Here is a 72089-nt window from a genome sequence, read left to right on the forward strand (position 1 = left end):
AAAATACACTGTGGGGAATAGCCTATTGACTGGGTGGAATAGCCCACCCAATTTTATGTAAGGTGATTTCTGCATTTTTCACATGTTTGTTTAATGCTTTGTTCCGTTAAATGAATTTCGCCTTTTACATACTGGAATGTGTTCACAATGAAATTACCTTAATTGTATCACACTGACAGATTTTTAAAAAGTTTCATGTTATATATGGCATACAGTTGAAATGAGTGGAATAACCCCACTTTCCCTATTCAAAACTGAGTCGCACTTGTGTTCTATACACGATCTCCTTTATACATGAGTTGAACTTTTCTGAAATTCTCCCAATAAACCAAACTCGATCATTCGCCTTCCTTACTGCAGACTGCTTGTGCTCGTTCCGTTTCGTAACGCTTTTCAACGTTACTCCTAGACACGAGGGAGTGCTGAATAGCGTGCCTTCGAATTTTTTATGTGAAAGACTTGAAGTAATTGAATAAAACAAACTTCATGAAGCTCTACACTTTTACTCTTCATGTCTACTTCCAACTCTCTTCACTAGAGGGCTCCGAACTGTAGCGTGTAACATAGCAGCGTGTAACGTAGCTATGTCGGTGCGTGAGAAACAGCGCGCTGTAATCGAGTTTAGAATTTGAGGACCTCGTCCATACATGGACCACCGTATCCTTCAGCACGACAATGCCAGACCATACACGAGCGCTGTTCTATCAGCAACAATCCAACGCCTTGGGTTCACTGTCTTCGATCATCCTCCATTCATTCTCGGCATGGCCCCATTTGATTTACATCTGTCTCCAAAACTTACAGACGGCTTCGAGGACTTCATTTTGATAGCGATGCAAGCAGAGTCAGATTGTAGCTCCTTCGACAAAATAAAACAGTGGATGTATCAATAAACTTGTCTCTTGTTGGGAGAAATGGGTTCGTCTCCAGGGTGACTATGCTGAGAAATAAATATGAAGACAGAAGAATAAAGCTGTAGAGTGTTAATGGTGTTTGTTTTATTTAGAAATATTTAAAATTTTTTACATAAAGAATTCGGAGGCATTACTTTTCAGCTCGCTGTCGTATTTAATTGACGTGACCGTGTAAAGCAGCGCTGCAATACGCTGAAGCGTCAAAGAAACTGGTACAGGCATGCGTATTCAAACACAAAGATGCGTAAACAGGCAGAATAAGGCGTTGCGGCCGACAACGCCTATATAAGACAACAACCGACCTGGCGCATTTGTTAGATAGGTTACTGCTGCTATAATGGCAGGTTATCAAGATTTAAGTGAGTTTGAACGTGTTGTTATAGTCGGCGCACGAACGGTGGGACACAGCATCTCCGAGATAGTGACGAATTGGGGATTTTCTAGTACGACCATTTCGCGAGGAAACCGTGAATACCAGGAATCCGGTTAAACATCAAATCTACGACATCGCTGCGGCCGGAAAAAGGTTCTTCAAGAACGGACCAACGACGACTGAAGAGAATCGTTCAACGTGACAGAAGTACAACCCTTCTGCAAATTGCTGCAGATTTCAATGCGGGGCCATCAACAAGTGTCAGCGTGCGAACCATTGAACGAAACATCACCGATATGGGCTTCTGGAGCCGAAGGCACACGCGTCGACCCTTGATGACTGCACGACACAAAACTTTACGCCTGGGCCCGTCAACGCCGACATTGGACTGTTGATCACTGGAAACATGTTGCCTGGTCTGACGAGTCTCGTTTCAAATTGTATCGAGCGGATGGACGTGTCCGGGAATGGAGACAAACTCATGAATCCATGTCAGCAGGGGACTCTTCAAGCTGGTGGAAGCTGTGTAATGGTGGGGGGCGTGTGCAGTTGGAGTGATATGGGACCGCTGATACGTCTAGATACGACTTTGACAGGTGACACATAAGTAAGCATCCTGTCTGATCACCTGCATCCAAACATGTCCATTGTGCATTCCGACGGACTTGGGCCACTCCATTAAGGCGCTGCAGTCATGGACTGTGCGGCTGGTCCCGGCGGAGGTTCGAGTCCTCCCTCGGGCATGGATGTGTGTGTTTGTCCTTAGTATAATTTACGTTAAGTAGTGTGTAAGCTTAGGGACTGATGACCTTAGCAGTTAAATCCAATAAGATTTCACACACATTTTTTTGGGCCACTCCAGCAGGACAATACGACATCCCACACGACCAGAATTGCTACAGAGTGGCTCCAGGAACACTCTTCTGAGTTTAAACACTTCCGCTTGCCACCAACTCCCCTCACATGAACATTACTGAGCATATCTGGGATGGCTTGTAACGTGCTGTTCAGAAGAGATCTCCACCCTGTCGTACTCTTACTGGTTTATGGACAACACTGCAGGAATCATGGCGTCAGTTCCTTCCAGCACTACTTTGGCCGTTAGTTGAGTCCATCCCACGTCGTGTTGTGACACTTCTGCGTGTTCACGGGGGCCCACACGGTATTAGGCAAGTGTACAAGTTTCTTTGGCTCTTCAGTGTAATACTGCACTCTAACATAACAAGGTTTATTTTCCTACTCATCTGCATTAACTTACATTTTGTCTACATTTACAGCTAACTGCGATTCATCAGACCAAATGGAAATTTTGTCTAAGTCATTCTGTACCCTCATACAGTTACCCAATGACGAAACTTTCCCGTGCAGTACAGAGTCATCAGCAAACAGACGCAGTTGCTGCTCACTCTCTCCGTCAGATCGCTTGTGTATATAGAGATCAAGAGTGGTTCTATCACATTTCTTTTGGATCCCCAAGATGACATCCTCGTTCCTAATAATTTTTTTTTTTTTTTTTTTTTTTTTTTTTTTTTTTTTTTTTTTTTTTTTTTTTTGCCCGCATCTCGTGGTCGTGCGGTAGCGTTCTCGCTTCCCACGCCCGGGTTCCCGGGTTCGATTCCCGGCGGGGTCAGGGATTTTCTCTGCCTCGTGATGGCTGGGTGTTGTGTGCTGTCCTTAGGTTAGTTAGGTTTAAGTAGTTCTAAGTTCTAGGGGACTGATGACCATAGATGTTAAGTCCCATAGTGCTCAGAGCCATTTGAACCATTTTGAATAAATTTTTGCCGTCCATGATACCTTTCTGGGTTCTCTTACTTAAGAAGTTTTCGAACCACTCACATATCTGGGAGCTGATTCCGTACACTTGGACCAAACTCCACAGTGGGGTTCTATAGGAACAACACTAGTCTGAGGAGGACCTTGTCAGTGTAGGGTACAACTTTTGGAAAAATATTCATTATATGATACGAAGTCTGGAGATACAGTAAGGATGCTAAAGTTTTATGGATGAATGTAGCATTCAGTTGGTCTCATATCATGCGTCACACATAAAATTTTCGAAAACAATGTAGCGAGATCGTACACTTGAAACTGGATCTACGGACCTGAACCGAATCGTGCCGCATATTTATACCTATAGAGGATGACGAATATCTGATTCTCAGCGCCAAACCCGCAGATGAAGTCATCTGGTGAGAACAGATCCGCTGCACATTCCTCGCAGTGTCCAGTAGCGGAGTAATGGTGCTATTCTGTGAGTAACGATTGTGAGCCTTTCTGCGAACCTAGAAAAGAAGTGCAAGCAAGAAAATTCGATTACGGACAACGCACGTGTCCTTGTAGGAACGTGAAAGGACTGAGAAGAGGGGAAGCGGCAAATGGAGCCTGGAAAGAGCGACCAAGGCTGGCGCGTCTGGCGTCTCGGCTTTCCCGGTAGCAGCGACCTTGCGCAACGCACGCAGAGGCGCGAGGGGCGGCCCCCGGCTCATCTCTGGAGGGGACGCGTCTCAAGATGAGCGCTCGGGGCTCCGCCGCCGCTCACAACCAGCTGGACACGCTCGCCCGCCGCATCGCACCGCCCGTGAGTACCTCTGCTGCTCTCCTGCTCTTTCCTGCGCTCTCCGCTAAGTGTGAGCTTGCTTATTTTTTAAAGTGGCTACTAAGCTACACTACCTCCTTCTCACTTCACTGCTAGAGCGTGTTATCTTCACAAGTTGATAGGATTTTTTTTCTAGATTATATATTCTACATGGGTTCTAGAAGACTGTGTTAGTATTATGAAATGAACTTTTAAAGTAAAACTGTAATCCTTCCATACTACAATGTGCTCGACAAATACTGTTAGAGTGAGGTTTTATTACGTAGTTTTCTATAAAGTATCAAAAATTTATAAGTTCGCCAACAAATTTAGTTAAGTCTCTAGGGGTAGCTTCACTGACGAATTTCCTGTATTGATTCTGTCTCATTTACGTCTCCATTTGTATTCAGCAAGCCACGGTACGATTATGGTGAAGAATATTCTGGGTGAATGCGAACTTTGCCGACAAAATTTAAAAAGTTGTTCTGGGTATTTTCTGAATATTTCGGTATAATAGCCTGCAGTCTCCAGTTGATCTTTACGCAGTAACTGAATTTCGATTGATTCTTATCAGCTTTAATCTTTTTATATCTACTACAATGAAAATATTTTCAAACCTGTGGAAATGTTGTTGGTATCCCTTCTTTGTCTTGTTTGTAAACAAACATGTTTCATTTACTTACGGTAAGCGCTGCTACAACAGCAACTGTCCACCTTATTCTTCGCCCTCATTGCTGAGGGCGAAGAATGAGGTGGACAGTTACTGTGCGGCTCCGACTCGGGTTAGTTTTTCCAGTAGCATCAATTGTGTGTTTCATATGATGCAAAGCGGTTTGGATATGTTTACTAATGAGGAGTTGGCCGATTTGCAGTGTGAAAGTGCATTCGCAGAAACGAAGATAACTGAGGTAACAAATCTAATGACTCAAAAATACGTTACTATTCTGTTACAAGCCGTTGGAAACCACGGGTCTATTATGCCAAAATACTCAGAAATTTCCCTGAAGTGTCTCCTGAATTTGGTCGTTACCCTGTGTGGACTGCTAGTAACCCATCCTACACCATTTTGTTGAACATGCGCTTGAAGAGCTGCTGTTGGTACATCCCCATACGAGCCGAAATCCATACATCTACATCTACATGTATACTCTGCAAATCACATTGAAGTGTCTGGAAGAGGGGTAATCGAACCACCTTCACAATTCTCTATTATTCCAATCTCGTATAGCGCGCGAAAAGAACGAACACCTATATCTTTCCGTACGAGCTCTGATTTCCCTTATTTTATCGAGGTGATCATTTCTCCCTATGTAGGTAGGTGTCAACAAAATATTTTCGCATTTGGAGAAGAAAGTTGGTGATTGGAATTTCGTTATAAGATTCCGTCGCAATGAGAAACGCTTTTCTTTTAATGATGTACAGCCCAAATCCTGTATCGTTTCAGTGACACTCTCTCCCATATTTCGCGATAATACAAAACGTGCTGTCCTTCTTTGAACTTTTTCGATGTACTCCGTCAGTCCTATCTGATAAGTATCCCACTCCGCACACCAGTATTCTAAAAGGGGACGGACAAGCATAGTGTAGGCGTGCTAAGTGTCCTGCCAATAAAACGCAGTCTTTGGTTAGTCTTCCCCACAACATTTTCTGTATGTTCCTTCCAATTTAAGTTGTTCGTAATTGTAATCCCTAGGTATTTAGTTAAATTTACGGCCTTTAGATTTGACTGAGTTTTCGTGTAACCGAAGTTTAACGAATTCCTTTTAGCACGCACGTGGATGACCTCACACTTTTCGTTATTTAGTGTCAACAACCGATTTTCACACCATTCTGATGTCTTTTCTAAATCGTTTTGAATATTGTTTTGAAGTTCTGATGACTTTATTAGTCGATAAACGACAGCGTCATCTGCAAACAACCTAAGGCGGCTGCTCAGATTGTCTCCCAAATCGTTTATATAGATAAAGAACAGCAAAGGACCTATAACACTATCTTGGGGAACGCCAGAAATCACTTCTGTTTTACTCGTTGACTTTCCGCCAATTACTACGAATTTTAGAATTCTTCTCATTAACCGAGATGTATTTGAGAGAACGCAATAGCTTTTTGTGTCGATTTTGAAACATTTGCTCTAATAATTTTTATACTAAACTGTTAGACATGTGTATTGTCTATTTTATATCGTCCGATATGGTGTCTCGGGCTGATTAGATGATTCATTTATTGTATAAGAATTTTCTATCTCTTCCGTCAATGCAAATTGGTAAGGATCTGAGACAAACCAAAGATGCTTTAACCGATCGGAGCAACTTGTTTTTCACGTGGTGATAAAACTTGGTCTAATGGCAGATTTTATATCACTTGGCTCATCCAAATATTGACCCTTTGCCCCATTTCTTGAATTTTCACTGAAAAAGAAGTCATTGTCACAGAGAACTGACTTAGTTTACAAAATGATTGGAGAAGGAGTTGAAGGTAATCTATAACAATGAATCACGTCGGTTATCCCCACAGAAACTCATATAACCAAAATGAAGATTAAATAAGATGGGTAAATAGTACAACCACTGATCACAGGCCGTGTTTCCCTTATATCCGACTTCAGATATTACTCTGATTGCAGTCAGTGTTGTTAGGCCCTGTACAGATTCCATATACACAGAAAAGGTTTCTGTAGAACTTCAGATTTACACCCTGTGAGAATACCTTTGGTTCAAAATAAACACGCCAGCGAGAGCCCTGATCAGAGCTGGATCTCTATAGCTGATCACCATCCATCCATGTATTGAATGATTCCCTGGGTAGAACTCACTCACGGATAAGGCAGGCGAATAAGCAGTTTAATTTTACGCACTGTCTATAACTGGTAGCATTTACCCACGGGACAAATGAAGAGGAAAGGCTCGAAAGTGACGTTTAATATGAAATCATCCAGATTACTGCAGTTATTTAGTCAAATGAAAGATAAGCTAAAGAGCGGACCCAAAAGGGCGTTGAACCACCGTTTTCCGCATGCGAATTCCGTGTTTCAAACACTGTAGAACGTCAGACGGTGTGGGAGGTGATCTCGAGTGCCTCGGAAGTTAGTGTGTTGTTGCCTTAAATTAAAAATACTGCTTCCATTCCTGATCGAGTATAAGATTTCCGTTGATTGTGAAGGACTGTATCAAGCTAACTGTTGCCGTTAAGAGGAGAGAGGAAATAAAATTGAGAGGACACAGTGTGTTTTTATGTTTCTCTACATATTCGGATCAATCATGGAACCAGTTTACGTACAAGGGGCGTTCGATAAGCAATGTGACACGTTTTTTCTCGGCCAATTTCGGTTGGAAAAATGTGGAATTTTTTGTGCGACATCGTATAATATTCCCTTTTCAGCCCCTATAGTTTCATGGAAGTTCCGGTTGGTGGCGGTGCTATACGTAGCCTTCAAAATGGTGTCTGTAACGGAGGTGTGTTCCGAGCGGAGAGCTGTCATTGAGTTTCTTTTGGCGAAAAACCGGAGCACCGTAGATATTCATAGGCGCTTGCAGAATGTCTACGGAGACCTGTCAGTGAACGAAAGCGAGGCGTCTGTCATGGTTGCAACAAGATCGTGCAAACTTGTCCGATGTCCTGAGTGTCGGCCGGTCGCACACAGCTGTGACTCCTGCAATGTTGGAGCGTGCGGACACTCTCATTCGAGGTGACAGACAGATCACAATCCAACACCTTAACTGGACGTATCTGCTGGTAGCGTTGACAGACTCGTCCACCAGTTGGGGTACACAGCACAGTGGTGTGTGCCCATAAGGAAGTAGAAGAAACGACTTCAGCGCGTTCGTCGCCACAAAAATGCAAACGAATTTCTCCGTCTCCATGACAAGACAAGGCCTGATACAAGTGTGCGTACCCGCGAGGAGCACACAAAACTTAATTGGCCTGTTCTTCTTCATCCACACTACAGCCCGGGATCTCGCCCATCCGACTTTCATCTGTTTGACCCAACAGCTCCGTCGGAAGCTGTACTTGGGTAATGGGGAGGTTATTGATGCAGCAAGACGTTGGCTCCGATGTCTACCAGTAGAGTGGTACCAAACGGGTATACAGGTCTTCTCAGTAAGGTAGTGTATGGCCGTCGTACCGAACGGAGATATGTTGAAAAATAGGGGTTTGTAGCGAAAACAGTGGGGAATAATGTGGTATACTGGAATTCGGAATGAAATCAATCCGCTTTCAGAAAAGAGTTGTATTGCTTACTGAAAGCTTCTCGTATTCTGGGCAGAGCTTATTGAGGACTTGTCCGTGAGTGTACTTGCAAGTTACTGTGTTTCTTTTCTGATCCAATAGACTCATGGCGTAACGGCGTATACTGACAAAATAATTTTTCATAATTTTTTCAGCTTTAATATAAAATCACGGTACAAGATATTACTCAGTACGTCAAAAGTGCCCAGTGTTCGCTTTGGAACGCTGTAGATGGTGTAGAACTGGTACCAGGCTGTCAGGTGACTCTCCATCACCGACGTTAAATCATGGCTGTGAAGTGGTGAGTGTATGCCAGTCGGCTGTATGGAATCAGATCAGCAAAATCAGCCAACGAGGAGAATGTCAAAAACGATCTATTGTGTTTGGTCGTGCCTACGACCACGCCATGAATAAAGCTACTCGATTTATTGGCGTACCAACGTGGATTGTCCATCATATCTACAACAAATAGTGTACCCCTTACTGCCATCAGACACGGCTTAATAAACCTGGCCGTGAAAATATCTTAACCGTGGTGGCTCAAATTGGTTCAAATGGCTCTGAGCACTATGGGACTTAACATCTGAGGTCATCAGTCCCATAGAACTTAGAACTACTTAAAACTAACTAACCTAAGGACATCACACTCATCCATGCCAAAGGCAGGATTCGCACCTGCGACTGTAGCAATCGCGCGGTTCCGGACTGAAGCGCTTAGAACCGCTCGGCCATAGCGGCCGGACATGATGGATCAGAGGCGAATGTCACGCCTTGTCAATGACAGCAGGTTTCAAACCCGATAGAAATTGCTACTGTTAATGAATACAGATCCATAAAAGCCAGGTACCGAGTGGACATTGATCACAACGGCACAAGAAGCTGCATATCTTCAATCGCGAAAAAAAACACAAAAACTGGAATGTAGCTCACTGGGGCCTACAGTGTAGTCCGACGAGTTGCGATTTTGCCCTTTTTAAATGATGCAAGGCGTCGAGTGCACCGATGTCCCGATGAGGCGTTTAGTCTACAGTGTGTGCAGGGTATCATGCAGGCCGGAGTTGACTCTGCTAGATCGCTAGCTATTTTTCGTTCCCTGACTTGGGCCCACTCATTCAGGTTATCCTGAACTGAACCAGAATGTATACTTCAAAGTTCTCGGTGTCCATATGTTGTCCTTTCTTCTACATCTTTGTGATGAGTATGCTGCGGACACTCCCGCCTTCAGAGACGATAACAACCGTGTTCACAAGGCTGCATATATACGTTCCTGGTTCGGCGAACACTCAGACACTCTATGGAAAAACTCAACGAACCCGCTAAATCACTCCATCTTAATCCCATGGAAAAAGTCTGAGACTACTTGCAAGAGCGAGAGATACGTCGCAAGCAATGTCCTCTTAGTTTAGTAACTTTACGGGATCTAGTCAGGTGGAGGTGTTACAGTTGAAGAAATGAGCGGACACTCATCCTACCCAGACGAGGTTATTATCAAGGCTAGAAGGGGTTTGACACGATATTAGCAGGATGCTTCCTGGGGGTAGCCTGTGTACGACACTCACTGTAACATGGGAAGGGCACATAATATTTAATACGGTAGTTTATTTTCTTCATCACGGTCTGTCACACGACACAGCCAATCACTCACGTAGTAGACCTTATGAGAAATTTGCACGACTAAGCTGCTGGACTTGTCGGACAAAAAATGGTTCAAATGGCTCTGAGCACTATGGGACTCAACTTCTGAGGTCATTAGTCCCCTAGAACTTAGAACTAGTTAAACCTAACTAACCTAAGGACATCACGCACATCCATGCCCGAGGCAGGATTCGAACCTGCGACCGTAGCGGTCTCGCGGCTCCAGACTGCAGCGCCTAGAACCGCATGGCCACTTCGGCCGGCTTGTCGGACATGCTTCACCCTTTTACACTACTCTGATTTCGTGATTTCATTATCATTATGCAATAATTAAAAAACGCAATTTCTAAATAAAAAATAGGATCCGAAGATATTCCTGGGATACTAGAGAATGTCAGTTACCAGTGAATAAACTGTCGACCGTCTATTTGTTGCTAGATCGGTATAATCGCGTAAGTTTTGTTTGCATAGAATATTTTCGCAGAACAGTTTTGGCAGTTAGAATGACAATTTATTCTCGGTGATGCTTTATGTTTACAATGCAGTCTTTGCTAGTCAGTGATGTCAGTCGCGTTTCATTGCTATTATAATTTTGTTATCGTTTTTATCTATGACTATCTTTGGTTGCAGAAAAACGTAACTAACATCAGTGACTAGCAAAGACTGCACTGTAAACATAAAGCATCAACGAGAATAAACTGTCATTCTAACTGTCAAAAGTGTTTGTATTACATTTAATTTTTTAAGGAAATAGGTCCAGTGCGGTGCACCACTGTTTACAAACACTAACAGCGACCTGCAGTTCTGTAATCGAAAGAAACAAAAAATTTTACCTGTAATATGACTGTGCTCAAAAATTAGCCCACTGACATCTTTTGAATATGTACTTATGTACTTTATATGAGCACGTCATTGTCTACCATGTAAAAACGAAGTTTCTGAAATATTTCTGAAACTTTATACTTTGTTTTAGTCCAATGAAATATAATACTGCCGTTCTGATAACTGTGCCTAACAGACTTCGTATCTGCTGGCCTGCATTACATACTGTATGTCTTCTTTACCGGTGGGCCCGCAGCGTAGATCACATCATAATATGACGTTTTGTAGTGAATAATTCCAGGCAAGCTGCAAATGGTTTAATTAGTAATTCTCCTTCTTTACTACAAGCTTGTTTGGGCTATATCGCCATTACCAAGTAAATCTGTAGATGTTACATTTGGGGAGTATACTTACTTTTGTAAAAGTTGCACAGAAAGGTCAGTTTGCATACATACTTACATCTAGTTGGAAAAGGTGCCCATATTGCATCAGTGTGTAAACTGTCGACTGTCTATTTGTTGCCAGGTCGCTATAATAGCGTAAGTTTTGTTTCTATAGAATATTTTCGCAAAATACTTTTGACAGTTAGAATGACAGTTTATTCTCGTTGATGCTTTATGTTTACAGTGCAGTCTTTGCTAGTCACTGATGTTAGTTACGTTTTTCTGCAACCAAAGATAGTCATAGATAAAAACGATAACAAAATTATAATAGCAATGAAACGCGACTGACATCACTGACTAGCAAAGACTGCATTGTAAACATAAAGCATCACCGAGAATAAATTGTCATTCTAACTGCCAAAACTGTTCTGCGAAAATATTCTATGCAAACAAAACTTACGCGATTATACCGATCTAGCAACAAATAGACGGTCGACAGTTTATTCACTGGTGCAATATGGGTACCTATTCCAACGAGATGTAAATATGTATGCAAACTGATCTTTCTGTACAACTCTTATAAACGTAAGTATACTCATCGAAAGTAACATCTGCAGGTTAACTTATGGATGGTGCTAAAGCCGAAACAAGCTTGTAGTAAAGGAGAAAGTTTACTAATTAGACCATTTGCAGCTTGCTTGGAATTATTCACTAAAAAATACTATATATCGTCAACGTATCTGATTTTCCTAAATTTATATGGTGTATTGTAAGATCACTATTTAGAATATCCACAAGCTGCACGGTCCAACTGCAACGGTACTTAGATTGCCCCTAAGAATTTAACATAGAATCACGAAAAATTAGGTCAACAGAGTCGTAGCGCATATAGGTCAAGGACTGTTTACAGCCTTAGTAATACAGTCACCATCTCCCAGGATTCGAAAGAGACATTTTCTATTTTCAATCAGTCACTCACATAATCACTACATCGCCATTTCCATTAGGGAGATGGATGTAGCTAACAAAAACCGGAACTGATACGATCAACCTGCCACCAGGTGAGAGCAGACGTTACTGGATGCGACAATTCTCGCGAATGCAGTCGTTACCCATACACTGGAAATTAGCATTGAATTTCAGCATCCCATTGACAATATTGTTAGAGACGGAGAAAAAGAGCCAGATACAGATTTCGGTCAGTTTTTTGGAAGCATAGCGACGTTTGCGTCATTCAGACAGATAACCCCACAGGAAACGTGACTGAGGTGGTCGAGTAAGGACTTCGGCCAAGCTTATTCCGAACATAAACTTATTGTCTTCCACAATGTTTCACCCCGCATGGTCTCATACACATAGTGTCTTTACAGATGTAACAGAAGAACTTTGGATTCTTTGTCGAGGAGACTGCGTTCAGAATACTCCGGTAGCAATCGTGAAGCCGCTTTTCGGTAAAAAAAAAAGCAAATTGTTGATAGAACTATGAATACGTTTAGGCTGCAAGCAAATGAATCTGCTTAGTGTCTTATTACCACGTTTGAGCCTCTTTCGTCTGATTACATCTTCATTAACACGAAACGAGCGAAGAGATCTAGAGTGGTCATTGAAGATTTGGAAGCGGGAGGAGGATTAGGATATAACGTTCCACCAACGACGAGGTCGTTATAGACGGAGTGCAAGGTATCATTGGTTAAAGGAAATTGGCCGAGTCCTTTTTGAAACTAACCGTCCCGGCACTTGCTTTAAGTGATTTATGGAATCCTACGTCTGAATGGCTGTACGGGGATCTGAACCGCACCATTCCCGATTTTACCACCTCTTTCGGTGGGGTACTAGAGTACCATAAGACTGAAATCGGATACAGAAAACACAAATCGTCACCCAACAAAATAACTACGTCTTTCAGAACTCGTAGACATGCCTCTAAAGGGGTGTCTGTGAAAATGAAAATTCCCTTGCATTATAGTTGTAAAATGGAAACTTCTTGACGTTAAATAAAGTGTATCAAATCATTTTGTCCCTCAAGTAGACTCCAACAACAAGTATAAAAGATAAAACGGCTCCGTCTGAAAGTCTTCTTCGAGAAATGGTGTGCTTGAGATTGGTTCACGAAGAGACATACAGACCGACACACACAAAGGAAATGAGACATATATTCACCAGCAAAGAACATCAACTCACATATCTCCATAATCACTTACAGTTAGGAACTACTAATCGAACATCAAAAAATGGATGCTTCTGTGATATGGCGGAGTTAGAATTAGACCAATGAGGACTCAAATGTCATCCCATCTAGTATTATTTAAGGTTTCAGTACTAGCCTAGAATCGCTCCAAATGACTTTTAATGTAGCGTACCGGATTACTGTTTTGCTACTGAAATTCACTAGCCTTTGCCTTCAAATTTTCTGTTCAATAAAATGTTCAAATGTGTGTGGAACCTTACGATCAGTCCCTAAGCTTACACACTACTTAACCTAAATTATCCTAAGGACAAACACACACACACATGCGCGAGGGAGGACTCGAACCTCCGCCGGGATCAGCCGCACAGTCCATGACTGCAGTGCCCCAGACCGCTCGGCTAATCCCGCGCGGCTCAAATTTTCTGTCTGTCTTCTTGCATCACTACTTATTAGTTGATAAAATGTACTGGACGTATTGATAATGTGTATGTAGACCAGTAAAAGAGTATTTCCGACATTTCTTCGGGACAAGATCGTCGATAAACATTATTTGAAGCTCGGAAAATGACTACGTTCAAGTTTGTTATTGGTTTTCTATGGATAGATTGCCTTTCTCGAATACCATGTAATCGTTATAAGTCAAGGAAGACCTCCGTCTCAAAACTGGTTCAAATGGCTCTGAGCAGTACGGGACTTAACAGCTGAGGTCATCAGTCCCCTAGAATTTAGAACTACTTAAACCTAACTAACCTAAGGACATCACACACATCCATGCCCGAGGCAGGATTCGAACTTGCGACCATAGCAATGCGCGGTACCGGACTGAAGTGCCTAGAACTGCTCGGCCACCGCGGCCGGCGACCCCTGTCTAATCTGTGACGTATCTTTTGCATTTTTGATTCTTGGAACAGTGATACTATGTACGTAGGTCTTTGGCGTCGCAAGCCGAATAAAATATTCATATGCACATTGTAGTCACTGAATATGATAACATACACTGTTAAATCAAAATATCTGGACAGCTATTAGTGGACATTAATATGTGATGTGTCCCCACTTCACCTTCATGGCGACTTGAACTTTGCTGGGGACACTTTCAGGACTATTCCTCAAGAGCCGAAGCCAGAGAAGGTAGTGATGTTGGACGCTGCGGTCTGGAGCTAAGTTGACGTTCTGACTCATCCCATTGGGTTCAGGCCAGGACTCTGGACAGGCGAGTCTCTTTATTGTGTGCAAACTACTTCCTCACAGATTCTGCTTTATTACAGGGTGCACTAATACAAACAATGATCGTCTCCAAACTGTCTCTCTGCTATACGCAATGCACATTGTTGTAAAATGTGTTTTTGTATCTTTCCGCATTTACCGTTTTCTTTAACGCAATAATGGACAACACCTTAACCATGAAAAACCTTCCCATAACGTAACAACACCTCTTCCGTACTTCCGTGTGGGCGTTAGGGCGACGGCAGGTAACGTTTTCTAAGCATTCTCCAAACCTAAAGCGTTCCATTGGATTGCTACAGGGTGAAGTGCTATTCATAACTCCGAATCGTTCGTTTTCAGTCATTCAGTGTTCCGTGGTGTCGCTCTTTACACCACTTTAGATGTGCTAGCTGGACTGCTTGTAGCACTTTGGCAGTCACGAGTGATTTCCCCCGCTGACTTTTTGCGACTTTTTACAACCACCCTCGGAAATGCTGCGTCAGTACATGAGGTCTGCCTAATCTCGGTGTTGCTATGGATGTTCCTTCGCGTTTCCACTTCACAATCACCTCACCATCAGCTGACCTGGGCAGATCTACGAGGCCCGAAATGTCCCTCGTGGATTTGTTACTCGGGTGACATCTAATGATTAGTCCACGCTCAAGTCCTTGGGCTCTCTGAACAACGCAGTCTACTGTTACTGTTTCTCCACTGGCAACATAATACTCACCGCCCCCATGTCTACTGGCGGGTCTCCCTATCGTAGCCTTCAGTCGCGATTACTACATTACATATGCTTGTTCGGCTACTTTTGATCAAATATTTTATCCGCGTTCGTGTAAGTTCCTCTTTCTCCTTCTACTTTAACGATCAGTTTCACCTCTTCTTGAAGCCCATAAGTGTGAAAATACTCGCATCTGTTCGTGAATGTTTCCTTCACTGGTCAAAACGATTTCTTTATTGATATTTCTAGTTTTTATACACCTTCTCCATTTCTGTCTCTCTTTCTCTCTCGTCTTCCGCTGTGCTGTGTGAGGACGTAGGAGGGTGGGGGGTGGGGGGGAGACGCGCCCACTTGTGTGTAAATAGAATTAATATAAACTTTTTTGTATTTACTCAGATTCTCCTCAAATTTAGCGCAGTTGTTCATATATTAACAAATTTACCCCTGTTTGGAGATTAAATTTTATCAATTTACGAAGTATTAAGTGGCCATGAGTCACTATGCAAGGTAATCGAATATTCATTGAAGTTGTGAATCGTGAAATATGTATTAAACAAGTTAAAATACCAATATAATTTCATCAGAATTTTTTTCCAACCGAACACACTTTAACAATGGTAACAGCGACAATATAGTTACACTACTATTCGTTCGAAGTTTACACAAGTGGAATATGTGTAATAACGCTCGCAAAATGTTTTTCAGCTAATATTTCTTTTCTACACCGTTATTGTCTTTTAGTCGGTTCGGTTTAGAGAGGAACAAGCGTTGATCCCATTTATGTGACTCCATGTACTGACGGCTAGATAGAGCACGTGACGGAGATTCGATTCTACATTGTTCCAGAATTTTTTTTCTGTTTGTTGAAGGAGTGAATGTTGTGTTTAGAGATATACTTATTGTTTTGTATCTGAGTTACTAGCATTGCCACCCAGAACTATTGCATGATGTAGGAAATATAAAGGGCCACGTATCACAGTAATAACATATTGATAAACCTTCATCGACGAAAAAAGCGTGATATATGCTTTGGTATTATTTCGTGTGATCTCAAGGTGACTCAGAGGATCTGTTGAGAAGACATTGAAAATTCTGGGCTCGTTCATATGTTTACTTATTTTCATTTATTGTTTTAAGTACCCTATATTTGACTTTATCGATCATTTAATTTTTTTATGTGTATCGAAATGCTGAAAGCTGTAAATGAGTCAGTATTTCACTAACAACTCCCGAGCCTATTTATCTACAGTCTAATATTGCTGATGTCGAAGGATGGTAATAAAGATTCTACATTAAGATTATAAAAAAGAACAAATTACATGAATTAAATTCCACTTTTGTCTGATGATTGTATGTGCATTTCATAATTAATTTTTAAAAAAGTACAATAAAATTACGTTAGATGTATCCCTTGAATACGCTAGATGTTTCTACAGTGCCCTCTAAAAAGCGTGCTCGATATTACTGTCATAGACCTGCACGCCTATTTTTAGAGTGTAATACAACGACGTGAAGAATGAACGCGAACATATTCCCACAATTCAATGTTAACAGAGAGATTTACATCACATTAATAAGGTGGCTAATATTTTAATAGATATTGAAATATAACTTAACGTGCATTTAGGGGAATCAAGACTCGTTGCACAGGAATTTGCTGGAATCTTTGCACTTATCCCACCAGTCATGAGCTTCATCATGTTTTCTTACTGTCTCTTACCTTCTCTTCTTTTCTCCCCAGACATATTTTGAAGTTTGTGTTGCCAACTCCTGTCAGTCATATGAAATCGCCCTAAGACTTTATATCCACTCTGCCTAGACTTTTAGCGCATTTTCAGGTGCTTACTTTTCGCGCTGGACTCGCATTCGGGAGGACGACGGTTCAATCCCGCGTCCGGCCATTCTGATTTAGGTTTTCCGTGATTTCCCTAAATCGCTTGAGGTAAATGCCGGGATGGTTCCTTTGTCAGGGCACGGCCGACTTCCTTCCTCATCCTTCCCTAATCCGATGAGACCGATGACCTCGCTGTTTGGTCTCTTTCCCCAAATCAACCCAACCATACATTTGCATGTGGCAGGCCTTCGAGTAGTATTTTATGAGTAGGTCCGTCTACTTTATTAGTTTTCCTCGAAAGTTTGCTGGCATTTTCTCGCGTTCAGGCCTGGAGCAACACTCTTGTGTTTGCTCCTGAGTGTCGTCAGCGGAGTGCTAAATCACCAGAATCATAGGCTGTTAACCCACTGGCAAGTGTGAGCTTGCGAATTTTCTGCGACGGGCATTTAGACACATTTTCTACGTCAGTTAAGTTTGAGCTCGAGACTTTGGTGCCGATTAAATGTAAATACTACAGTACGCTTTCAAATAAATATTAAATCTCAGTCATTGGGAATTATAAAAAGTCTCATTTCAAAGTTTAAAAGAGCGCCAACTATTGAACCCCAAGCGTTTGAAATTATAGACTATTTCCTCACAGTGGAAGAGAGAATAAATAGCAAAGAGGCTGAAGGGAAAGCATGTCCTTTCTTTCCTTCGCAGTAATCCTCTACTCCTGAATATCGTCTCCTGTGGAAAATGGTGAGCATGTTGGTCCGCAGCAACATGGCAGAGTACGTCAGCTGGCATCGTTCACCTTGTTCTATTTCTCCAGTGAGTGCATGTCTTTTACCAATCGATATCCACATCACGTGTATTCGTAACAACAGTAGTCTCAAAATGTAGTCGACAGTTCTTCACTCGTTTCATGTAATTAATAAGTGCCTTTATCATGAGCTCTGATTTTCGTTGTACATAAAAGTATCTTTAGTAGACATTAGATTTACACTTGACAATCTCCCGATGCTTTTGCTGACTAAATAAATGAGATTTATTTCTGAAACAGTAGCATGGCGGAAAGGAAAAATATAACTAAACTGGAATCCATTAGACCCCTGTGCACGCAGCTACCGCTGAGATTTTCGGTATTAAGAAAAGGATAGCAATCGGTTGCAGAATTCTTCGTTTATTGGAGCAGATCTAGATCTGGACTATTGCATAGACATCATAGGTGTTAAAAAATACAAATACAGGTGGAATCAAAAACTTATACAAAATATGTCGAATACCACATGTACAAGAGTCCGTAAGTAAGTACATAAAATAACATACCAGCTGATAATATGTGACATAGGTCCCAATATGTCTTTGGATAAACATTAAGGCACTGGGCAAGCGGATAAGTGGAAATTATAAACGTATACGTCTAGGGTTTACAAAGTCATAGAAGACGTTGCAGGACCTTATGTCTCTGCCCACATATAAAATGGTTGCTGTTTTATGGGTCATTCACTTTCTATGAATTTGTAAACCCTAGAAATACACTTTTATAAGGTCCACTTCTCAGTTACGGTTTTATTACAAAAAACGTTTTTTTAAATAATATTCAAACAAAAATATTTTTGTTCGATGTATACTCCAATAGAGGACACCATACGTTCTCTGTGATGTATGTTCATGCCGATAGCGATGATATAAACAAAGGCCTCATCTCTCTGTGTGTCACATGCATGCCCATGTCATTGATTAGTATTGATGCTCAGAGAAGTCCTCCTACTTAACTGAGTGGTAACATGTTTTCTTACGATGCAGCAGGCACGCGTTCGATTCCCGGCCGGGTTTCAGAATTTCTGCACTCGTGGACTGGGTGTTATGTTGTCCTCATCATCATTCATCATCACCAACGCGCAAGCTGCCCAATTATGGCGTCACCCGAAATAAGACTTTCAACTCAGCGGCCGAACTTACCCGGATGGGGACTTTCGGCCATCAAAGCCACACGATCATTTCGTTTCTTTATACATTGGGACTTATATCAAAATAAAAATGGTTCAAATTGCTCTGAGCACTATGGGACTTAACATCTATGGTCATCAGTCCCCTAGAACTTAGAAATACTTAAACCTAACTAACCTAAGGACATCACACAACACCCAGTCATCACGAGGCAGAGAAAATCCCTAACCCCGCCGGGAATCGAACCCGGGCACCCGGGCGTGGGACTTATGTCACCTGCTATCAAGTTGTATGCTGTCCGCCCCCGGTAGCTGAATGGTTAGCGTGACGGATTGTCAATCCCCTGGGCCTCGGTTCGATTCCCGGCTGGGTAGGGGAATTTTCTCCGTTCAGGGGCTGGATGTTGTGCTGTCCTCATCATCATCTTATCATCCTCATCGACTGCAGGTCGCCGAAGTGGCGTCAAATTGAAAGACCGGCATCCGGCGAACGGTCTGCCCAATGGGGGGCCCTAGTCATACGACTAAAAAAAAAAATACTGGTATGCTATTGCTATGTACTTACTTATAGTCTTCTGTACCTGGGCATCTGATATTTCGCATCTGGTGTTGATTCCACTGTCTTTTTATTTTTTAGAACCAATGATGACTGTGCAGTAGTCGAAATTTAGATTTGCTCCAGTAAACAACGGATTTTGCGAGTGATTGCTGTCCATTGTTTAATAGTGATGGAAAAAATATTCTTTATCACACCATATTTGTTTTTATTCGTATATTGTACTTTAAATTTAAAATAAGCATCTCACTTTACAAATATTATATATTAAAATACACAATAATAAAATTTACGTAATTATTGTTTTGTTTTGATTGTTACAGAGTATATGAAAGAAGGACAAAGCATCCAGTAACTGTCCACTATGAAGACTTTGCTCTTCATCTTAGGTAAGGTTGTTTACAATATTATTGATAGTATTTCTTTTACCATAGTATAAAGCTAGCTTATTTTTATGCCCACACCGAATGACAATCTAAGCACTTTAATTCTGTCTGGAATTCCAAGAATATTTTTAAAAAAAATGTGTTCTTAGAAAGTTATCACGCAAGGAACTAAACATTGGTAATAAAGGCCTGTATTATAGCCAGTTTCCCTATATCATGTTGAGAATATGAGCAACAAGTACCACTGATATTTCGCCACGCTGGCCTCGGCTGTTTCCCCAGCTCCACGCAGGAGGTTGCCGACCTTTAATTGGAAGCAAGAATGAATGAGAAACAAGTCCGCTTTCATCATGTGCCGTTCTCAGGCTTACCTGCATGGCCGTTCAGGAGTTACTCTCTACTTAATTAATGTCTTAGCTGCAAAGAGTCGCACGAAAAACCCGTCCGAGCTTACGCACGTGTTGTACTTTCACACGAAACCGCTGGGAGTTACTGTGCAATTCGAGTCTTATATTTCTCACAGTTACTGTGATATGCAAACCTGGTGGTGTAAAGCTGTCTTTTGAAGATTAGTTAACAGTATTTATTGAAAAACTCTTACACATTATCAACAGGCTATGTAATTTGAGAAATGAAGATTGTCTGTTTCAAGTTTTTAAGATATGGTACCATTTCAAGAGGGACGTGGTGTGTATAAATGAAAAATCCGATTTTGACAAGCCAACTGTTTCCTCTAATGGTACACTACAGACTGCTTATTTCACTTGTGTAGTAGGATTATTTTCTGCCTCTTGTGCATGATATGGACTATACTGTATATCTAATACACCGCTTAAAACAGGCGCTACTTACAAATGACAGAAACTAGCGTGCTTTCCATCGTTGTCCGCCATGGGAAAGAAACCTCGAGAACGCTGCGAATGCAGCATGGCACGGGCGTTCTGACGAGCTGGTGGTGTAAAGTGGCTCAACTCCCTAAGTAGGTCATTCTTAACATCCTTCGTTACGCAACGCTGTTAGCATAAGTGTGCTGCAGTGAAAGTTCCTCGGGGAGCGTTTCCTATAAGGCTAATACTCCAGTCAGTATCTTCAACAAGAGGAAATACGTGTCGTAAAGTGAACTATCAGGACTTAAGTAACTTCACCTCTGGAGGAACCGTGCTTGGTGGCGCAGTGGTCAGCACGCTATACTCGCATTCGGGAGGACACGGTTCAGATCTCCATTTGGCCACACAGATTAAAGTTTTTCGTGATTTACATAAATCTACATCTACATCTACATCTACATTTATACTCCACAAGCCACCCAACGGTGTGTGGCGGAGGGCACTTCACGTGCCACTGTCATTACCTCCTTTTCCTGTTCCAGTCGCGTATGGTTCGCGGGAAGAACGACTGTCTGAAAGCCTCCGTGCGCGCTCTAATATCTCTAATTTTACATTCGTGATCTCCTCGGGAGGTATAAGTAGGGGGAAGCAATATATTCGATGCCTCATCCAGAAACGCACCCTCTCGAAACCTGGCGAGCAAGCTACACCGCAATGCAGAGCGCCTCTCTTGCAGAGTCTGCCACTTGAGTTTGTTAAACATCTCCGTAACGCTATCACGGTTACCAAATAACCCTGTGACGAAACGCGCCACTCTTCTTTGGATCTTCTCTATCTTCTCCGTCAACCCGATCTGGTACGGATCCCACACTCATGAGCAATACTCAAGTATAGGTCGAACGAGTGTTTTGTAAGCCACCTCCTTTGTTGATGGACTACATTTTCTAAGAACTCTCCCAATGAATCTCAACCTGGTACCCGCCTTACCAACAATTAATTTTATATGATCATTCCACTTCAAATTCTTCCGCACGCATACTCTCAGATATTTTACAGAAGTAACTGCTTCCAGTGTTTGTTCCGCTATCATATAATCATACAATAAAGGATCCTTCTTTCTATGTATTCGCAATACATTACATTTGTCTATGTTAAGGGTCAGTTGACACTCCCTGCACCAAGTGCCTATCCGCTGCAGATCTTCCTGCATTTCGCTACAATTTTCTAATGCTGCAACTTCTCTGTATACTACAGCATCATCCGCGAAAAGCCGCATGGAACTTCCGACACTATCTACTAGGTCATTTATATATATTGTGAAAAGCAATGGTCCCATAACACTCCCCTGTGGCACGCCAGAAGTTATTTTAACGTCTGTAGACGTCTCTCCATTGATAACAACATGCTGTGTTCTGTTTGCTAGAAACTCTTCAATCCAGCCACACAGCTGGTCTGATATTCCGTAGGCTCTTACTTTGTTTATCAGGCGACAGTGCGGAACTGTATCGAACGCCTTCCGGAAGTCAAGAAAAATAGCATCTACCTGGGAGGCTGTATCTAATATTTTCTGGGTCTCATGAACAAATAAAGCGAGTTGGGTCTCACACGATCGCTGTTTCCGGAATCCATGTTGATTCCTACATAGTAGATTCTGGGTTTCCAAAAACGACATGATACTCGAGCAAAAAACATGTTCTAAAATTCTACAACAGATCGACGTCAGAGATATAGGTCTATAGTTTTGCGCTTCTGCTCGACGACCCTTCTTGAAGACTGGGACTACCTGTGCTCTTTTCCAATCATTTGGAACCTTCCGTTCCTCTAGAGACTTGCGGTACACGGCTGTTAGAAGGGGGGCAAGTTCTTTCGCGTACTCTGTGTAGAATCGAACTGGTATCCCGTCAGGTCCAGTGGACTTTCCTCTATTGAGTGATTCCAGTTGCTTTTCTATTCCTTGGGCACTTATTTCGATGTCAGCCATTTTTTCGTTTGTGCGAGAATTTAGAGAAGGAACTGCAGTGCGGTCTTCCTCTGTGAAACAGCTTTGGAAAAAGGTGTTTAGTATTTCAGCTTTACGCGTGTCATCCTCTGTTTCAATGCCATCGTCATCCCGGAGTGTCTGGATATGCTGTTTCGAGCCACTTACTGATTTAACGTAAGACCAGAGAGAACTTCCTAGGATTTTCTGTCAAGTCGGTACATAGAATTTTACTTTCGAATTCACTGAACGCTTCACGCATAGCCCTCCTTACGTTAACTTTGACATCGTTTAGCTTCTGTTTGTCTGAGAGGTTTTGGCTGCGTTTAAACTTGGAGTGAAGCTCTCTTTGCTTTCGCAGTAGAAATATAGCAGTGAATGTACTCAAACTCGGGACATCTTAATTACCATGCCGGATACTTACCATTATGCTACTAGCTGATGCTACTAGCTTAACGCAAGTACAAGCAGGGTTCCTTTGAGAGGGTATGGCCGGATTCCTTCTCCGTTCTTCCCTAACGTACATTTTATTATTTTGGCGCAGTTGTCATATTAGAAAAAAGAAAACTGTCCGAAATTCAAAGATTTGTCTCAGGAACAGAATGCTGTACTAGTGATAGGCGTTTAGAAGGTAGTATGCCTCTGACTTCCTCCTACCTTCGAATTGACTTACTCAGTCCTCCATAACGGGACTCTATGGCTCAACACGAAATCTAATCGCGATGCTATTCGTAATTGCCTATACACACAAATCATTTCTAAACGTAAAGAAGGTGATAAATAAGAGAAAAATTCAGAATTGAATCCATTTCTGTAGAGTGTCAGTCAGTCGTGTACCCACTGGGCTAACTAGTCGCGTTGAATGCATCTGCAAAAAAAAAAGTTACAATTCTCATGACCATTTCATCTCATTGGTGAAATGTTACCAATCCACTTGGAAATCATCCAGAAATTTTGCTCCATCAGGTGTGACGTTTTCTGGATCTCGACTATCCTCATGGCGGAGTCTGCATGAAAGACAATGTGCATCACGGTGAGTCCTGATCACAAAATTCCAAGAGCCTATGTTTCAAAATGAGTCAAAAATATGTTACACTCTCCACCATATACCTCACCTAATGAACAATACGCTCTAAGCAGAGACGTTCTGATTATAACAGAAATGCAAAAACATTTTTACTTCCCGTGTACCATTCGAGAATGGAATATTATCGAAAGTGTAAATATCTCCCTTACTCGCCCTGATAGACGTGCGCGTGAAGGCGCCGCTTCCGCGATGGGGAGGTGCACCGCCCTAGATCGAATCTGCCCAGCGAATTAACGACGAATGTCGTGCTTTTTAGGTGGTTTCCCACATCCCCCTAGGTGAATATCGGGTTGGTATCCAAGTTCCGAGTTAGTTACACGATTTTCAAACATTTAGAAAACTTTCACTCACTTTCACACGGCAAACACCACAAGTAGGCTGTTGGGGTACACATTTTCCGCCCTGGGGGTTCACATGGTGGCGAGAGGGAGAGGAAGGACATCCCGCCACCACATGAAATTAACCATGTTAAATCAGTTTTATAACCATGCCGACCCTGCGCCGATGTAGGACAAAGGCACAAGAAAATAATGATGTACCATATCTCCCCAGCGTCATACACCGTACGATGACTTGCAGAATACGGATATAAACGTTGATGTTTACATAATCGGTGTGCACACTCAAGCAGGATGACTCTGCAGACTCTGTGCTCACTGCATGAATGATTGAGTTGAATCCACAGTGATCAAAGCTGGCCAACCACGGACAAAAGTTTAGAGGGCTCCTGAGTTGACATAACATTATGGGAGGCCATAAATGTTCACTCCTTTCTTCATACACTAAGAAGGTTAGCTCAGTTTGCTGCAGTCTAGAAACACTTTCATAAACGGTTTCGTGCTTCAGACCTATGTGCTACTGAAGCAAAACTTTCCTACCTAGATTTAATGAAGGACGAAAGATTTGTGTTTAACGTCCCGTCGATGAGAAGACTATTAGAGATGGAGTACAGTCTCAGTATGGGGAAGGAATTCGACTATGTCATTTTGAACAGAATTATTCCAGCATTTGCCTCGAGAGATTCAGAGAAACCGCATAGAACCTAAACCTGGGTGCTCTGAAGGTGATTTGAATTCCCATCCTTCCCAATGCGCGTCCATTATCTTACCATTGCGCCATTTCACATGCTTGCTTCCAAAACATGGTACCTGAAAGCACTGAGAGCCGTGCAACTGGTGTCAATGTAATTGTCCCACATATCATCATGGCGGCAGTATTAATAAGGGTGTCAGTCATACCAGGATGAACACTGGACAATCAAATGGTTCAAATGGCTCTGAGCACTATGGGAATTAACGTCTGAGGTCATCAGTCCTCTAGAACTTAGAACTACTTAAACCTAACTCACCTAAGGACATCACACACATCCATGTCCAAGGCAGGATTCGAACCTGCGACCGTAGCGGTCGCGCGGTTCCAGACTGTAGCGCTTAGAACCGTTCGGTCACCCCGGCCGGCACTGGACAATCACACAGGAGCATCTGATCAATCCAAGAATGACACTGTGTCGGATCAAATAGTCGGTCATTTTTTTTTAGAGGACATTAACCGATACAGCTTATTTTAGCACAATTTGAAATTGTGATTCTCTGTCAATACAGACTAAAGAAAATCATGTAAAACTGCTGAATTTTGTAAAGGATAGAGAGAATCATGTGGAAAAATTTATTATTACCGCTTTCGCTTTACAGAGTATCTCACCAAGGAGAGTTTTGCCACAAGTGATTCGTTAATGGAAGAAGAAAATCTATTCTTCTATTAAATATTTTTAGGTCTGTGGAAGCATGAAGATGCAACGGAGATATGCTATGAGCGATGTTGGGAGGTACATCCTACAGTTTTGCCTCTTGTTTCTCTCAGCCATCTGAAAATGGCTTTATTGGAGTACGCGCTGCTGGAACCGAAGGTCGCGGCCTCGCTCCGAGCATCTCCCGCTCCCTCGTCACGACGCGGTCGAGGCAGTTGTGTATCCTAAGCAGGCAGCGCAGCGGCCCTACGGCCTGGGAATTCCTAACACTTTAGGACAAAGAAAATACTTGCGCTCACTTAACATCAAACGACAGCACGAAGAACAATGTTAGCAATGTCGATTTACCGTCGTACGAGGGGAATTCGAAAAGGAACTCACACATTATTACGATAGGCCTAGTAACTTTTACTGAATGCTCCACTACACTTCATAGTGACGCAGATGTATGACACCATTTTTAAGATAGTCATCAAGTCCCTTTAAACAACGATCGGAACGTTCTACCAATTGTTCAATTCCTCGACGATTGAAAGCCGCTTCTTGGTCACGGAGCCATTCGAGAACAGCTGCGTTAACATTTTCTATGTTGAACAACCAATATCTTTCCTTCTTGGTATTCTTTCAGCTTGCCGAAAAGATAGAAATCACATAGTGCAAGATGTGGACTTTCTGATTAGTATCACGCACCTCTGTGTGGCTTTGGTCAAATTGTTGCCACTGTTTCACTAGGGCTGGGCGTGGCATTCATTTGCCCACATATCACCACAATTTCACTCCAAATCTGTGTGAAATTTATATGTTTTGCCAACAAGAATCATACTGTGCAAAGTACTTCGACTTTGGAGTCTTTTTCCATTTGTCGCACCACTTCAATCGCACACTGTTATGCATTGTTGTCTCTACCACAGCAGAACTGTGTCTGCAGGAAACTCGAAACATATACCCTCTTCTGACAATGTGCCACTCCTGTTGCGTAATGGTCTTGGCGTGGGACGACTTGTGTAACTTACCTTCAGAGGTCCCTATGTACGGTTATTCATCAAATATTAATAAATAATATATGTATGTTCGATAAAAATCAAATAAAGTAAAAATTGAGATCCTATTTGTACACTCCTGGAAATGGAAAAAAGAACACATTGACACCGGTGTGTCAGACCCACCATACTTGCTTCGGACACTGCGAGAGGGCTGTACAAGCAATGATCACACGCACGGCACAGCGGACACACCAGGAACCGCGGTGTTGGCCGTCGAATGGCGCTAGCTGCGCAGCATTTGTGCACCGCCGCCGTCAGTGTCAGCCAGTTTGCCGTGGCATACGGAGCTCCATCGCAGTCTTTAACACTGGTAGCATGCCGCGACAGCGTGGACGTACACCGTATGTGCAGTTGACGGACTTTGAGCGAGGGCGTATAGTGGGCATGCGGGAGGCGGGGTGGACGTACCGCCGAATTGCTCAACACGTGGGGCGTGAGGTCTCCACAGTACATCGATGTTGTCGCCAGTGGTCGGCGGAAGGTGCACGTGCCCGTCGACCTGGGACCGGACCGCAGCGACGCACGGATGCACGCCAAGACCGTAGGATCCTACGCAGTGCCGTAGGGGACCGCACCGCCACTTCCCAGCAAATTAGGGACACTGTTGCTCCTGGGATATCGGCGAGGACCATTCGCAACCGTCTCCATGAAGCTGGGCTACGGTCCCGCACACCGTTAGGCCGTCTTCCGCTCACGCCCCAACATCATGCAGCCCGCCTCCAGTGGTGCCGCGACAGGCGTGAATGGAGGGACGAATGGAGACGTGTCGTCTTCAGCGATGAGAGTCGCTTCTGCCTTGGTACCAATGACGGTCGTATGCGTGTTTGGCGCCGTGCAGGTGAGCGCCACAATCAGGACTGCATACGACCGAGGCACACAGGGCCAACACCCGGCATCATGGTGTGGGGAGCGATCTCCTACACTGGCCGTACACCACTGGTGATCGTCGAGGGGACACTGAATAGTGCACGGTACATCCAAACCGTCATCGAACCCATCGTTCTACCATTCCTAGACCGGCAAGGGAACTTGCTGTTCCAACAGGACAATGCACGTCCGCATGTATCCCGTGCCACCCAACGTGCTCTAGAAGGTGTAAGTCATCTACCCTGGCCAGCAAGATCTCCGGATCTGTCCCCCATTGAGCATGTTTGGGACTGGATGAAGTGTCGTCTCATGCGGTCTGCACGTCCAGCACGAACGCTGGTCCAACTGAGGCGCCAGGTGGAAATGGCATGGCAAGCCGTTCCACAGGACTACATACAGCATCTCTACGATCGTCTCCATGGGAGAATAGCAGCCTGCATTGATGCGAAAGGTGGATATACACTGTACTAGTGCCGACATTGTGCATGCTCTGTTGCCTGTGTCTATGTGCCTGTGGTTCTGTCAGTGTGATCATGTGATGTATCTGTCCCCAGGAATGTGTCAATAAAGTTTCCCCTTCCTGGGACAATGAATTCACGGTGTTCTTATTTCAATTTCCAGGAGTGTATATGCGACATACGCTTTTTTATCATCTTACCAGGATATCTGTTTTTTCTGAAAGTCATATAAATTTCCTGTCCTTTTACAAGATAACCTATAATAATAGATGTTTTACAAGATATTTTAATATCCTTACTCACACATGTTTAAGTTTTTAAATGAAATTTCTGGGCATTCTTTTGGAAAAGTTACTTTGTAGTATTGACAAATTTGCTATGGATTACATTGAATTTAGCTTTGACATATCTTTCAGTTTATGTCTCATCTCATTTCAGCCGCATTATCTTATTCTTAAAACACTGTATCATGAACTAAATAATAAACATCACTATTCTGTAATAATATTTCTTAGAGCGTTGTGGTGGTACAGTCTCAGTTTCCAATAGTTATCCATCATGGTCAGATAGCACGGTCGTGGTTAATAACATTTACTATGAAAATGTTATTAACCACGACCATGCTATGTTGTTGTCGCCGAGTAGGAAAATTCACCAGTATGTTATTAAAATACATTAACAATGAGCCTGTTAAATTTCGTGATGTTAACATCTTAGTGCAAGAATAACTAATTTCTATCTACAAAAATGAAGAATTCTGTTGTGAGGAAGTCATGGATACCTACAGTTAATGCAACACATTAATAGTAGCCAGTGGATATGGTTAAATGCTTAAAATTTTTAGGATATATGCGTTAATGATAATTTGATCTTGAAAATACATATTATAAAGGTAATAGATTACAGCAATGTTTTGCAAAGTTTGCATTGTTAATAACTGCTAATTTGTGGAGCAAAGAAATTAACATGCTATCATATTTTGTATGTTTACATTCTAAAACATATTACAGTATATTTTTCCTGGGTGGCACATCACTTACGAACAAAATATTGATTACCCAAAGCGAGCAGGAGAAATAATAATGTGTGTGCAACTAGATATCTTAAGTGCATGTTCACAATATAATAATCCACGAATGAAATTCGTCATTAATAATCCATCACAGTTCGAGAAAAACAGCAGTGCCTATAGCTTTAAAAGTATAAGAAAAAATTATCATTACTCATTACTACAGCTGTCAGTAGCTCAGAAAGCAATTCCGTATGCGGCCACGAAAGGAATGTAACATCTCCACAGTAACATAGCATATCTGACAGGTTGCAAAGTGAATTTGAATCCTAAACTGATATCATTTCATCTGTACAGATCTGTCTCTCCCAAAGACAAATATGTAATTAAACATAGATAGCATGTGTTGTATCATAGAAAAATATGTATGCCTTGTTGTTAAAGCTCTATTTCCCTTGTAACATTAGTAGTGGCAAAGATTAATATGTTCATTTTTATTCCGTTTGGCCACTTTGCTAATTATTAGTGTGCATATGCAATACACTTTAGCGATGCTGAAATGCGTACATGGAATAAACAGACGGTTTCGTAGATCTTCGTTCTTTTCAGTTATTTCTTAAGTAGTTTGTTTCAGTCCCGCATAGCGGATGGTTTATATAACTACAACTGTATCTGTTTATGGTTTCAGCAACGTGCCTGGTGGCAATATGCGATTCGCAGCGGCGACCACCCAGCTACAGTTTGGACGACATGCCCGAGACTAGCTTTGATTGCCGAGACAAGATCTTGGGCGGATACTACGCTGACCCGGAGACCGACTGCCAGATGTTCCATGTCTGTGTCAAAGTGCCTGGAGTCGGGGTAAGTTAGCAAGAGTTGGTACAAGAGGTTGTCATAAAGTTTTATTTATCACCTCGAAAAAAATTATCCCTGATTGACTTTGCACCTCGATTCTAATACCCTAATCGTGGAGCACTAAGGTATCCACATATCTTACGATACCCAATTCTTCACAGAGAAATGATCTGAACTTCGATCTTCGTCATTCAGACTTATTTGGTGATACTGGAAGCGTCTACACGATCTACCCACTGTGCCATACATTGTTGCACTGTTGTAGTACACTTCCACTAACTCAGCAAGGATTTCCACAGCGTTGTTCTCTTTGATGTGCAATAAATGTGCAATTGCACGATACATCTCTTTACCAACTGGCTGTAATATCTTGTTTTGGCGTCTGTAATAGCATACTGTGATGTTGTGGTGCAGCGACTTCAATGTGTACTAGGAATGATAAAAATTAATAGCGTAATTTTATTTTTTGACGTAATAATTCAAACTTTATGACTACCCGCATAATCGTCTGACTCACTGTATCAGCGAATGTAACTGAAAAAAAATGACGTTGCAAGGAAAACCTCATACAAAATGCTACTTGCGAAATTTTTTTCGGATTCGTCAAACGCTTGTTGGATGACAAGTTTTTCTCTTGAAATTTGAAATTACCTGATACGCGATGTTTAGTGATGTAACCAAATTTTCCGTGAGAAATTAGTGTAATAGTTAATTGACATTTATGTAAATGCTTTATCTGTAATCACTGTTAAACCATTAATGCACCTATAAGGTTGAATAAAAAGTACAATGTTTCTGTTCTACTGATTTTTATTTATTTCTACGACGTTTTCGGCTTACTGGGCCATCTCCAGGAAAAACTGATCAGCGTCTGCAAGGTACGTTAGTTCTTAGGTAACCAAACATTACAAGGAAATATGCAAATCACTTGCACAAAATGTTGTGCATGAAACTTGTTTTTTTTTTTTTTTACGTTGAAATTACACTTTACGCAATGGACAATACTAAACACAATAATCAAAATTATATGTAGTGTAATTTACAATGTTAAAAATATGTTTGGTGCACAACATAAATGAAGAGACAGTTTTTCAGCCAATTTCAGGACCTCACAAACTTTACTATTATAACCATATAACCTGCAATACTATAATATTGTGCAGTTTAATTATTTATTGCGTTTAATATTTTCTTGTGTGAAATGTACTTTCAATGCTAAAAAAACAAGTATGGTGCACAACATTCTGTGCAAGTGGATTGTATCTTTGCTTACAATGTTTAGTTACCTAACAACTAGTGCCCCTTGCAGGCGCTAGTCGGTTATTTCCTGAAGATGGCCCAATAAGCCAAAAATAGTCAGCAATAAACAAAAATCATCAGAAAAAACAATGTACTTGTTATTCAATCTTAAACATGGAATTGTACCAAGAAGTAACGGAAGAATCCATAAATAACACAAATACATAGTTCACTGAATAATTAAATATTTTGTACGTCAGAACTTTGTTGCAAAACCAGTTTAACGTATGTTAATGATATGCTTTACAGGTACAGAATTACAGGTTCTTGTGCCCGAATGACACTGCCTTTGATCAGGAAAGCCAAATATGTGCCAGCTGGTATGATGTTGATTGTGAAGCCGCGCTCCTGTATGCAGACAATTTCGACTTATACAGGATTGGTATGTATTTCTAAACCGGTACGTTAGCATTAGTTATAGACAATCTCCGTTATCTGTGCAATACTGGACACGGTAGGTTTCTAAGTCATTCTAGACAGAGATTAGGATTGTTAAGGACTATACTACCCCGGATAATTACTGACTACAGCGATACTGATGTCGAGAACCTAATTAAAAATACACGAAGGTATTTGAGGATGGGCTGCAAGCCGCGTTTTGATGTTGAAATATAAAAACAGGTCAGCTACTTAACCGTCGGTAGTAAGCCAATACGCAGTAAGATGCACTCATTAATTCAATTTATTGGACACTGCTGTCTGAAACGTGTGCTTTTCTATTATTTTAATTGGATGACACCATTACCATAACTACGGAAACTACTTCTTATTTAAGTAAATGACGCTAGTTTAGGAGTTTAATGCACGCGCCTTCGGAAGTCTACTTTCAGGGTGAGCACTATCTTAGAACAAAGAGTATTCTTCAAGCAAAATAGGTGTGGGTATTGAATGAGCTCCTATCCAAATGTCATTATTGTGACGCATTAGGAAACGATAAAATATTGTTTAAAAGTTGTGGCACATGTGTGAAGAAAGTACACCTGACGGTGAATAGGTAGTTCAAATGACTCTAAGCGCTATAGGACTTAACGTCTGAGGTCAGCAGTCCGCTAGACTTAGAACTACCTAAATCTAACTAACGTAAGGACATCACACTCATCCTTGCCCAGGCGGGATTAGAACCTGCGACGCTAGCAGCAGCGAGGTTCCGGACTGAAGCGCCTAGAACCGCTCGGCCACAGTTGCCGACCCCGGCGAATAGTCGGTGGTATGAGGTTTGTGATAATGAGTGTTAGGAACTGTAAATATCACGCTTTTGAATCTGAAGAGCACTTTCAACCATTTCTTCGATGATTATGTTGGAATACATTTATCTGGTCGTACATAATACATATGATAGAGACATTAAGAATAATTATAAATATATTAGAAATTTCTTAAAATTGGACAAATCTGATTCGACCTGTCACTGAAGATACAGGTTACTCTGCAGTCGGAACAGAACTACTCAGAATAAAACGTCTTACAAACACGAAAATATGTTATGCAAGTAACTTTTATTATCTTCTACTAATCTGGATTCTAAATCATCATCCAGTCAACCCAACACTACCTCAGCACTATTTAAGATCGAAACTGATCGAAAACGATAAAAGTTATTTATATAACAGCCTTCTGCTCTTCTAAAATGTCATTTCTGAGTGATTTAACAGCTGTGGACTATGTGCAGTAAGAAGGGAACCAGCAGAATTAGGAAACGTATCCATTATGTCGTAGGGACAGCTGGCAGAGAAGCGCAACTGGGCTGTACAGTACTTTTCTGTATTTATCTTCTTCCCTTACGGTAAAGACAGCTACCTGATAATCAGTTTAACCTGGGCCGCAGATCTCAACTTTGATGAAGCCTAAGCTCAATTGCCATTCTGTTTATTATGCCTCCACATACAAGGGAGGCAGCATGTGAAAACTAGGTTAAATCTACTCGAGGAGCGGTAAATCCCTGTTGACTTTTGGGGTGCAAGAAGAAACAAATATCTGTGCACCGAGTCGTCATTCTTTTCACAAAAATTTTATAAAATGGGTGAGAGCTGCAACTGACGTAACCAACTCGTGAAAACTGCATGACATTGTACACAAGCATGTTGGACGGGACTACTGGAAACCGCAAAGCAGGACAACACTGTCTAGGGTTCAGCCAATGCTATTTCATCAATTTGCAGTGACATTTTAAATAGTGCGCATCGTGCAGGTCTTGCGGTGCATGCGGTATGCCCCAGCGAATGCTTTAATTTGTAGTATCATTCCACTACGTCTGTGCCATGCAGATTTAGAGTTATTATTTGGATGTATGATTCCAAATCCTCGCTTTTCTGCTTTCGGAGATTTCCTGCATTCGTAGACAAATATTGATATTAGCAGATGGATTACTTATGAAGTCATATGCACTGTAGAGTGCTGGACCGTGTCCTCTACAGTAGTTAGGATAACATGTTGTAGAGTGCGGGGGCGAGAATCTATCAGACATCCGAAGGCGTTAGTAAACCATTGTAAACCGAATACACATTTCTTGTCCATAGATACACAACTGTTATCTTTTAGGTTGCCGGTATCCCGGTGAGCAGTTGAATTTAATTCAACTGATGCCTTGGCACCTCGCAGACTTGGCCTCCGCAGCTACGCGACGGGGCTATACATGCAGCGGCGAGCTGGGCCACGGGAGGTTACTGACAGGTCGCACTGCGGACGTTACCTGCGTGGTCCCGGTGGCTAGCAGCACGGGTAACAGGTTACCGGGGCGCTCTTGTTGACATCGTAGACGGCACGCAGGAAAGGCACCCAACAGCTCTGCACAAGTTGGCTGTAGTCGTGAAGAGTTGCCGTGGCAACTCCGTGAAAGAACGGCCAGTGATGCAGGTGTCTGCTCTTAGATCGAGGTGGTTTCGGGGCAGCAGCTACTGCGCTTCCTTGCGATGATGGCAGTCTGGCAGTTCACCATGTACCATCATGCAGGCCTCCGTGAGACCTGGTGGTCGGAGGCATCAGAGTTTTCTCATCAGCGAAGGCGAAGACGCGGCAGCAGCAGACTATGGCAGACAAGTTCTTCGGTCTGGGTCGACTGTTGCATTGTTGATCGAAGTCATACAGGCAAGCTGTGTATGGAACGTCACAGGTCCATCCTCGGCATTGGTTTGCTGCAAAATGGGAACTGGGGTTTCGAAGTCAGAGTATTTATACCGGACGGTCTATGACAATGATATTATCGTGTGGCAAGCATGACCAAATTTTATCCACTTTCGTGGAGCCATCAGCACTCAGCACCCCGCCGCGGTGTCCCAACTCTTCTCTTCGGCTTCAATTTTTTTTAGCGTCTGTCTCCGTGAGGCAAGTCTGCTGCATTGGTCATCTGTTCTTTTAGCTCGTTGCCTTCATTCGCTCAGTCCCTTCATTACAGCTCAGATTAGGTGCTCTAAAACTCACAAAGGTTAACCACGTAGCCACAAGGTATCAACAACAGAAATGAATTACAGATCTCACGCCGAATGATTTTTTTAAAACCCTTTCAGGCTTTAACTCTGAACAATATAAGTTTTTACATTTTGTGTCACTAAGATTAATTAAAAAAAAATTATGACTAATTAACACATGAGTTTTTAAGATGAAACAACAAATTCAAAAGATTTATCTTCCATGGCAGTTCTAACACATGGCCTTTAAAAAGGAAACACATAAATTGAAATGAATACTTCTTTTTATACCAAACAGTTGATGCACCAAATAGTAAAAGTATTGCAGTGTGGCAAGGTATTGGTTTTTACAAGTGGGCTTATGATTATTTAGAGCATGGTCTGATAACTCGGAATGCTGATGCACAAGGAGGACTATGTCAAGGCAAGGACCTAATAAAAGCTAGACAGTGTTGTGCACTAAAACTCGAACTAAATTTCTATATTAAGCCCTCGCTTAAAGGACGGGGATTTTCGCAAATCAAAACCAGTACTGCAGTCAAACGTAACAAAAGTTGTTCAACGTTTTCTTTCTGTAATGAAAGTGTATATTAAATACTAAATACTGGTAAGAAAGGCTGCCCCGGTAGCTGAGTGGAAGCCGGCACGGTAACTCAGCGTGTTCGGTCAGAGGGTTGCGAGGTGCCGGGGCTAGCAGTGTATTTAACACTAAATTCTTCTAGAATCTTCATATATAAATGATGCTCTAAGACCCCCCCCCCCCATTCTAACTCCGACTTGTGCTGTTGCACATGGATTAAAAAGAAACTCGAACTGACTGTAATCGACCCTGCAAGTGGAGTAGAAAGGAGTTTGGCACCTGCGATAATTTAATTTGATAAATAAGTTAAATAAAGGAAAGTTTCATTAATGTAGTGAGAAATGAAAGGATTGCTCTACCGATTAACAGAATGAAAGTTCTGTCCAAAATAACAATATGATTTATTATAACTCAAAATAATAAACAAAACACATGAAACATTTACATCAAATTGGCTCAATTGGATACTCAAATAAATGCTGTGAAGGTGAAGTTGTCCCTAAACTAGATTGTGACATTTATGACGACGTGGTATGTGGAGCCAATTCCTTGCAACTCAAATCTTAAGAGAAACACACAGCCAACCCAACATTAATTGCTGCTACAGTAGTGAGAACTCAGACAATGAACACCCAAGACAGAACAAAGTTAGAAAAAGACGAACAGGCGCGCTCTGCTGAGCTCTCATTATCACCTAGGAAAATCCCTAATCTGCCGGTGCTGCGGACATTCAGTACCAAGCTGTCTTCTTAACTGCAAGAACACGATCTGGCGTATCGGAGGCGATGGCTGGTTGCTTCGACGTCCCGTCATGGTGAGATAATGTCGCGAATATAGCCCGAAACAAATTATCCTGGTCTGGTTGTTCCAGACTAAAGAATTCCTAGCAATACAAATGCGCCTCTGAGGGAGACGAAGAAGGCTCGCCACACAATCACTGACGATACAGTGATTGATTTTAACAAGCGAAGTCACACAGTAACTCTGAGACAGTCAACTTTAGCCAAAACTGCTCAAGACAGACAACATAGGCCGCTTGTACACAGAACGCTCAATTGCCAACTGTAGTCGGAAAGTTACGTTGAAGTCGAAACTTCAGCAATTTCGTCAAACAGTTACAATAAAATAAAATAAAAGTATATTAGACAGCCAACGGAAGGCAGGCTGTCCAGAGCAGCGAGCGCTCAGTCTTGTAACCTACTCCAACTGAAAGGCGAGAGCAGATCCTCCTCAAGAGCACCCGTACAAGCCAAACACAGAACATTCCCGCCCCCACGACAGTGGCCGTGGTTAAACGTTCCAATCAGCAACTCGAAAACCGGCGGAAAATTCCACTCTATTGCCGAAGCACTGCCATTCAACCAATGGAGATTCTTGGCGCCAATTTCTGCGCCGATTTTGCTACGTCACGGAGCTATGCCCTGAGCAATCACAGTTACGATTTTGCAGAAAACGCGGGAATTTGCCCGCCAAGACTGCCTGGGAACACAAGTCATTCCCACGCCTCGCTGGTAGCCCGCCGTTTCTGCGAAGTAACGGAATCTCTAGCCCAGCTGCTCCTCCAGGCTGCTGTGGGCGTGTCTCCTCCGCTCTTACGACAATGTCGGCGTCTGGAAAGCATTCACTCGACTCCCTAACACCCGTCGGCTTAACCATATCAAGATCAGCAGTGCCCGCCTCTCACCAGACCACCCGGGTGACGAGAGACGCTGTGAGGGAAATCCGCGTGTGAAGGACTAGCGACTTTTCACCGCATGCAATTAGAGAGGAAGATCAAATGACTCAGACTAAGATAGAAATATGAGAGGGGGCTCATGCCACCTCTCAGGGTTAGCTGCCCTCTGTAATAAAAAAAACTGAGCTAATGGATCAATGACGAACTGAAACGGGTGTCTTGCGACGTCTGCCCCGAGCAGTTACAACGAACGAAAACGAACAAAATGAGATTTATAAAAAGTGGTCTGTGCGAAAGAATGTCAATCCTAAGGACCCAGGTTCGATTCCCAGCTAGGTTGGAGATTTTCTCCGCTTAGGGACTGGGTATTGTGTTGTTCTCATCATCATCAACATTTCGTCCCCATCGGCGCGCAAGTCGCCGAAGTGGCGTCAAATCGAAAGACTTGCATCCGGCGAATGGTCTACCCGAAGGGAGGCCCTAGTCACACGACATTTATTTTACTGGTAAGAATCCACAAACCGAAGCAGTAGAAATGGGAAATGTGCCGACTCTGAGGAGGCGAACACGCGACCACGATGGCAGTAATTCCTCGAATGCCAGAGGTACACTTTTCACAATTTTGGATCACCATCCAAAACATAATGAACCGGACCTCCGTCGTCGGTGAACAACCCTAGTTACCCCGTGGGAAACCAAGCAAAACTCTCCCATCACAGAGCATGCGTGTGGTTAAATCTGCTCCATGAACTGCCCCTGGTTGGATGCCGGCTAACCCATTGCCATGATACGAAGTACAGAGAAGTTTAATGAGCGATAGCTATCGATTCCAACTCAAGTGCTATAGTGAATGTAGCAGTTACTAATATGTCTCAGAGTAAAGGTATCACGAAAGGCTGTGCATTTTCGTGATTTAGTCAAAAGAAATCATGTAACAGCTCATATAATTTAGAAATCGAAATACACCGAAAAAGTAATTAGTCAGAACATTGTGAAGCCCTCTGAAAATCACAGAAATATTATCACAATACGTTAAAAAGTGCTGAAAATATAGAGGCACTTTTAAAAAAGGGATCTGATTGAAGGTAATCAATGGCTGATAAAAGTAACTAAAATAGCTAAACATCAAAGTGCAAAGTGCAGGAAGAGCCCTTTTTTTTAAACAGGTATACTATGTTACTGTAGAACCATACATCGATAAATTAAGCACGTCAAAGATATCTGAAAGACTTTGCATGTATCCATCTTAACGCTGTAAACAAACTGTTTGTCAAATTCAAACTTCGACATTTGAACAATGACTTCGATATTATAAGAAGAACAGAAACACGTTAAGAAGTGGATCTAATTTTATATTAAACAGAACAGTTGAACTAAGTGATAGCGTAATGTTTATACCTGTTAAAAGTGTAGTTATATGTGACTTGCCAATATTACCGCCCGTCATGAATCATGGACATTGGTCGCGCTGGGGTGACTATACAGGTAGCTATACCGTAGGTGCAAGCACAGCGGAGGAGTATATGTAGAGATGCCAGACTTAATTCCTCGTCCCACAAGAGGGGCAGCATCGTTTTCAGTAGTTGTTCGGGCAATAGTCTCGAGGACAATTAGTGAGGCCATCTAGCATTAGCATACATGGCCTTTCTGTGAGGGTACTGCGAATAGCTGAAAGCAGTGGGAAATTATAGACGTTATTTTTTTCCTGATGGAATGCAACTCGACTAATGATGATGGAATCATCTTGTGTAAAATATTCTGGAGGTAAAATAGTTCCTCATTTCGATCTCCGTGCGGGACTACCCAGGAGGATCTCGTCATAAGGACAAACATAATTAGGGTACTAAGGGCGAGAGCATGGATGGTAGAGCCCTTAATAGTGTAGGGAGATTAGAGAATTAAAAGATAAATGGATAAGCTGAAGTTAGATATTCTGAGAATTAGCGAACTGCGGTGGGCAGAAGAGCAGAAGTTCTAGTCACGTCAGTGCAGCGTTATCAACACAAAACCAAATAGGGCTAATGCAGGAGTAGGCCTACTAAAGAATCAGAAAATAGGAATGTGAGCGAGCTGCTACGAACAGCATAGTGAACGCACTATCGTAGACAAAAAGAAAGACACACAAAAACCTACATACACCACAGCAGTAAAAGTTCATTTGCAAGTTAGCTCCGAAGATGATGAAGAGATTGAAAGAAATTATGATGAGATAAAGAAAATTGTTCGTTTAGTTAAGAGAGATCAACATTTAATTGTAATGAGTGACTGGAACTCGGTAGCAGGAAAAGGAGGAGGAGGAAGCATAGTAAGAAAACATGGTGTGAGGGAAAGAAATGAAAAAAGAAGCCACCTGGTAGAATTTTACACAGAGCATAAATTAATCATTGCTAAATCATGGTATAAGAATCTTGAAAGAAGCTTAAATACCTGGAAGGTACCTGGGAACAGTGTAAGGTTTCAGTTTGATTATTTAATTGTAAGGTAGGGCTTTCCAAACTGCAAGACATATCCAGGGGCAGAGGAGGACTTGACGACAATCTATTGGTTATGAAATGCAGATTAAAAATGAAGGAACTGCAGAAAGCAGCAAATTAATGAGAAGCGACCTGGATTAATTGAAGGAACCAGAGGTTGTTAAGCGTTTTTAAAAGAGAATTAGGCAATGCTGAACTGAAACATGTGACAGGAATGCAGTAAAAAACACGTAGATGATTCTGAGAGATGAAATAACTAAGGCAACGGAGGATCACATAGGCAGAAAGACAAGGCCTGGTAGAAATTCCTGGATAGTGCAGGGGATATTGCATTTAATTGACCCAAGGCATCATATGGTAGCAGATGTGGGAGCGCTTGTATGTGGTCTAGCACTGTCATGCTGAAGGAGAGGATGCTTCATATGATTACAGCACGCTGCCTCTCACGCACAGACGCAGTTACGTTGGAAACCGCCATGTTACACGCTACAATTTGGAGCCGTCTAGCGGAAAAGGACTGCAAATATGTAGAAAAAAGAATAATGATGTAGAATGTTCATAACGTTTGTTTCATTTAAAAAGTTTTAAGAGTTTTCACATGAAAAATTCGGAGGCATTACTTTCCAGGACAACCTCGTACGTTTGTAGTATTCGTAAATTTAAAGAAAACATCTGACAGTGTTGACTGGACTTAGAATTTAGAAAATAGCACAAATAAAGTATAGGGATCAAAAGGTTATTTTCAGCTTGTGCAGAAACCAGATTGCAGTTATAAGACTCGAAGGATATATAGGGAAGTAGTAGTTGAGTATGGAGAGAGATAGGGTTTTAGCCATTACCCGATGTTATTAATTGAGGAAGCAGCTGTGAAGGAAACCAAGGAGAAATTTGGAAAGAGAGTTAAAATTCAGGGAGAAGAAATAAAAACTTTAAGATTAGCCGATGACATTGTAATTGTGTCAGACACAGCAAATAGCTTTAAACAACCGTTGAATGGACCAGATGGCACACTTGGAAAGAGATTGTAAGACGAATATCAACAACAGTCAGACAAATACATTGGAATGAAGTCGAATTAAATCATGTAATGCTTATGGAATTGAATTAGGAAAGATGCACTAAAAGCAATCGATGAATTTTGCTATTTTCGCAACAAAATAACTGACGATGATCGAAATAGGGAGGATATAAAAATTAGACTGGCAATAGCAAGAAAGCGTTTCTTAAAAAAGAGAAATTTGTTAACGTGCAATGTATGTTTAAGTATTTTGATGCCCTTCCTAAGATACTTGTATGGTGTACTGCTTTACATGGAAGTGAATCGTGGACAACAATATGTTCCGACAAGAACAGAATATAAGAAGAATGCTGAAGTTAAATAGGTAGATTGAGTAACAGATGAGCAGATGGGAGGAAAAAGAAATTTGTACCAGAACTTGATTCAAAAATGAAGGGATTGGTTGACAGGACATGTCACGAGGCATCAAGGAACTGTCAGTTTGGTAATGGAATGAAGTGTTGGCAATAATTGTTGTAGAGTAAAACCAAGATACAGTAAGCAGGTTCAGATGGATGTAGGTTGCGGTATTTATGTAGAGATGCAAAGACTTGCACAGGATAGACTAGCATGGAGAGCAGTATCATACGAATCTTCGGACTGAAGACCAAACAAAAAAACAAAAATTAATAAATTGAGGGGAAATTGCATTGTGTGTGTAAGATATTGGCGGGTGGGACTGAAATGATTTATTTTCAGATCATGTTGTGCTACAGCTTCTGGCGCTGTGAAGCGGAGTGCATTTTATGTGTGACAGAGAATCTAAAACTCGAGCGATTTTGGCATACCTCAAATAAAGACAGGGAACTTCATATATGCAAAATTACAAGATGAAGAAAGATTAATGTTTAACATCACGTCAACGACTTAGCCATTAGTGGGGGAACACAAGCGCAGACAGGAAGTGGGTGGTGAAAAAAATTGTCCCTCTAGACCTTTTTTAGAGAAAGTGTTCAGAGATTCCCTCTGATCTATCTAGGAAACCGCTGAACTAAATGTGAGTGATTTGGTCCTCGCTTCTTCGGAACTAGTTTTCATTGCCTTAACCATTACGCTATTTCATTCAGTTAAATATTAGATTTTCGAATACTGGTCATCGATCAGAATCTTTACTGATGCCGTAGACAACTAACGATTGCAACATCTCACCGCATTGACTCCGGGAGGATTGACGCATGCATGTTATTTACTATGACATTTTATTCTCCAGTCTCCAATGAGACAGTGAAAGTAATAACAGTGGACTGGTGAGCACGCTATCTAGATCTTTATATTTCTTTCCTGATCGGTGAAAGTTAAATAGGGCAAATGGGGCAGTATCTGTGTGGCATTGACGCAATTTCAAACTCAAATGTATAGTGGTCATTTATCCGGGTTTCTAATTGTGTATTGACTTTCAGTACACAAAATGTACCACCAAAATATCTTTCTTGTAATTTCATGAGTATGAGATCACTGATTGAAATTCAAAGTTTTGGTCAAGCGATACAGAAGTGAAAATGGAATATGACTTAATCTGCAACTTTTACAATTTCGGAAACAAGGAAATGTTTGATCAGTCAGTCTGAGGTAAGGATCGTAAAACATGCTTCTGGGTATGAATCCGATTTCAGCAATGTTTGAGTGGCAGGTAAAGTAATTTGTCCTCCTTTCGCCGAGTGTACTTCAGCTATTTGTTATAGACAGCTTCCAACGGTATTCAGGTCGTGTCGCACCTGTCATGCAATTTACGATGATTGTCGGATTATACAAATTGATACGGGAACAGCTGCAACTGCATCTACTGTGCATATTCTACAGCGACGCAAGCAAACTAATGAGCTAGTTGTGATTGTCCATTAGCGAGCGACTATCCTTGCTGGACTCTCTCGTTACGCTGTGACAGTCACAGATGCCTTAAGCTCTGGTAGAAGGTAGAATTGGCGAAGCTCTTATGAGGCTTTGTGGGAATCATAAAATGTTTTGAGATGTAGAAGGGACGAATGCAACCTTGTTTGGACTCAAATAGATTCTACTTTGCAGGTGGCCATTAGCAAAGGAATACATGTCAATATAAATACTTACTGCGTTCGTCTTGTTTCTCTTGCGTCACACTCACGGCGGAGTGCACGAAAAAAATCTGCAGTGAACTGCTCGAATTCTGGCACTGAGTTGAGCGATTACGATAAAACTTCTCAAAGTGTGAGGGCAAAGGTTAAGGTGATGAACAGCTAAACACTAAAGCACCCTTATATGTAGTTTCTTATCAACGAAAGCAGTCTCCATTCTGCCATGTATCAGTAGTGTGTGAAATATGGGAATCGGAATGTTGCACCTGTATCTAAAAATATTAAATCCTAGGGAAAAAATATTCCTTATATAAATGTCATCATGACAATAAAATATTGCAGTATGAAATATGGATAAAACTCTTACGTTATTGTTTGGGCGCGTTTTGTATTTCACATTTGGGAAGGCAACATCAGGTTGCTCCGCTAAGAATGTTAGACACTTGGTGAACACTGGAACTGTAGCGTAGTTTAGTGTACTCTTGGGGAGTTCGACGAGGTGTGGGATCCACTTGAAACGCTTCATACTTTAATGTTATTGTATTATTATTATTATATCCTAGCGTTGTTATAATCGATATTAATAGTGGCTGGTGGCATCATTCATAAATACTCGTCATTGTTAAATTATTAGGTAAGAATATTTGAAACGACGTGTCCAGTTCCAGGATTTGCTTTACAACTGTAGCGAACTTAATAAAAACTTTGCTTGGACCAGTGAAAGGTGACCTATTTTAATTCATTTTTAGTTATAAATTAGTAAGCCTAATATTCCCGTGTGTTATTATGCGTAAAATGACTGAAGACTGTTAATTTCACGATATGTTCTGAAGTGTACATGATAACTGTTGCTTCCAAGTTCTTCTGTGAGCTATTTCTAAGGGAGATCGCTCATTTGCTGAGGCGGAACCACGCGATCGGTGGCTGTCAGTGTAATTAAACGATGAACTCTATATCACATATTCATCCTGCAGATTTCACACGAGGTATTCGACCCATTCTGAACATTCCAATTACCCCAAACAGCAGCGTATTTTAATATGTTTGTATCTCAGGATGAGTGAGCAAGCTTTGCTGTGTTTGGCGGCAGGTTACGTGCCCAGTAGTCCGGCGATTGTGGCCAGCAAGGCGACAGCGCTGCCCCTGGGCCCGTCCACGGCGGCACCCGCTCGCCCGCGACAGCCCTTCAACTCACGCCAGCCGCAGCTAGACGACGAGTACTACCTCCAGGCCGGGGACACCGGCGACAGGCGCCTTCAGCCTAAGGATGTGCTCAGGTAACACTCTTCATTTTACCAGTGTTTTCTCTTTCAGTGACTACAAGTCTTCCATCTTACTGATACAACTTGTAAGCCGAGTGACTCATGAATTGTTCCGAAATAACGTATGAGGCTCATCTATTAAGTAAAACTAGATAGGTATCATTCAACAGAAATAAAAGGTACCCAAAGACTACTTGACGTACAACAACGCTAGATCTAATCCTAATTTTGTAAGAGAGAAAACTTCGGCTTAACGGCCCACGACGAACAGGAACTATCTGTCGACGCAAAAAAGGCTAATAAACATGGGTTCTGAAATGCATACCTTAAGAGCTATGAGTACTTCTTTCTCTTCGAGGCTGTGAATCAAATTTATTCTACTACAAAGTCTTTGCTTTCCATATTTTAGGAGGAGGTAGTATGACCAACATGAAAAAAAAATTATCTAGTACACTTTGGGTATAAAATGTATACCGAGAGCAATGGGCACTTGTTCAATAGAGAGATGTGTTTCACAGTAGCGAAGATGAACAAGTGCTCATAGCTCTTAACGTATGCATTTTAGAGTCCATGTTCACTCGACTTTTTGCTTCAAATGATCTTTTCTGTCATATTCCTGAATACTGATCAACCCTCCTGGGACACCCTGTATACGATAAGTTGAACCTATGTTTCGGGTCGAGATTCGGGCACAGATGTCTGATTCCCAACACCACGACGTAATTTCTAGAGCTCTGCCTTTTACAATCAGGTGTCTGGGTTTAAGGGGAGCCGGAGGTGCCTATGCTGCCCATGTTAAAATCACAAAGTTTGAGGAACATTTATGAATAAACTACCAAATAGAAAATTTTGAATTTTTTTTTACATATAGAGTGGTTTAGTATTGCAGTTATGACAGAGGGATTTTGGAGTATCTTTTCTAGTTTCCTTCCAATTATTTTGTTTATTAATGACCCAAATTTTTTTACAAATAATTGCTTTATAATTAAACTGAAATGAAAGTACTGAACATATTGCCAAATGGCTGTGTTACAATGTAAGTTTGACCACTAGGAGTGCTGTATAAAAATTTCATCTCTCTAGCTTGAGTGGATTTTGAGAAAATGTTTCTTATATTAGAAAAATTGTAATTTACGGGAAATGGCTATCAAAGTTTCTCAATACATTCCTGCACTATAGGATGGATTATCAGGGTCTTTTTCTTCATCCTCCAAAGGTTTCTCTTCTGCCTTCTTTTCTGGCTTGTTGTTCCATCATACTTCATATGCCTTTCTCTTCTTTCTGCTCCTCTTATCCTTTCTCTGTCAATATTTCTTAGTGCTCGTACAGTGTTCACCCCTGCTGTAAATCCTAATGCCTTCAGAACTTCACACTTCACACTGTTCCCTTGGTTGTAGGTTGCTATTGCATCATAAATGCCAAAGTGAAGTGTTTTTATGCTTACAAACACCCTTTTAGGAATCACTTACCAAATAAAATTGTTTATGCTCTCATTAGGATTCTTCGTCTTTCTGTGTAGACATATGTGTAACAATTCTGGCTGTGCTAAGTCATGAAAAATTGGTTTTATTGCATTTATCACAGCTGCTGGCAAACGATGTTTGTGATCATAGTCCTTTTTTGCATTATATTTGCACCAGGAATCTTTTGGGCACAGGCTGTGTTGAGGGTATTCATTGGAAGAGGCAGTATGAAGGAACAATGCCCACACTGCTTTTCGTATGTCACTAACATTACTAGTATTTTGCCTTATAGCATACCCATAGTATCTCTGTAAACGTTCAATCACCTCATCAGTAAGCCTGCCTCTCCCTCCTATTGTCTTTCCATCACTGAGCTTACTTGAACCCAAAGTTTGTTTGAGCCTTCGAAGCCATGCACCCATACGCTTTTGCACATGCCCAATGCATTCCAACTTTTCAACTAAAAATTCATTTCCATATGGTTTCAGTTCCTCTATAGTCTTGAAACCTTTGGAGTCACCATCCCCAAGGTAGTATTTGCTAGAAGATGTCACAGGGCCATGGCCGGCCATGTGTTGCTTAGCAGAAGAACGCACTGTTTCAGTAATTGTAGTATCACAACTTGGTATTAGTGTTAATTTTCTTTTCCCTACGTTCTTCCTCTTCTTATATACACGGTTACTAAAACGTGGCATCGTAACCAGAACAACGCTTTACCCAAGAAGTATAATACTACCAACAACAGGCGCAACACTGAACTAATTCGAAACGGTAATCGTAATTTTTTGGATTTGACCACCTCTGGCTCCCCTTTGTCGAGTCTGGTATACTGTTTTAACTCCTTACATAAGTAATGTGAAGTTTCTTAATTCTTTTCTGTTTTTAAACTTACACAGCGCACGTTATCTCTCTGTTCAGTAAGGGCAATAGATGCGAATGTTGTAAAAACGGTGACATTAGTCTGTTGAAGGCGGCGTAAAAGATCCGTACAGAAATATCGAATAATAGAATAACAGTTATAGATGTGGCACTTCTCCAAAATGGAAGGGGACTTAGAAAAGGAAGTTCGTGTAGTAGCAATATTTCTACAATAAAACGACTTAAAGAAAAACAAAGAGAATTTAATCTTGAAACGCACATAGTTTGTGTACATTTTGAAAGAGCTTCCAATCGAGCTGATCGAAGTAAATTATGGGCAATAATGAAAGGCAGTGGAAACCCAGCACACCTCATAAGTCAAGCAAAAACTTACACCATGAAACAAAAATAGTGATAAATACAATAAAAAAAGAACAAATGAGATAATAATCAATCAAGGAGTGAGAATGGGGTGTTCCCTTTCACCGACTTTTTTTTAATGTTTATGTTGACAGACGGCGGAGTGTATGCCACTGGGAATAACGGGAATTTTGTAACTACATAACATGCAATATTCTTCGTCCATCTTCCTTTCTTATTATTTCACATTCGTTCTCTAGGATCGAGCATAACACGGACTGTAAGAGGGTCTTATTTTCAGTTTCTCTTAGGCTAGAAAGGATTCACTGTCTTTTCGCGAAGTGTGACACTACTTGGTGCTGTTCTCAGCCGCAGCACACACTGAGCCAGGCTACTTACACTGTCTGATCAAATGTCTCCAACACACCTATTAGTGGACCTTGAGGTGTGTTTATATCTGTGCGCCTTGCGGCTATTCACTGTGTCGCTGTAGCTTTCCATATACGGAAGAAGACGCGCCCAGTGTGAACGCAGGTGTGAATAGAATCAGTCGCATGCACATGTTGAGGAAGAGGCATGCAACCAACACGCGAGCCTCTACTTGTTGTGGGGCAAGCATAGTCACAGGGCGTCTAGGCGCAGGACGCACAGCTGGAAACTGACATTTAATATGGGGTGTGTCCACCCTTTGCCTTTCTCACGGCTTTGTTGTGGATACTTTCAGTGAGCTTTCAGAATGTCTGTGGAGGAATGGCAGCTCATTCTTCCTCAAGAGCAGGACCCAGAAAAAAAAGTGATGTTGAACATTAGGGCCAGGAGCGAAGTAGACGATATAACTCACAGGGTTCAAGTCCTAACTATGGACAGGCCAGTCCACTGCAGGAACGTCACTGTCCACAAACCACATTCTCACAGTTGCTGCTTTGTGACAGCTTGCATCATCATGCTGCTAGAAACAAAGACTCTCTCCGAACTGTTCCTCTACTACTCGCAGAACACAATGCTGTAACATGTGCTTGTATCCTTCTACGTTTAAAGTTCCCTTAAGCACAATAAGGGAACCACACCATTATCACGAAAAACACCCCTATGTTGTAACAATACCTTCACCACATTTCAGTGTTGATTCAAATGGTTCAAATGGCTCTGAGCACTATGGGACTCAACTGCTGTGGTCATAAGTCCCCTAGAACTTAGAACTACTTAAACCTAACTAACCTAAGGACATCACACACATCCATGCCCAAGGCAGGATTCGAACCTGCGACCGTAGCGGTCGTGCGGTTCCAGACTGTAGCGCTTTTAACCGCTCGGCCACTTCGGCCGGCATTTCAGCGTTGGAACTACAGATTATGACAGGTAATGTTCTCCAGGTATTCCCCAAACCCAGACCCTTCTATAGGATTATCACAGGATACAGCGTGATTCTTCACTCCAAATCACGCGCTTGCAGTCGTCCACTGTCCATTCAGACTCCTCACTGAACATGGACCCAGCAGTGGTGTTCTTCATACCACCTCAAGCGTCGCTTAACGCTAACTACAAAAATTTGGGGCTTATGAGGACCTGCCTGATCATTGTACACCATTCTTTTCAACTCCCTATTCTCCTTCACTGTGGTAGCTGAACTTCTGGCAGCGCCTTGGAACTGAACTCACGAGTGATTCTATCCACTGATTTCATGATATTTTTACAACCCCGCTCCGCAGTCCTCGACGTTTCCTGTCTGTTAGTATCTGAGGTCAGCCTGATCTTTGTTCCGATGTGGTTGTTCACTCACGTTTCCAATTCACAATCCTGTCACCAAAATCAGCTTTGGAAGGGTTGGAAATTTCCTAATGGATTTGTTATGTAGGTGAGAGCTATGAATGACTAGTCTATGTTCTAAGTCACTGAGCTGTCCTGAACGATCCATTCTACTGTTACTGCCTCCTAATAAAATAATTTTCACCGCCTCCTTTCATACGTGTGAATCCGCCTCTCGTGACATCTGGTGATCAATTCCGCATTACATACAGACGTTCGGTTATTTTCGAGCACATAGTGTATATATTGTGAACACCATTAACGTTAATGTCTTTCTCAAGCGCAAATCTTTTATCGGTTTATCAGTGTCCTCTTTCCCCGCAAACATGAATTCTTTTCCTATATGCACAATGTTGCTAACAATAGTGTCGGTTCTGCTCACATATCAAATCCCTATGCATTCTTCATCAACGTCAGGGCTCATTTCGTTCCCACTGATTAGCTTCTGCTTGGAATCCTTGTCTACAACGGTCCATCTTCTCCTCACCTAATCTTACATAACTTCATGTAAAGTACTTTCTCCCATACCACTACACATACTAGCTTCTACATTATTAACCCACCCTAGATTAATTTCAAAGTTTAATACGAATTCATCCCACACAAAACACCATATTCATTCACTTATAGTCGTTTTTGACATCAGTTCTAAGTATAATTATTATACAAATAGTACTATTTCGCTTGTGAAACATTCAGATTTTAAAATAAGCAAGCTACCAAAATTTAAAAAAAAGAACTAAGCTCCTCCAGTTTAAAGACAATTAAAATGAATTATTGAAGATTTCTACTTTTGTGCTGGTAGCATTGGAAAATTCAGAAAGTATCGAACCATGTTCCAATCACTGTTCTAGACACTTCACACACACACACACACACACACACACACACACACACACACACACACACAAACTGATATAATGACTGTATTTTTTATATTCACCGTGTGGTTCAGTCATCTTAAAACTCTGATTCCTCATTAATAAACAAACAAATTGTCACCATGGATATAAATGACGTAAGTGGTGGAGCTATGGATACTGCGAATATGCACTGTGTACATTAAGACAGGCATTCAATAATTAAGTAAGAAACCGAGAAGGAGAAAGAAATCTTGATGATTTGTATTGAAAAATACTACAGAAGGATTTTTGTTTGATGAAGTCTCAATACTTATACAAATGTATGAATAAATTTGCACTTATTACAAAGATAAGAGAACATGAAAACTACAAAACAAGAATTATTTGAGTTGAACAGTTATCTTATTATTGTTCTACATTTTTTCCCGTCCTCTTTGATGATAAAATTGTTCATGTGTCCACTGCCACCTATTTATGTCCAAAGGACACAATATTTTGGCTATGAATCCTGTCAGCATCACCACATCGCCGAAATTTTGTGTCCGTTGGGCATCAGCAGTTCGCAGTACATCCGCAGATTATTTTGTCAGTTATTGCATATTAGGTAATGATGTAAAGGGAATAACACAGATGATTCACAAATAAAGCAGTTGTTCTAGGGGATATTAAATCCATACTATTGCCACAGGGCCTTTCTTCTTTAGCCGCGGCACTCTTGAATTATAATTGGAAATGTTTACGACCATACTCTTTCAATTGGTGTTCATCGTCACGGGAGATACTGAAGACACAGAATAGCACCATTACTTCCCAACCCCAAGAGATCATCTTTCGTTTGCTCTGAGCGAACTACTCGATATCCATATACACAGTTGTAGCCTTCATTGCTCTGCTTGTAAACTTCTTCCCTAGTTCACGAGCTACAAACGATATCTTAGATTTCCGGGGGCTACACTAACTTTATAGCTTTTCTGCACGCTTGTTAGTAGACAACTTGGATTCTTTAGTCTGTGCTCTCTTCGCTAAAACCATTTTCCGTTGCTTCTGTAAGGTCTTACTCTTTTTGACCATTTTCAATATTTTGTTGCAATAACATTTAAATTTCAAGCTTCTTTTCCATTTACACTCAAGCTATCTTTCTAGGCTCAACAATTTCAAGGCATGTGTGTAATAATTACACATCTATCTCGTTCAGTTAGTTAGTTCTTTGTTCAGGGGAGCCGGAGGTCGTCAAATCAAAAAATTACGATTTTTTTTTTTTGCTACCGAAAATTAATTGGAACATTCCTCTTTAATGTAAACTTTGAATTATTGTTCTACTCGCCCTAGAAGTGGAGTTATTACCATTTTCCCCCACGCCTGCAGAGGAAATGGGCGGCTGCTGAATGCATCTAACACCCTCTCGTGGCTTCCTGGCGAACTGCTTGGGATTTTCTCGGCCTGTTACGCATACAGCGCCTTATGTTACGCATACAGCGAGTGTGCAAGGGTTGGCTACGTTGTTTTCTCTGACAAATGAAGCGCTAAGAGCGCGGAACATCGTCTCTTTGCTGTTTACCGTTTCGAATTAGTTCAGTGTTGCGCCTGTTGTTGGTAGTATTATACTTCTTGGGTAAAGCGTTGTTCTGGTTATGATGCCACGTTTTAGTAACCGTGTATATAAGAAGAGGAAGAACGTAGGGAAAAGAAAATTAACACTAATACCAAGTTGTGATACTACAATTACTGAAACAGTGCGTTCTTCTGCTAAGCAACACATGGCCGGCCATGGCCCTGTGACATCTTCTAGCAAATACTACCTTGGGGATGGTGACTCCAAAGGTTTCAAGACTATAGAGGAACTGAAACCATATGGAAATGAATTTGTAGTTGAAAAGTTGGAATGCATTGGGCATGTGCAAAAGCGTATGGGTGCATGGCTTCGAAGGCTCAAACAAACTTTGGGTTCAAGTAAGCTCAGTGATGGAAAGACAATAGGAGGGAGAGGCAGGCTTACTGATGAGGTGATTGAACGTTTACAGAGATACTATGGGTATGCTATAAGGCAAAATACTAGTAATGTTAGTGACATGCGAAAAGCAGTGTGGGCATTGTTCCTTCATACTGCCTCTTCCAATGAATACCCTCAACACAGCCTGTGCCCAAAAGATTCCTGGTGCAAATATAATGCAAAAAAGGACTATGATCACAAACATCGTTAGCCATCAGCTGTGATAAATGCAATAAAACCAATTTTTCATGACTTAGCACAGCCAGAATTGTTACACATATGTCTACACAGAAAGACGAAGAATCCTAATGAGAGCATAAACAATTTTATTTGGTAAGTGAACACTGTACGAGCACTAAGAAATATTGACAGAGAAAGGATAAGAGGAGCAGAAAGAAGAGAAAGGCATATGAAGTATGATGGAACAACAAGCCAGAAAAGAAGGCAGAAGAGAAACCTTTGGAGGATGAAGAAAAAGACCCTGATAATCCATCCTATAGTGCAGGAATGTATTGAGAAACTTTGATAGCCATTTCCCGTAAATTACAATTTTTCTAATATAAGAAACATTTTCTCAAAATCCACTCAAGCTAGAGAGATGAAATTTTTATACAGCACTCCTAGTGGTCAAACTTACATTGTAACACAGCCATTTGGCAATATGTTCAATACTTTCATTTCAGTTTAATTATAAAGCAATTATTTGTAAAAAAATTTGGGTCATTAATAAACAAAATAATTGGAAGGAAACTAGAAAAGATACTCCAAAATCCCTCTGTCATAACTGCAATACTAAACCACTCTATATGAAAAAAAGATTCAAATTTTTCTATTTGGTAGTTTATTCATAAATGTTCCTCAAAATTAGTGATTTTAACATGGGCAGCACAGGCACCTCCGGTTCCACTTAGTCGGAATGCAGATAGGAATCATTTGACTCGTTTCCCACAAGCAGCTAATTGGGTAGGGCGTTTCATACCTTTACCAGGGCGACTAGCAACTGCTGTACGGTCGTTGGTGCATGTGGACCTGCTGCAGTATGTCTCTCCAGAGCAGCTCATACGTGCTACCTGGGATTTAATACGGGCAATGGGTAGGCGAGTCCATACGCCGAATGTCCACTCGTTGTAAGAGCTCCGCCACTGGGACTGTGTAATGCGGTCGCGCATTGTGATGCATAAAACTGAATTCGGGGCAGAATGCACCTCTAAGATGACGCACGTAGTGAAGGAGTACAGTGTCAAAATAACGTTCATCGGTGAGCGTGCCGTATTCAAGATTTGGAGGACAGTAACCTCATGCAACATTATACGTCCCACACCATGACTCCTGAACCACTAAAACGCACATGTTCGACAATGTTCCTGAGTACATTAGGTGTTCCCACTACTCGCCAAATAAGGGCACGTCCAGCACTGTCAAACATGGTCGTTTTGGTGGTCCAGGTGCTATGATGTGGGAAGGCATAATGTTCCATTGTCGTTCTGACATCCAAATTTTGGTGCACTGTACACTCGCTGTTCAATATTGTTGCGAAACTTTACTCCACCCACATCTGCGTCTTTTCAGGGGTGCACTCGGCCCCGAATTCATTTTTATGAATGACAATGCGTGGTAGCATCGAATAGCGCAACTGGAGCAGCTTTTGGAACGAGAGGATATTCGACGAATGGACTGGCCTGCCCGTTCCTCCAACTCAAATCACATCGAACGCGCCTGGGATACGTTGGGGAGACGTCCACATGCACCAACCACCATCCAGCAGTTGTGAACCGAGCTGGTGGAGGAGCACGTTGAGTTGCAGAGCACACATTACCGTCCTTGATGATCACAAATCCTATTAAGAACCATGTTCTGCCTTTTCTAATGTCCAGAGGACCTCCATGAATCGTGGTGACTTCAGTGTGATTATCGTTTTTGAATAAAAGTGTAATTTCTGTTCGTGTCACCTCGTATTTATTTTTGATACTGTCTGTACTATAGTGTAGTGTATATATGGACGAAGTTTCCTCGAGCTGTGTTACTAGGCAGTGACACATCATGCGAAAGTTAGCTTCGTTCTCAAAGTTTATCACACCAGTGTATACCGCGTCTTGCATTATTGGGAAGGGTGCGCAAAAACTACTGATGACGCTTTCGCATCAAAATATTCGAAAATGAATGTTACTTAAAAGGGCTTGCAAATCTCTCTCACATTACATTAGAAAACGACGCTCCGTACTTGTTGCTTTTCGTATATACAGAGCAAAACCACGTCAGTGATGGAGGTAAGATGTCTGTCCTTGAATTAACCTCTTGAGCAGGCATCGAGTTCTCTCTTCATTGCTACGTGTTGCGGTTCTTTTAACGATTTCTTCGCAGTCAGGTAGTGCTGTTGTCCTGTAAACAGATGTGTGGCTTCGGATATATATGTGGATAAGTGAAGTTATAAATGACAGAGATAAGGTTTTTGGAAGTACTAATCGTGAACCTGCAGTAACGCGGGGCCAGGATAAGTAGGGAGATGGTGGATCCTGGGGGACGAATAGTCTTCTGAGGGGTAAGTTGCAGTGCTGTCAAGTTATTCGACATGCTACAGCAAAATATATCATCTGTTCCTTACAAAACCAGTTCGGATTTCCTTGCTGGAGGGGTTCGTGTTCTGTACTTTGGATGATAGGCGACCTTCTATCAACATTTACCGGCAAGGGATAGGATATCTTGTTCCTCCCGTTACTCAGCAGAATAGAAACTTAAATTTATAAGAGAATAACAAACAAAAAGACTTTATGGATGGTTTTCACTCTGAGAGCTTAGTTGAAATTGGCCTACCAGGGCCGTGTTTATTTAATCCGAGTTAGCACCTAGCTGTGGACAAAGGATGGTTTCAAATTAACTGCAACTATTAGTACATTGGAGCACACACACACACACACACACACACACACACACACACACACACACACACACACACACCTTCGCTCCACTTGCCCTTTTCTCACATGAGATTCTGCGAACAATGGATGAAGGGCAACAAGTGGATTGCATATTATGAGTTTTCTGTAAAGCATCTGACACCGTTCCACACTCCCGATTGTTAACGAAGGTGCAAGCATACAGAAGAGGTTCCCAGGTAGTTGAGCGGTTCAAAGAGTTCTTAAGTAACAGAATCCAGTATGTTGTCCTGTCGGCGAATGTTCATCAGAGACAAAGATGTCGTCAGGTGTGCCCCATGGAAGTGTAATAGGACTACTGTTATTTTCTATGCACGTAAATAATCTGGCGGACAGGGTAAGCAGCAGTCTGCGGGTGTTTGCTGATGATACTGTGGTGTGTGGGAAGGTGTCGTCGCTGAGTGGATACAAGATGACATAGAAAAAAGTTTTAGTTGGTGTGATGAATGGTAGCTGGCTCTGAATGTAGAAACTGAAAGTTAATAGAGGTGAGTAGGAAAAACAAACCCATCATGTTCGATCACAGTGCTGCTTGACACAGTCACGTGGTATTAGTATCTGGCCGTAACGTTGCAAAGCGATATGAAATGGATCGAGCATGTGAGGATTGTGGTATGAATGGCGAATGGTCGACTTCGGTTTATTGGGACAATTATAGGAAAGAGTGGTTCATCTGTAAAGGAGACCGCAGGTAGGATGCTACTGAGACCTACTATTGAGTACTGCTCGAGTGTTTGGGATCTGTACCAGGTCGGATTATAGAAAGACATCGAAGCAACTCAGAGGCGGCCTGCTAGATTTATTACCGGTATTTTCGAAAAACACGCAAATGTTACGGAGATGTTTCGGGAACTGAAATGGGAATCCCATGAGGGAAGGCGACGTTCTTTTCGAGGAACAATAATGAGAAAATTTAGAAAACCTGTATTTGAAGCCGACTGCAGAACGATTCTGTTGCCGCTAGAAAACATTGCGCGCAAGGACCACAAACATAAGATACGAGGAATTAGGGCTCATAAGGAGACATATAAATAGTCGTTTTCTCTCATTCTGTTCGCTAGTGGAACAGGAAAGAAAATGACTAGTAGTGGTACGGAGTACCCTCCGCCACGCACCGTAATGTGGATTGCGGGGCGTAGATGTAGATGTGTTGTTGTGGGATAGGCGTTTTGTTGGCAGAACACTTAGAAAATGTAACAGATCCACTAAACAGACTTCCTACACTACGCTTGTCCGTCCTCTTTAGGAGTACTGCTGCGCGGTCTGGGATCCTTACCAGATAGGATTAATAGAGTACATCGATAAAGTTCAACGAAGAGCAGCAAATTGTGTACTATCGCGAAATAGAGGAGAGAGTATCACGGACATGACACGGGATTTGGGATGGACGCCATTAAAGCTAAGGCGTTTTTCGTTGCGGCGGAATTTTCTCACGAAATATCAATCACCAACTTTCTCCTCCGAATGCGAAAATATTTCGCTGACGCCGACCTACGTGGGGAGAAACGATCATCATAATAAAATAAGGGAAATCAGAGCTGGCACGAAAAGATATAGATGTTCCCTTTTTCTGAGAGCTGTTCGAAAGTGGAATAACACAGAATTATTGTGAAGGTGGTCCGATGAACCCTCTGCCAGGCACTTAAGTGTGATTTGCAGAGTAACCCTGTACACGTAGATGTAAATCTATTGCATCTTGTAAGTGTTCTGCCAGTGAAACTTCTCCAATACATTTTCTGTGTGTTCATTCCAATTTAAGTTTTTCGTAATTGGAATTGCTAGGGGTTCAGTTGAATTTATGGCCTTTAGGTTTGATTGATTTATCTTGTAACCGAAGTTTAACGAATCCGTTTTAGCACTTATGTGGATGACCTCACACTTTTCATTGTTGAGAGTCGATTGTTAATTTTCGCACCATACAGTTATCTTATCTAAATCGTTTTGCAATTTGTTTTGGTCTTCTGATGATTGTACGAGACGATAGCCGACAGCACTATCTATAAACAACCTAACACGGCTGCTCAGATTGTCGCATAAATCGTTTATGTAGGTAAGGAACTAATTTATGTAATCACGTTACGTCGTTATGTCTTTTAGTAAGAGAGGAAGGCTACAGCAGTGTCTGGCGCCCCTTTTGGAAACCAAGTTCTATAAACTTTACAGAAATTCACTTTTATTAACACACTAATAAGATAATTAACTTGACAATGGTAAATGTTAAGGTAATGGGTTACTCGAAGATGTCTGTTGGATCATGTTTAAGCAGTTATTGATTTGGTGCGCTACGAAACCTACTATACCATCTCTTACTGTTTCGCCGCGCGGGGTAGCCGCGTAGTCTGCGGCGCCTTGCCACGGTTCGCGCGGCTCCCCGCTGTCGGAGACTTGAGTCCTCCCTCGGGCATGGGTGTGTGTTGTCCTCAGCGTAAGTTAGATTAAGTAGCGTGTAACCCTAGGGACCGATGACTCAGCAGTTTGGTCCCATAAGAACTTACAACAAATTTAGAATTCCATACTGTTTCGTACTTCTTCCTATATCATCGTGTGGTTTTCCCCCAGTCACTCATTTAGCAAAGCTCGAAGACTACTGTTTATGAATAATGCCAAAAAATCGGCCAATGACTGATAGACTCCCTCCCTCTGACGTTTCCTATATAAAATATGATTTATTGTTATTAATACTTTTGTTTGAAGTTAGTACTGCTTGGCGTCAGTCCTCCGGGTCATCTACGATGTATATGTCAGCTCATAAGATATCTTCTCACGTAGCGAGCCGGTCCTCACTCGACCGACCTGCTATAACCACAATATGTCGTGACATATAACCTGCTAAAGCTACCTGCATACACGGGAACAGTCTCAGAGCTACGCTCACGTTCCCCTATAAGCTACTGTTCGAGATAATACCGTAGCGTAAGAGTCTCACTAATGATTGAAAAAATTAGTAAAAAAAAGGACGCGATTATGACAAGGAATAAACTAATACGTCAGTATGTATGTCTATATATTACAGCCTACTTACGCTGCATATTCGTATTTCAGAGGTAGCAGCAGCGGAAACTTCTTTAATCAGAAGAAAGGCCGTGAGGAAGAGGAGGAGGCTGTGATTAGCAAGAAGAAAGTAGCCGTGCGCAAGTTCCGTAAGCGGCCGTCGCAGCAACCCGAAGACAACGGACAGGCGGCTTCTACGGCGGCACCGACGACGTACTACAGCACGGCAGGCGCCACCAGCTCGCGCAGCACCAGCGGCAACACTTACCTACCACGTTACAATACCATCCAGCGCACGTCACAGACCCCAGTGCCCGTCGAAGCTGTTTCGCAAACGAGGCGCACAACCTTCCAGCAGCGCCCTAGCACCGCCGCTCCTGCAACAGCCTCCAGCGCAGCTAGCAACTATCCGGAGCAGTCCAGAGACAACTACAACACAGTCGCCGACAACTACAACTATCAGTCACGCCAACAACAGAATAACTACAACTACGCCTCATCCACGGCGGCACCGCGAACTAACAATTACAACTACCAAGCTGAAACGAGACCTAACTACAACGCCGCCTCGCAGACGTCCTCCACGCCGCTTGACAAATACAGCTACCAAACTGTGCAGAGGAACGGCAATAGCTTTCCGACTACTACTATAGCCCCGTCTCGAAGTAACACATACTACAACAACGAGAACGTGAAAGGCAACTCAGACTTTGCTGGTACTACTGCAGCTCCTCTTTCTGAAACTACTTTCTACCAACAGAGAAACAGAAATGTTCAGCGCTACGATACATTCGCTCCCGTGACCACATACGCTCCCAACGCATATTCGACAAGGAACTCTTCTCCAAATACTGAATATGATTCAAGTGGAAACACTGTACCCCAGAGGTTCAATACGGGCCGCGACTCAACTAGGGTGAGTGTCGGTAGTACGTCTGCGGTGACTTCTGCACCGCTTGAAGCTGAAACATACCAGAGAAACAATAACTTCAACCAACGTGGCAGTGCCAACTCATTTTCGACAACAACGGCAAAGCCTGCATACACGTACTACGATGAATACGAAACTAGAAGTACAGGCAGCAGCGAAGAATACAACAATTACAACCCCAACAATTATGACTATCAGAGGACGAACTACAACGCTGCAGTACCAGGAACATTTACTGGAAATGACAGAACAAATGGCGAATCTCTGAGGGCAGCACCCAGTAACAACTACGGCCCTAGCAGTTTCAATTCTTTCCCTAACGGCAACAATGGAAAACCAGTTGCTGGTTCCAGTACAGGCAATGATCAAAGACAATACAACTACAATAGCGGGAACGGAAACTCTGAGCAGTATAATAACAGAGAATCGACCTATTTCACTACAAAACAGGAAAATTACAACGCTGTAAATGCGTCAGTACAACAGACAGCCAGGAGTAACTATTACTCTAGTGACGTGACAAGTAGACCTAGCACAAACCAGCAGGTGCCAGCCTTTTCAGTGAGACAGCTACCTCGCACAACTGACGATGAATCGAGTAGTTATGACACTAGCAACAATTATAGAACCACTTCGCGTCCAAGGTCTTCCTATAACACAAATGAAGTAGCTTCCACTTCTGTTACTAGTAACACCAGAAGTAGTTTTTACACTCAAACGACTGTGGCGAATACTGTGACGACACAACGGCCGCAGTACACCCAGGCAGCAGTACAGAAACAGTACTCCGACGCTGCGAGAAACCAGAGCCCCACGTTCAAGGGCGGCAAGGCGCCTACTGCTGTAAATAACACAGCCTCTGCAGCCAATAAAACTGTGCCAAAAACCGGAGACATTGCGTATGATTATGCTTACTATGATGAAACAGCGCCTTCCGAATATGAGGGCTTGGACCCAATAAGCGATCGACATTTCGGAAAAAATGCAGAATCTCTTAAAGTTGCGAGAAGGGCAGCCAAGTGATGAAATGAACTGTAAAATATCAACAAAAATCTGCAACAAAATGTAATCAGTACATATATTCGTCGAATATATTATTCCAGTACACTTCACGTTATGTGAACTGAATTTTATAAACAGTCCTAAGGCAAGTATGTACCATAAATGGTAATGCCAAAGACCTGTTACTGAATGCTGAAAACGGAGTGATTCATCAAGAACTGAAGACGGTGGAAAATAGAGCTTTAAGGTTATACATTTAGCATTAATCACATCAGTTTCATAGAATTGTTTTGTAGGAACGCTACTGTTCAACTGACATTCCAAAGTAGTAAGTGTTTTTCAACAGTAGTTAACTGAAGTAATAAGTAATAATACCTTTTGTGTTCAAATAAACGTGTTATGGGTACAACATACAAATTTTAGCAGAAAAACATGCTCTAGCTCTCAAACGATACAGCGTAAGATGTTTACCAGTGGTCTCTAGCACCCTGTACTGGCTCAGGTAATCAATATCTCCTGTAAATACGAATTTTATGTAGTAGTATTTTTAAACATTTCTCACTTCATTTGTCACCAAGATAAAATAAAATATTTGAGCAAATTGGTCGCACGCAAGTCTTCATATATTTCTAAAAAATGAGAATGTGAACGAGATATTAGCTGTGTATTTAATTTAATTGGACTCTCATTTTCATTTACAGGAAAGTGGAACAATATGTCTAGTTTTACAACTATGTTATCTTACATGTTATAGCCTTGTAAGAATTATACAAAAACGTCTAATCTGCATCAAGAGAAAAGTCGGAATAATTTCTATAAAAAGAAAATCGGTAAAGTAGGCTATATCTTTGTGTGAGAAAACTTAATTCAGTTACGCTCTTATACATGACGCTATGTCATACTGTATTCATTCATGCAATTTTTTTTAATCAAACCATTTCCTCGTCCCGTGTTTAGAACTGAAATTTTCCTGAGACGTCAACTGAAAATAAAGATTTACATCCTGAATATCCAAACCCATTTATTTTTTTCTTCGTTACTATTCACAGAGCCGCTGTTATATCTATCGTAGAGCTGAGAGAAGATATGTTAAAGATTTATCACGAAATTACAGTAAAGCATACGAAGGACTGTCTCGATTCTTTGTTTTGAGGAGTTATCTACTATGCGTAATAAATGTGGAGCAAACAGTAATCAGAGTATACATTAAATATCGTTTAATTTCTCTCCCATATTAACACTCAGAGTGTGTGAGCATATGTGTGGATTATAACTAATTAATTGTTTATTTTCTGCAGTCGTGATGGTAACAAAAGTTAGTAGCGTATCTGTCTATAGTGCTGGTACGCATTTTGTAAGAGTGTATTTATGTATTGCCATTGTTTATTGCAAGTTATAATATTGTTCTTGAGGTTCCATATTGAATTTTGCATTCTTGAAGTTATGAATATTATTATGGGATTAGAGTAACGAGTGTGAAATCGAGAAAGTCTAACATTAACAATAACTGTATGATTTCTGTTAAATAGAGGGGTGAAGACATCGGCAGCGGGTCATATTATTTGGTGGTGGTGCCATAAGAGAAATAACGCCAGAAAACTGTTTTTTAGTTTCAAGGAGGGTCGTTTTGATATAAATAGTTGGCTACATGCCTACAGAATTTATGAAGAATATTTAAACGATCTGATCCGTGATTGTCAACCTCATTGCATCCGGTAGCTACCAAGTATGACGATCATTTAACCTCTGTGCGACATCTACATTCGATGGAAAATGTTAAAAAATCGTGCGTATAGACACTGTGTGCGCAGATTAAAAGCATCAAATACCAATAGGTGAATAAATGTCCATTTCTCCACGTATGTTATCAGGTGGCAGATGCACATCGAGCATCAGTACACAATATTGATTTTGGTGACGAAATGAGGTGGTTTTGTGTTTATTTCAGATGAAGGAAATAATAGCTGAACTCTGACAGAAAAGCTGACACCGATTGCTAATAACTGAAGTGGCTTGCGGTCACAATCTAAGAACAACGATCGACAACGCTGTATCAAGTGCTGCTACTCGAGGGCAATAACCGCCGACACTCTACTGATTTGACAGAAGTTGGTATCGTGATTTCAAGGAGCTTGGTAGACAGTTCAACACAAAACAACTAGACACTTAGCGGTAAAAAAATTACGACTAAACATCATTTTAATTCAAATGGTTCAAATGGCTCTGAGCACTATGGGACTTAACAGCTGTGGTCATCAGTCCCCTAGAACTTAGAACTACTTAAACCTAACTAACCTAAGGACATCACACACATCCATGCCCAAGGCAGGATTCGAACCTGCGACCGTAGCCATCATTTTAGTGAGACAGAGTGTATTTACTACATTGGGAATGGCAAAATTTCACAAATCAGTAAGACAATACTCACAAAATGGACTGTCTACATGCAGTCTTGTGTTATAAACAAGTAATATTTCACAACCACCACGAAAGTACGGAAAGCTAGCAGTGTGAGTAGACACGTAAAGAAATCCAGTTACAAATTTTTTAATTAGTACTCACTAATTAAATATTATGCTGCTGCAACAGCCAAATGCAGTTATTATTTAGTGAGCAATGCAGCACTTCCATAAGGTTTTATCGTCAGAGTTACTTGGCACTGAATCAAGATTGCGAGAACACTTATGATGCCGAGATTTTCTTAATATTTCTTGCTGATATAAATTTGGGGATTTGAACCTCGGTTAAAAAAACCTGAGTATTGAAGTCTTGTAAGGTGATTAGAACCGACAGCTAATACAGCGTTTGCCGGCCGGAGTGGCCGAGCGGTTAAAGGCGCTACAGTCTGGAACCGCACGACCGCTACGGTCGCAGGTTCGAATCCTGCCTCGGGCATGGCTGTGTGTGATGTCCTTAGGTTAGTTAGGTTTAAGTAGTTCTAAGTTCTAGGGGACTTATGACCACAGCAGTTGAGTCCCATAGTGCTCAGAGCCATTTGAACCATTTCTAATACAGCGTTTGCTACAGACATGACCACGGTACAGCTGAGCCACCAATCTCCTGATGCGTTAATCGCTCTCCCACTGTCATACTTATGGCTAGGATAAAAATTCGCAACTTAAAAGTTGATGTCACTTGCGTCTTCGGCATGGAACTAGTTCCAGGACTCAAACATTTAAACTCACCAAATAGATATCTCACATTATTTCAGAATCATTTAGAATATTTAATGGGAATGACAGAAAAACATGGAATGTCTTAACATGACAACTCAGCACCACCACAGGAAGTAAGTTGACGATTACAACGTTACCAAACGTTTTCCATGGCGTTACGTAGTCTTAATTTGTACTAATACGAGGACTAACATTTATTCAAAGAGGAACTGTTTCTGCAGTGGAACGAAACCGTTTTAGCACTGCCTGAATGACAGACATGCGGCGCTAACAGTCACTGAGCTCTTATGTAGCCGTTATAATTTATTTTTTTGGGTTTAAAACAATTTTGGTTAGGAATACTTTAATTGTCATTACCTTTCAAGCATGGGAATCAAATCAAGGGGAAATAACATACTACTGGTCGAAAAAAGTAAACAGCCATAGAAAAGTTTCGTAATTTGCGAATAAGACAAACTTTCAATTCGAGCAACTTAATTATGCAAGGAAACCTTATGGAAGGACAGACAAAGCAGGCTTAAACCCCTAAAAATGAAGCCAGTAAATGTTAGTTGTGTATGTTAGATTTCCGCCTCTGCTAGCAGCAGTAGTCATCAGAACACGGGAAAAGGAATATCGTATATAGCTTTCACAAGCGAACACATAATATTTCTGGGAACGGTGATCACTGTGAGCCGGCCGCTGTGGACGAGTGGTTCTAGTCGCTTCAGTCTCGACCCGCGCTGCTGCTACGGTTGCAGGTTCGAATCTTGCCTCGGACATGGATGTGTGTGATGTCCATAGGTCAGTTAGGTTTAATTAGTTCTAAGTCTAGGGGACTGATGACCTCTGATGGTACGCCCCATAATGCTTAGAGCCATTTGAACCACTTGATCACTGTGATTACAACCAGGAAAGGCACGTCTTGTTTTGAACCATAATTAATGTCATTTCAGATCCTCATAACTGGAGCCTCAGAGTCATATAAAGCACAGTTAGACTGAAATACAAGAAGTAACACGAAACTACAGATATGGTGCACACAAAGCTAAACAGAAAGTTATGTTATCAGCCACATGACAAAATGAGCATATTTCATCATTCCTATGAAGTCAAACGATCTTGTCATAAACATATATTTTATACTAGAATATTCATTCGTTAAGCGATGAAGTTTTTCTAGATTTTTATTTACAAATCGTTTAGGAAACTATACGCAATAGTGCCAGCCAGCTAGACTTTTGCCTATCGCCAAACGGATTATACACAGGTGATGAATGTCGGGGCATAGCGATATGCACCTATAAGATGGCGATAGTACAGCGTACATAAGATATAAAAGGGCCGTGATTTCACGGAATTGTCATTTGTACTCAAGTGATTCATGTGAAAAGATTTCCGACGCGATTATGGCAGCACTAAGGGAATCAACAAACTTTGAACGCTGAATGGTAGTTTGACCTAGACGCATGAGACATTCCATTTCGGAAATCGTTAGGGAATTAGGTATTCCGAGATCCACAGTGTCAATGGTGTGCTGAGAATACCAAATTTCGTCATACATTCCACACTGTTTATTATGGCTATTTCACGCAGTGCTGCTTGTCTAAAAATGGTTGAAATGGCTCTGAGCACTATGGGACTTAACATCTGAGGTCATCAGTCCCCTGAAACTTAGAACTACTTAAACCTAACCAACCCAAGGACATCACAAACATCCATGCCCGAGGCAGGATTCTAACCTGCGACCGTAGCTGTCGCGCGGTTCCAGATTGAAGCGCCTAGAACCGCTCGGCCACCCCAGCCGGCAAGCTGCTTGTCTGTTAGCACTGTCAACTCTACGGAAACAATGATGTGGGCTGTGATTACGTGGAATGAACTGGGTCCTCTGTTCCAACTGAACCGATCATTGACTGGAAATTGTTATGTTCGGCTACTTGGATTCACGGACTTCGTGTTCCCAGACAACGATAAAATTTTTATGGATGAAAATGCCCCGTGTCAACGGTCCTCAGTTGTTCGCGATTGGTTTAAAGAACGTTCCAGACAATTCGAGCGAATTATTTCGCCGTCCAGATCGTCCGACACGAGCCCCATCGAACGTTTGTGGGACATAATCGAGAAATACGTCCGTACACAAAATTCTGCACCGGCAACACTTTCGCGATTTTGGACAGTTACAGAGGCAGCATGGTTCAATATTTTTGCAGGGGAGTTCCAACGACTTTTTGAGTCCATGCCACGTCGAGTTGCTGCACTACGCCGGGAAAAAGGAGGTCCGACACAATAGTAGGAGGTATCTTACGACTTTTGTTTACCTCAGTGTAAACATGAATGTATATGGGCCTTGATGGGGAATTTCATCTTCGGTTAGGATGTACTCACTCGTCCAAAACCTTACGGTGAGCAGAGAGGGGTTAACAGGCGGAGGGCACTGCATCTGTAGTGTGCGGTCTGTGGGAATTTTGACTGGAAAGAGCCGTGCTTGGATTGTTATGGTGGTTAAGGCATTTGGACGCGACACAGTCTTACATAGCCTACTGAATGCTTTGTGAATACGTCGTGAATACAAAACCGGTAGAAACACGAAGTCTTGCAAAAGGAGTTGTACAAGACATGTACCAAACTCTTGTGGTAAAGGATGTCACAACAACCGAGACATTCATCAAATTATAACGGCACACCGAGGAAATTAAACAGAAAAGAATCAGGTTAAATAATTATGACCGAATCCAGTATGTGCTCCATGACCAGTAGTGGAAGACCATCACGCCCTTGCCACCTTCAGGTAGTGAGAAAAGAGATACAGCATGGCAACGAGAACTGTCGGACAAAGGCCGACCGTTGTAGCCGAGCGGTCCTAGACGTTTCACTCTGGAACCGGGTGACCGGTACGATGGCAGGTTCGAATCCTGCCTCGGGCATGGATGAGTGTGATGTCCTTAGGTTAGTTAGGTTTAAGTAGTCCTAAGTTCTAGGGGACTGATGACCTTAGATGTTAAGTCCCATAGTGCTCAGAGCCATTTGAACCATTTGTTAAGTTCCATATTGCTCAGAGCCATTTGAACCATTTTGTCGGACAGAGTAAGCAAGAGAAAGGAGCCATGAGTGATGACCCAACACGTCTGGACATAATTGAGAACGTTGAAGAAGAGGTATATCGATGTCTGTGCACTACTCTCCACCACCAGTCGAACGCGCGGTGAAGAATGCACTCGTGCAGCTAGGGCTTAATTCTTCACCGTGAAATGACAACCTAGCATCCGACCAATGCAGAAACAACCTACTCCTCCAATAAATAAAATGCCCCGCAGACGAACAGATATTTGGAAAACAGGGAACAGCGCGTCACTCTATTTTCACTGTGGACGCCCAAGACACGTTGTACTCTTCAACAGTGAAGAAAGACAAGATATCGACAACTACTAAGCCGTAAGAAGTCAATCGTCACAACAGCCCTATTCACACCAGTCAACTGTAGACAGTTATAGTCGACCTATGGGCCGAAGCTCATCACCGTACTGCAAACGATGTGGCTCTCCAACACATCATAGTCGTTCCCGTCGGTATACAGTGGTACCAGCCATTCGCCTAACTGTCGGCCTCAGGGAAAGCACACAAGGACATAACTTATGGAGGTGAGGCCACCACGGATGTAGGTCCTCCATAGACAGCAGTCATCAAGACATCAGGAGTGTACATTGACATAAACGTCGACTGTCAACATGTCCAGGCACTAGCTGACTCTTGGATTTCCTTTTCTGTAAAGTCGGGTGCTCATCGTCGTCAGCTAAACAAGATACGAAAGCGGTTGTGGGATTCAGACACTGCCTGTTTCTGAGCTCCAGCACTAAAAATCCCCTCTGTTGGTTAATAATTTTAAAACTGAGTATGGAAGGAAGACTGCTGCCTTATTAGAACGTAACTGATTGGTCAGTACTCGAACGAATCATTGTCACTGGTAAACAAAATTAATTACGAAGCTCACACCCGCAAAGACAGAGTAAAAATTCACTTCTTTCTGGGAGTGTTCTGTATAATACGTCCATGTGAAGCTAGACAGGGGACATTTCAACCGAAAGAGGGCCTTTGACTTTGGGCTCTGACTGAGAACAGTCTTCGATGCAGGATAGATGACCAAGAATTTTACAGCCGTCATAACACTCACTCCTGGGTACCGGTAACTCTAAGTATGGTAAGCAACAGCATTGTTCCTAAATTGAGTTTCAGGAGGAACATGAAGACTTCAGATTAAAATTTTGACTTCCACAATTATATTTAAAGTATCTTGATTAACAATCGCAGACTGAACATGCGGTCAATCAAGGCAATAGTGGCATCCCTTATTCTTTCTGTTCTTGCCTTCTTTCTGGATTAACAATCGCCAGTCACTACGTGGCTTCTGCGAACTTAGTTTATTCCCCAATTACGTGCTGATACTAATTTGTTAACTCCAAGAGTGTTATTTCTTTATTTTGGCTTTGGGTTATAAAGACCATACAGCCAACGACGGTGCCAAAGAAACAAAACTGAAAAAAATCAGAATAGAATAAAATTACAAAGTTTCCATATAAACGCACAGTAAAATAAAAGAGTAATTAGACAAACACCAGAGCGCTGGCCGCTATGATAACGATGAGATTGGAGCAGAACTAAAAACAGCACTATACGATAACATTATGACAAACATACACTGAAGAGACAAAAATAAGTGGTACACCTCCTAATATTGTGTAGGGCCCCCGAGAGCACGCAGAAGTGCCGCAACACGACGTGGCATGGCCTCGACAAATGTCTGAAGTAGAGCTGGAGGAAACTGACAACATGAATCCAGCGGATCTGTCCATACATTCGTTAGACTACGAGGGGGTAGAGAACAGCACGTTGCAAGGTATCCCAAATCCGCTCAATAATGCTCGTGTCTGGGGGGTTTGGTGTCCATTGGAAGTGTTTAAACTCAGAAGAGTGTGCCTGGAGCCACTCTGTAACAATTATGGATGTGTAGGGTGTTGCATTGTCCTTCTGGAATTGCCCTAGTCCGTCGGAATGCCAATGGACATAAATGGATGCAAGTCATCAGACAGGTTGTTCACGTATGTGTCACCTGTCAGAGTCGTATCTAGGCATATCAGAAGTGCCAATCACTCCAACTGCACACGTCCCACACCATTACAGAGCCTGCATCAGCTTGAACAGTCCCCTTCTAACATGCAGGGTCCATGGATTCAAGAGGTTGTCTCCATACCCGTACACGTCCATCCGCTCGATACAATTTGAAACGAGACTCGTCCGACCAGGAAACATGTTTCCAATCTTCAACAGACCAATGTCGATGTTGAGAGGCCCAGGCGAGGTGTAAAGCTTTGTGTCGTGCAGTCATCAAGGGTACACGAGTGGGCCCTCGGCACCGAAAGCCCATTTCGATGATGTATTCTTTGTTGAATGGTTAGCACGCTGACACTTGTTGATGGCCCGGCATTGAAATCTGCAGCAATTTGCGGAAGAGCTGCACTTCTGTCACGTTGAACGATTCTCTTTAGTCGTCGCTGGTCCCGTTCTTGAAAGATCTTTTTCGGGCCGCAACGTTGTTGGATATTTGATGTTTTATCGGATTTCTAATATTCACTGTGCACTCTTGAAGTGGTCGTAGGGGAAAATCTCCTCATCATCGCTACCTCGGAGATGCTGTGTCCCGCCGGCCGAAGTGGCCGCGCGGTTCTGGCGCTTCAGTCTGGAACCGCGAGACCGCTACGGTCGCAGGTTCGAATCCTGCCTCGGGCATGGATGTGTGTGATGTCCTTAGGTTAGTTAGGTTTAAATAGTTCTAAGTTCTAGGGGACTAATGACCTCAGCAGTTGAGTCCCATAGTGCTCAGAGCCATTTGAACCATTTTTGCTGTGTCCCAATGCTCGTGCGCTAGACTATAACGCCACGTCCAAATTCACTTAAATCTTGATAACGTGCCAATGTAGCAGCAGTAACCGATTTAATGACTGACCAGATATTTGTTGTCTTATGCAGGCATTGCCCACCGAAGCGCCGTATTCTGCCTGTTTACATATATCTGTATTTGAATACACATGCCTATACCAATTTCTTTGGCGCTTCAGTGTACATAAGTTGTTAAGGTAAAAGACGAAACATGAAAGTACAAACACCGCACATCGTACAATAAGCACAAAAATAACTGAAGAACAAAATTGCAAATAACATCATATAACAATATGAGAGATACTTAAAGTAAAAGAAAAATCAGAAATCTCAGACACAATACAACCATCAGTATGTAGAATGGTGACAGCAGAACAGTGACATAAAATGCGGAGGAGAACAATAATGAAAATTTAATGTACGCAACTTAAAACACAATATTACGCACCCGAATACAAACAGCACTGATGCCATGTGAAAATGAAGACCTCGGCAACCCATGAATTAAATTTGGATGCTGGTGGCTTTCTAATAGTATGTGAGCATGTTGTATTTATCAAAATGGTGGGGTAAAACAGGGACACCGATGGGGAGGGGGTAACCTCTCGCAACCAATTTCTTATACAAGATTGATTGTGCAGTCGTGTATTTGGAACATGCCAATATGTCGTGGTTAAGGTCCTCTGCTGCTGTTGAGTCCTTATCGCAGTGTCCAGAAGTGGTAATCTTCAACCGATATAGCTGTGCGGAGTAACACCTGTGTCCTAGCCACATGCGAATGGCACATGTGGTCTACGAAACTGCACCGAAGTGAACCATGGTCGAGAAAGGTCATTCGGTTGCATAGCCACAAGGAGGCCGCCATTAGAGTGTTGAGAGACATGCCATTCACAGTTGCAAGCGTGATAAGCAGACTTTCGTATCGTCCATATGAGATCCGTGTAAGGGATAGGCACAGGCGTAACTGCCCTTCCGTAATACTCCTCTTGGCAAGGAGGTCAACAGATTCATTATGAAGAATGCCATGATGTCCTGGAATTCATAGTAATTGAAAGGCAATGCACAAGACCTGCGCGTCTCTTATGGCTACCAAGACATCCAGAACATACCTGTTGGCGTGTTTATCAAACGCGGAATTTTGCAATTTCTGCAGCACACTGTGAGAGTTCGTAGGTATCAGGATGAATTCGAATGTCCGGGTACCAAAATGAATGGCTTCCCTGATGGCCAGTAACTCCACCGTTTAGACAGAAGATTCAGATGGAAGCGCAAACATTTGGTAGGCGTCACTAGAAGAGCTAAAGAAGGCGCATCCCATATACAACTCAGATTTAGAATAGCCCATATAGATGTGAATGTGCTACAACAATTGTATGCTGAGAAAATGCTCCAGGTCACGAGTGATGTTGGTCTCCGCTCGGAAATCGGACGGCTGTTATGACATTGGGGCTGGAGTGGAGAATTGACTAAACGAAAAACGAAAACAGGTGAGTTTTGTATCATGTAGAACGAGTGCAAAGAGATGGAGCCATTTCTCATATCTGCGAACTAATAAAGGAGTTCTGTTCAATAGTCCTCTATGAGGTTCCTGTGTAAGTCTCCAGAAGTGATCCATCACCTTAAGAGAGGCACAATCAGATCTCGAATATCGACTGATGAGAAAATTATCACACAACATCCGCCTTCTTACGGAAAACGACATTATGGATGCGTCCACTAGCAGGGCATTGGTGGTCGTTGATTTTATGGCTCAGAGAACAAGACGAATCACTCTATAATGGATGACATCGAGCTTGCGCAAAGTTGACTGTGTTGCAGTGCCGCAGACAAAGCTACCATAATCTAAGACAGAAATGATCATTACTTATACAGAATGAAGAGGATGATCGGTCCTCCTCGCCACAATACTCGGGCAATCATACGCAAGATATTCACAGTGTTATTCACCTTTTCGATGAGGTACGCAACATGTCGCGTCCACGTGAGTTTGCTGTCGAAGTAGGCACCAAGGAACTTAGAATGTGACCGAACAGAAAATGTGTACAGGCCAAGCTGAAGTTCGGTTGAGTAGTTACTGCGCCGTTTCCTCGACACAACAACTGGCTTGTCAGGTGACAAAGTGAGCCCATTTTTGAACTCCTATGTGGCCAACATTTCACTTGCCTCGGTAAGCTATAGGTGTGTTATCCAAAGGCAAGACGAGCGAGCGTATATACAGACGTCGTCCTCATACTGAATAATTTTGATGATGGGGCTGAACAAAGTCTCTAGCCGGCAACATGCAGGGCTATAGTAAGGGACTGAGTATCGCGCCCTGCGGGAGGCCACGTGGCATTATGAGGGGTCCACACAACACATTGTCCTGATCGCGGACGTATACGGTACGGCAACCAAACAAATTATGTATAATCCCTAAAATCACCACCGGCAGGTGCAGCAGTTGCAATTTGTGATAAGTTCAAGTAGCAGACATTGTCGTCAGCCCTCGAAAAGTAAAAAACTGAGGCCGTTAAATACCCGTTAGTGAAGAACTTGTTTTCAATGTCCATCGCAAGCCAGGTAATGTTATCATAAGCACTTCTGCCCTTACGGAAGCCGTTTTCCGTTCGCGGGAGCAACTTCCCATATTGCAACCACCATTCTAAGCGAAGCTCGAGGAGACTTACGAATGCCTTAAACACGCAGGCGATAGGCAATCGGGTGATACGATGTTGCTTGACCAGCGTCTTTCCCAGGCGTCAGTATGGGCACCAATATCTGAGTCTTTCAGTCGTCAGGCACGTCCTCATCGCTCCAGATACCATTAAAGATATTCACAAGAACACAGTTTGCATCCTCAGACAAATGTAGAACCACTGAGTAGTGGATCTGGTCATACATATACATCTACATGTAGGTGATTACTCTTCTATTCACAATAAAGTGCCTGGCAGAGGGTTCAATCAACCCCTTCATGCCGCCTATCTACCGTTTCACTCTCGAAAGGCACGCGGGAAAAACTAGCACTTAAATTTTTCCGTGCGAGCCCTGATTTCTCTTATTTTATCGTGATGATGATTTCTCCCTATGTAGGTGTGTGCCAACAGAATGTTTTCGCAATCGGAGGAGAAAATTGGTGATTGAAATTTCATGAGAAGATCCCGTAGCCAAGAAAAACACCATTTTTTTAATGATTGCCACTCCAATTCACGTATCATGTCTGTGGCACTATCTCCCCTATTTCGCGATAATACAAAACGAGCTGCCCTTCTTTGTCCTTTTTCGATGTCATGTGTCAGTCCCACCTGATGCGGATCCCACACCGCACAGCAGTACTCCAGAATAGGGCGGACAAATGTAGTGTAAGCAGTCTCTCTGGTAGACCTGTTGCACCTTCTAAGTGTTCTGCCAATGAGTCGCAGTCTTTGGTTTGCTCTACCCACAATATTGTCTATGTGATCGTTACAGTTTAGTTTATTTGTAACTATTTATTTAGTTGAATTTGCAGCCCTCATATTTGTGTGACTTATTGCGTAATTGAAATTTAGCTGATTTCTTTTAGTACTCATGTGAGTAACTTCGCACTTTTCTTCAGGGACAATTGCCACTTTTCGCACCATACAGATGTCTTATCTAAATCATTTTATAAGGCGTTTTGATCATCTGATGACTTTACAAGACGGTAAATGACAGCATAATCTGCAAACAACCCAAGACGGCTACTCAGATTGTCTCCTATGTCGTTAATATAGATCAGGAATAATAGAGAGCCTATAACACTTCCTTGGGGAACGCCGGATACTACTTCTGTTTTACTCGATGACTTTCCGTCTATTACTACGAACTGTGACCTTTCTGCCAGGAAATCACGAATCCAGTCGCACAACTGAGGCGATACTCCGGAGGCACGCAGTTTGATTAGAAGACGCTTGTGAGGAACGGGGTCGAAAGCCTTCTGGAAATCTAAAAATATGGAATCAATTTGACATCCCCTGTCCATAGCCGGGAAATGTATGTGATGAGAACATTAGGGCCCTGTGGAGTTCTGCGAGAGAGAATGGCGTGGTCAACCGTATCGTAGATCGGTAGCGGCACCTGTCCCCAAGAGAGCGACTGGTTTCGGCTTGGCAGTTGGGAGTGCGACAATGTCGGAAAACCCGTCTATTCAGGACTGCAACCGCTTAGGGGTACCGGTTTCCGTTTGGGCAAGTTCACCATCGACCAAATACGCCCAAGAGGAGTGTGCACAGATATTGTTTGCAGAACATTCTCCAGTGTTCTTTCTGCGGTACTTGACAAAGCGCTTAGTGGACGCATCCATCCGTTTGTAGGCAAAATAGTTCTCCCCCGTGGTATGCCGTTTCAGACTGCAAGTCAGTCTCCGTTTCGCCACCCGACGT

General features: G+C 42.1%; 1 protein-coding gene across 2 annotated transcripts; it reads left to right on the forward strand.

Annotated features, from left to right (window-relative positions):
• The first annotated feature begins 3774 nt into the window (after positions 1 to 3774).
• Positions 3775 to 59234, forward strand: LOC126470376 (probable inactive serine/threonine-protein kinase scy2). 2 transcript variants are annotated; one of them, XM_050098202.1, is made up of 6 exons: positions 3775 to 3865; positions 19695 to 19760; positions 29462 to 29634; positions 31177 to 31309; positions 43256 to 43442; positions 56743 to 59234. In XM_050098202.1, exons 2-6 carry the CDS (start codon positions 19736 to 19738, stop codon positions 58643 to 58645), a joined length of 2421 nt encoding a protein of 806 aa, XP_049954159.1. In that variant the 5' UTR covers positions 3775 to 3865; positions 19695 to 19735; the 3' UTR covers positions 58646 to 59234. The 2 variants fall into 2 exon arrangements, with proteins under 2 accessions (XP_049954159.1, XP_049954160.1); XM_050098203.1 differs by lacking the exon at positions 3775 to 3865 and adding an exon at positions 3897 to 3914.
• The last annotated feature ends 12855 nt before the right edge of the window (positions 59235 to 72089 follow it).

This window comes from Schistocerca serialis, chromosome 3 (genome assembly GCF_023864345.2).
Source record: "Schistocerca serialis cubense isolate TAMUIC-IGC-003099 chromosome 3, iqSchSeri2.2, whole genome shotgun sequence".
NCBI classification, from domain to species: domain Eukaryota; kingdom Metazoa; phylum Arthropoda; class Insecta; order Orthoptera; family Acrididae; genus Schistocerca; species Schistocerca serialis.

What these genes read in the sequence shown, in the direction of transcription:
- LOC126470376 (XM_050098202.1), top strand. Translation starts at nt 19,736, where the DNA reads ATGAAGACTTTGCTCTTCATCTTAG. An exon ending in TCAAAGTGCCTGGAGTCGGG is followed by an intron (nt 29,635 to 31,176) that starts GTAAGTTAGCAA and finishes TATGCTTTACAG; the next exon opens with GTACAGAATTACAGGTTCTT. An exon ending in CAGCCTAAGGATGTGCTCAG is followed by an intron (nt 43,443 to 56,742) that starts GTAACACTCTTC and finishes TTCGTATTTCAG; the next exon opens with AGGTAGCAGCAGCGGAAACT.